At 42.2% G+C, this 72089-nt stretch overlaps 2 long non-coding RNA genes across 4 annotated transcripts; one reads left to right on the forward strand and one right to left on the reverse strand.

Moving 5' to 3' along the window:
- Positions 1-18895: 18895 nt before the first annotated feature.
- On the reverse strand, positions 18896-32648 carry LOC144306045 (uncharacterized). 3 transcript variants are annotated; one of them, XR_013373077.1, is made up of 4 exons: positions 32515-32648; positions 23996-24146; positions 19687-19782; positions 18896-19110 (listed from the first exon to the last, which is right to left on the reverse strand). It is a non-coding gene; the product is annotated as an uncharacterized LOC144306045 (long non-coding RNA). The 3 variants fall into 3 exon arrangements; XR_013373078.1 differs by lacking the exon at positions 32515-32648 and adding an exon at positions 31063-31248; XR_013373076.1 differs by lacking the exon at positions 32515-32648 and adding an exon at positions 25876-26113.
- A 752-nt stretch (positions 32649-33400) lies between these two features.
- LOC144306049 (uncharacterized) lies at positions 33401-37341 on the forward strand. The gene is made up of 5 exons (XR_013373080.1): positions 33401-33463; positions 34156-34376; positions 34931-34978; positions 35864-35961; positions 36053-37341. It is a non-coding gene; the product is annotated as an uncharacterized LOC144306049 (long non-coding RNA).
- Positions 37342-72089: the final 34748 nt, after the last annotated feature.

Below are 72089 nucleotides of genomic sequence, written 5' to 3' on the forward strand. Positions count from 1 at the left end.
TGACATACTCCAGGAGTTCTCACACATTCTCTCACTTAATGCAATCATTAAAAAAAAAAAACCCCGGCAAAACAAACAAAATGATGCTCCATGGCAGGTGTTGTTACTACCCGCATTTCACCAAGGAGGAACCTGAGACTAAGACAGGGAGGTGAGGTGACTTGGGTGGTGTCATGCCATCAGGGTGTGTGACACGGCCAGCACCGGCGCGGATGTACCCTCCTGGGGCATCAGCATTGATCATCAGCTCATCCGATGCAGGTGTAGAAAGGATCTTATAGTTAAACCAAACTGTACGCTAACTGGCTGCGAGCAATCTCACGTGTGGCCCTTCCAGAACTATTTGCGTTGAGGTAGGAAGCAATTCATGATCCAAATGAAGAGAGCTCTCATGGTAAAAATTTCAGGGGCCAGGCTAGGAAAAGAAATAAACATAGGGGCTCGGGATGAACTGGAGTCTCTTGACTTGGGAACGTAGACAGACGTTTTATTCCCGGGAGCTCTACAAGCCTCCTGGATGCCTCTCTGCTCTCGGCTCCAACCTGCTGTGTGTGGTACCAGCTGCGGAGGGCGGACTCCCTCGTACAGTGCTCCTCCTAAGTGTGTGCCCAGGACTGTGTTTTTCAGGCCTGAAAGTTTGTTAGGGATGCACATCCCCAGGCCCTGCCTCAGACCCACTCGAGCAGAAGCCCTGGGGGAGGGACGCAGCAGGGGTGCTCTGACAAGCCGCCTGCTAATGCTGCCGCCCGCTCAGGCTTGAGATGCTGCCTTAGAGCCCCTGAGAGACGCAGACACCTCGCCCAGAGTTAACTGACCCCGGTAGGTTCCTTATGGTTGCACTACGCTCCCCAGGCACTCTGGCTCCCTCAACATTTCTGTTTCATGCTATCTCTGACGCCTGTGCCTGTGATTTTGAGTGGGCTTGCTTTCTTCTCAGCCTGGGAAACCCCTGCTAATCACTTGAAGCCCAATTTGAAGATCCCCCCGCCCCCGCAAGACTTCACCTGTTTTCTCTCAGCAAAGTTTCACACATTCTCCTGTCCCCCTGAAGCACCTGTACATCCCTCCCTGTCCCCCTAGAGCATCTGTGCATCCCTCTCTATCCCCCTGCAACACCTGTTCATACCTCCCCTCCCCCACCCACAATACCTGTTCATACCTCCACTGCCCCCTACAGCACCTGTGCTTACCTCCCTGTTCCCCTAGAGTACCTGTGCATACCTCCTCTCCCCCCCCCCCCGAGCACCTGTGCACCCTGTCTCCCTACGGCACCTGTGCATCCCTCCCTGTCCCCTTAGAGCATCTGTGCATCCCTCTCTATCCCCCACAACACCTGTTCATACCTCCCCTCCCCCCTACAACACCTGTGTCCCCCCTGCCCCCCAACACCTATATATACTCCTCTTCTCCCCTAGAGCACCTGTGCATACCTCCACTGCCCCCTAGAGCACGTGTTCACACCTCCCTGTCCCCCTGCAGTACCTGTACATACCTCCCTGTTCCCCCAGAGCACCTGTGCATCTCCCGTCTCCCTACAGCACCTGTGCATCCCTCCCTGTCCCGCTAAAGCACCATACATACCCCAAAGTCCTTGTCATATTGTGTTCCTTTGGTTTCTCTGCATACCTTTAGAGTGGACTGCGATAATGTCTGGGATTTCATCTTATTCCTCTCGGTATCCCCAGCACCCAGCACTGTGCCAGGAATGGAGTAGGTGCTTAATAAGTATGTATTGAATAAATGAATAAGTGAGTGCACAATCCCCAGTATTATAACAAGTGTATTGAGTAACAGAGACAGGTAACTGGCCTGTGGGCACACAGCCGGTTGCTTCAGAGCCCGATCTGACCCCAGGCATCCTGACTCCCAGCCCAGGATGGCAAGTGTGTCGTTTGTCTGACCTAGACTCGGCATCTTTAGGTAATGTAATTGTTAAACAAGAGAATCGTTTTTGGTTACTTTGTCACAAATAAGTATGCCAAACACACAGAACTGGTAAAATTCTTCCCTTTAGGCTATGGAGCTGTGACTGCATGAGGTCACAGGCTGTCAGTATTTCTGCATCTGTCTGTTTGTCTTTATATATGGCACCGACCTATCGCAATGGTATCTAGACCAACTATTAAACCATTTATAATGCCCAGGAACCAATTTGTGGCAGCCGGCAATTAGCTCTATGCCTGTTTTTAATTTTTCTCCCTTTGAAGTTTAATGGATGGTTATTATGGTGTAGTCTTCACTGCCTCCAAGTCTGCAGGCTGCTCGCAGCCCAGGTCTCCAGCTAAGGATTACCTTCTAGAGAGAAACCGCACCTGACCTAAAGTGACTCTTAGAATTCTGTTTCCAAGCCAGCTTTGCTTGGGTCTTCTTTCCTCACGAAGAGAATCGGGATGAAAAAGGATAAAGAATATACCCATTGGTTCATTCATTCATGGCCACACACCTCGAGTGAGCCTACAGTTTGTTCCTTGCATCAAGGAGAATCCATTCCTTCAAGTCCCTTAAGGAGGTTGTGGGAGACAGAGATGTGAATAAAAGGTTTCCAATTCATCACGATTGTCAACATTTCTCTTCCAGATGGCCCCTCTCCCCACAGCTTAAAAAACATGCTCAAAAGTCTCTTTTGTCCTGAAAAGAAACATTGACCTCACTCAGTGTAAGCCCTCCCCTCCCCGGTGACAGTTGCAAGCTCTTCACCTCTTCTCTTCCTACGTTAACCAGCTTCACCTCCTCCCTTCATTCACTTTTCCTTACCCAGCTGCCAGGCTTGCATCTCTGTACCCCACAGAACCCCTGCAGGAGCTTATCCGTGGCCCTCAGTGGCCATATTCCAACATATTCGTTTATTTGTTCAACACGATTTAATTACGCATCTCCTCTGAACTAGGCACTGTTGCAAACCCTAGGCTATGATGCCGTAAAGCCTCTGTTGGAGTTTACACATCAGTGGACTCCTTTCCGTTCTTAGGTCCCTGGAGCATTTGCCTTTGTTGCCTTCTGGAAGCCCTGGCTTGCTTTCTGTGACACTAATCTCTGATCGTTCTCCTATCTTTCCTATCATTCCTCCTCAGTCTCCTCTGTGGATTCCTTTTTCTCTCCCTCCTCATTAAAACCTGACATAAGGTAGGTTGTGTTCTAGCCTCTAGACTTATCCTCCAAGAATAGATCCTTTTTTCTGATTTCAGCTCACAAACATGTATCTCAGTAATCGTATTATCAGCTCCCTCCAGACATCTCCCCATGGATGGCACCTCAGTGTCGACATAACTCCAACTGAACACCGTGTGCCGTGCCCCCAGGCATTTCCCAGATGTTAGTGGATCCTGCCATGCAATCATGGAAGCTCAAAGGTATCCTGGACTCATGAGTTTTCTTATCCTTGTGCTCTCTATGCCTACAGCTTCTCTTCTTGTCCAGGGCCCACATCATCTCTCCTGGAACACGACCATAGTCTCCCCGCCTCCAGATGGATCCTATCTAGCCCATGTTCCATGATACTATCAGAGCAGTCTTTCTAAATTGCAAATCTGACCATGTCCCTCATGGGGACAACGGTTCTCAAAGTACAAGACCCCACGACAGTTTCAGGAGGTGCACATGGTCTAAACTATTTTCGTCACAATAAGACATTATTCACTTTCTTCCTTGTGGTGTCATTTACACTAATGGAGCAAACGCAATGGTGGGAAAACAGTAGGTGCCTTAGCACAAATTAAGACCATAGAATCAAGTGGCACTATGCCCTAGCAGTTCTCTTCTTATGCACGCAAAGAAAGTATAAAAGCAGTTCACTTAATGTCCCTGATGAAACAGTAAAAATTACTAATTTTATTAAGTCTCAGTCCTAAATAAGCATCTTTTAAAAATATTCTGTGTATTGGGGCACTTGGGTGACTCAGTGGTTGAGTATCTGCCTTTGACCCAGGGCGTGATCCTGGAGTCCTAGGATCAAGTCCCACATTGGGCTCCCTGCAGGGAGCCTGCTTCTCCCTCTGCCTGTGTCTCTGCCTCTCTCTGTGTGTCTCTCATGAATAAGTAAATAAAATCTTTTTTAAAAAAAATTCTGTATGTTAACATGCAAAATACACATAAAGCAATCTTCTGCTGTGTGTCAAAATATGATGGTTGTCTCGGGGAAAAGCATTTGTGTGATCATTCGAGTTGCAAGCTAAACTAGCCATCCCCTCCCTCCCCCCCCCCCCCCCACAATAACACCATTTTTACTTGAAAGCATGACTGATAGCTAAACTGGTTACATAGGCCTGGGTATTTGGAAGGCATGTTCTTAAAAATTAAGTGATAGCCTGTCACTTTAAGGAAAACATTGAATGGTGTTTGTTGCCAATGTAAGATTTGATCTTTCAAGCTAAAGACAAGATTTTAAAACGCATGCATCTGCCACTATAAGCATGTAAGCTTCCCAATACTTAATGACTTTTGTTATGAGATCGGTGGTGATATTAAGTATGTGGGGTTTGTTTTGGATCTTCCCTAATGAGATATGCCAACATTTGGAAGATTTGAATAACTCAGTGAGTCAGTATTTTCCAATGGTCAATAGTTAATGTTACAAAATCATGCATAAGTAAGAAAAACAAAAAAAAAAAACAAAAAAAGATCTGTTTGGGTGCAAGATGGACCAATGGGTTTTGATGGAACAGTCTAAAGTGTTCATTAACACAGCTTCAGGTTCTACACTGCAACTAACCTTTGAGAAACTACCACTTACTAGGGTGCCTGGATGGCTCAGTCCCTTAAGTGGCTGACTCTTGATTTTGGCTCAGGTCATGATCTCAGGGCCCTGGGATCGAGCTCCATGTGGGGCTCTGTGCTCAGTATGAAGCCTGCTTGGGATTCTCTCTGTCTCTCTCTTTCCCCTCTCTCACCAAAAATGAAAGAATCTACCACTTATAGAATTTTAGTGTAAAATTAAAGAATATCCATAATTATATAAAAAGGCTGTTAAAATATTTCTCCCTCCCTAACTGCATATCTATGTGAAGCAAGATTTTCTTCATATACTTCAGCTAAGACAACATATTGTGAAAAATTGGATGTAGGTATGAAAATCCAACTATCTTCTATTAAACTGAACATTTCTTACAATATTTTCATCTTGGACAATACAAATATGTCATTTGTATTAACATGTAATGAGTTTATTATTATTTTTAAATGATTAACAAAATATTACATATTCTTAGTTTCAATTTTGAATATAATAAATATCTATCTATATATATATATATTCCACATAAATACAAAATCCTTTGAATCATCACTTTTTTTTGAATCCTCAGTAATTTTTAAAGGTATAAAAGAGGGGTACCTGAGTGGCTCAGTCAGGTAAGTAGCCGACTCTTGATTTCAGCTCAGGTCATGATCTCAGGGTCCTGGGATTGAGCTCTACATGGGGCTCTGTGCTTGGGATGGGGGGCGGTCTGCTGGAGATTCTCTCTCTCCCCTCCCTTTGCCCCCCCCATGTTTTTGCATTCTCTCTCTCTCCCTCTCTCTCTCTGTCTCTCAAATAAGTAAATAAATCTTAAAGAAAAAAATTAAAAAAATAAAACTGTAAAGGGGTCTTAAAGCCAAAAAGTTGACCAACAGGATTAAGGATCCAATTTAAACAAAAATCTTCTGGGCATTTTTATTATTAAGATTTATGTTAATTTTACAGATTAATTTGACACTTAATGTTCAGGAATAAAATACAGATAGCAGATAAGTGACAGTAGCTTGGGAAGTGAGTACAACAGAACTGAAATCTCTGAAATTGAGAAATGTTCATACTTAAATGATGATTTACTTTAATGACAAAAAAAAGGTCTTGATAGTCCCGTTAACCTATTTTTTTTTCTTTTGTTGCCTATGCTTTGCTGTTGCATCCATGAAAACATTGCTAAATTGGTGTCACAAAACCTTTGTTTTTATAAATGGGTTTTGATGGAAAAAAACCATTTTTGGGGTACATCGGTACAAAACCCATGGTTTTGATGGTTTTTATAAAACCAAGAGTTTTATAACGTCAACTCTTACATTTAAGTCTTTGATCCACGTTTAGCTCATATTTATGGTATATGAAGGCCCCAAATTCTTTGCATAACATATTGGATCATTTGTCATTTGGCCTCCACCAACCTCTCTGGCCTGTGCTGTCGCCAGCATGCCGTTGTCACCCCTCCCACTCTTGCCGTGGCTGCACTTACCCCCTCCGTATGGGTTGGGGGTGGTTATCGAGAGGATGTGACCTCTGGTTGACTTACAGGCTGGACCTCAGCAATCAGAGGCTCTCTACCCCCCTCCCTGTCCTTGGACTGTGCATCCGGCTTGTGTTCTCTATTCGCAGAAGCCGGCCAAGAACCTAACCTTGAGGTAGTGATGTGGTCCTGAGGCCACCTGGACTGTAGGTGTGGCCGAGCTCGGTTAAGGCCTCCCAATAAACTTCAGGATTTGGCAGGTCATGCATGCAGGGAGCTACTCAACTTGCAGGCACCCTAGACAAGCCTCATGTGTGAGTTCCTTTGCTTACTAAACCTGCCACCTACCAACCCGGGGTGACCTGTCTCTTTTTTTCGCTGTCTTCCTGCCCCAGTTTCAGATTTCATCCAGAAGCTCCAAGGAGCTTGTGAATCTCCACCATGTGCCGGGCTGGCTCCAGCCAGGGTATGCCTTCGCTTACCCTCAGCCTGGTCCACCCTCTTGTTTTGTCTTCTTTTTTCTCGACTTTCAGACTCCTATGCACACTTGAGAATGCACTGTTTTCACCTTTAATGAGACACCTTGGACTCCCTCAGGAACACTAGATCACTCCCTGTTTTGTGTCCCCGAGGTACTGCTATCCGAGCACCCATAACGCCTCAGTGCTGGTTCTCCACTTTAACCTCTAGGCCTCACGCTCCGTAGAATGGTGCACAGATCCCCAATGTTAGGCAATGGATTGTTTCTCATTTCTTCTGTTCCTAACGAAGCTGCCCTGGACATGCTTGCACACGTCTCCTTGGGCACTTGTGCAAGCAGCTCTCAAGAGGAGATTCCTGGAAGGGGGATTATGGTGTCACAGGGTTTGTACCTCTTCACCTTTACAGAGAATTGCTAAGTTGTTCTCCAAAGCCATCATCCTGGTACGTACTACCACCAGCAACACATAAAACCTGCTGATTTACCCACATTTTTTGTCAACACTCCAAGTAATCAGACTAATTTTTTTTAACTAATGAAATATCTTAATGTTTTTTTCCTAATTACTAATGAGATAAAATAAAATCTTTCTGTCATCCACCCAGGATTCCTCTTTTGTGAATTGCCTGTTCAGAAATATCCTTTGTCTGTTTTTCTGCTATTTTTGTCTTTTCCTTACTGATGTGTAATTCTTTTTTTTTTTTTTTTTTTTGAAGATTTTATTTATTTGACACAGAGAGAGAGCACAAGCAGGGTGAGCGGTAGAGGGAGAGGGAGAAGCTGACTCCCTACTGAGTGGAGAGCTCATGTCGGGCTCGATCCCACAATCCTGGGATCGTGACCTGAGCAAAGGCAGATGCTTAACCCACTGAGCCACCCAGGTGTCCCCGACTTGTAATTCTTTACATCTTCTGGATACTAACCATTTTTCTGCTATATGCATTGAGACTCTCTCTTCCTTGTGTGTGGCTGATCTTTTAAGTTGGTGTATGAAGTTTTTTTATTGTACAGAAATTTCCATGTGTAATACAATCAAATTTACCCATCTTTTCCTGTACAGATGAAACATTTTATTATTATTTAACAAGGCTTCCTCATCATAAGTTCAGAAGATTTTGCATATATTTTTGCCTAAAACTTTGAGACTTTTACTTTTCGTATTTAGGTCGTTAATCTTCCTACAATATTTTTTTTGGCAATGTGTAACTAAGAGGTCTACTTTTATTTTTTCCCATCTTGCATAATCAATTGGTCCAAATCCACTAACTGAATATTTTATCCTTTCCCAATTGTATTGAAATGCCATTTGCCATTAGTCTTTTATTCTGTTGGCCTATTTCAAGGGTCAGCATAATTTTTCTGTAAAGAGCCAGATAATAAATGTTTTATGGTTTGTGAGCCCCAGAGACTGTCACATTACTCACCTCCGCTGTCGTGGTGCAGAAGCAGCTAGCAGGCGGGGGTTGTGCTCCAATAAAACTTTATTTACAAAATAGGTAATAGGCTGGATTTGGCAGGCAGGCCTTAGTCTGACTCTGGTCTACTTATCTACTGTTGCACCATCAGGACACTGTTTCAATGATGTGGAAAGCTTTGATCTTTTATCTTTCTGTTTGGTAGAGTCCATTTCCCCTCCTTATTCTACTCTAAAATTGTCAAAGCTTTCCTTGGCCCTTTATCTTTCCACATAGATAGGATCACCTTCAGAATTCCATCAAAATCTCTGATTTGAAGGGAAGAGGAGTTTCTTCTATTTTACTTTCCTAACTTCTCAACCTGAACAGTTAACTCTTGATTTTTTTGGTCTTTCTTCTTGTTACACATTGTCCTTTAGCTGTTGTCTATCTGTATCTCACAGGTTTGGCTTGCTTGCTGTATTTTCACTGTTGTTGTTACAAATATTTTCTAACACCAATTATGATTTGCTTGAACTATGGATTATTTAGAAGTGTGCTTAACTTGTCCAGATATAAGGGAGTAGTGAGGTTTGTGTGCTCATTAGTTATTAACTTCATATTTGATTACATTGAACTTGGAGAATCTGGTTTAATGAAATAAACAGGATTTTTTTTATCTATTGCAACTTGCTTTGTGACTTAGTACATGACAAAATTTTATAAATATTCTAGAATGCTTAAAAGACTATGTTCTCTGATTATTGGTAGCCAACTCCAGTATTCTTCATTTAGATCAAACTTACTATCTGTACTATTCTAAGCTTTCCAACATGACTATGGATTTCTCAATTTTTCCTCATAGTTTCACATTTTTGCTCTTTCTATATATATTTAAGGCTATGTGGTTGGGTGCTACTGGGGTTTTTGAGGAGGTCTCCAATAAATAACACACTCTTCCCTGCCTGAGTCTGATTATATTGAGAAATAAAATGAAAAGTAAAGATGTAGGACAAACTATCACTGTCATGGCTGATAAGGCTTAGACATATGTTGGTTGAGAACCAAATGGGCCTGCATACCTACCAAAAAGGGCAGGCATCCATACCCCCAGGTGCAGGCAGCTCTAGGTCAGGGCAACCCCACCTGAGAGGAGCAGCCCCTGAGGACAGCTTCCTTCCAAGAGGGCGAAGGCAATGGCAACGTGACCTACACATGCCATTTTTGGTGCCCACGTACCCATTGGATAAGTTACTCCCAAGGGCTTAGAGAGTCAGGTGACAGAGAGAAGTAGAACTTGTTTCAGGAAGCTCTCTGCTCGTGGAAGCCAGGAGCAAACAGTGTTTCCTTTAGCATACGCCTACACGTTATAATGGTTTCATCTTCCTGGTGAATTGCTTTTTCTACCACTGTGTATTGACTTTATGACTAATATGACCTTTTCATTTAAAAATACCTATTTTGTGTGACATTAAAGAAGTTACATGGCAAATTTAAAAAATTAGTTTATGCCTCATTTATCTTTTCTTCAACCCTTTGAACCTTTCTGTCATGACATTTAAATTGTGTCATTTTCATAACTTTTAAAAAAAGATTTTATTTATTTATTTATTTGAGAGCGAGTGAAAGCACAAGCAGGGGGCAGGGCAGAGGGAGAGGGACAAGCAGACTCCTCGCTAAGCAGGGAGCCCAATGTGGGGCTCGACCCCAGGACCCTGAGATCGTGACCTGAGCTGAAGGCAGATACTTAACCAACTGAGCCACCCACGTGCTCTCAAGTTGTGTCATCTTCAAATAACACCAGCTGGTGGTGGTGATTGGAATTATTGAATAAATTTATTTTGTTTTTCTCTTGAAAATGTTTAAACCTATGTATGGAACACCACTATACCCCTCAAATAAGGAGTTAAAAGTCTTGCAAAGCTCATGTTCTCTCATATGTGTGTGCGCACACATGTGTACCTACACCACACTCTTTACAACACTTCACTCCTAAGTATTTCAACACGTGTTTCCAAAGAGCAAAAACATTTTTTATACAACTCCATCGCCATTACGACAGCTAGGAAAATCAACATTAATTCAGTAATATCTTGTGATATTCATATTTTCCAAGCTGGTTTTTCATCTTTGATTGAGGGTCCATTCAAAATCCATGTATTGCATCTGGCCATATGTCTAATTTCCATCAACCTAGTTAATCCTTACCATTTCCTTCTGTTCTCCATTATATTGAACTCTGTAGAGAGTCCAGGCCTGTGGTACTATAATAAGTTCCACATTTTAGATTTGTTTGTTTCCCCATCATGACATTCATCTTAAACATTCTGGATAAGGACACCACATAGGAGATGGTGTATATCTTGGGTAATGCTAAGCTTGACTCTTTGATTAAGTTAGTAGCTGCCAATTTGTTCCTTTGGAAAGGCACATTTTCTCCTTTCTATCTAAAAAGCAGTCTGTGTAGTGATACCTTAGAGCCAGTAAATATATTTCACTCAGTTTTTTTGACCATTGATTGATCATCCTTGCCTGCATGAATGGTTACATTGAGGAGTTACAAAATAGTGATTTTGTGATTCCATCTTTCCTTCTGTATTTGTCAGCAGGCATTCTTCCACAAAGGAAGAAATCTCCATCATGCCCATTCTTTCTTTCTCTTCTTCTCTTTCTCCCACTTTTGCTCTCTTCCTCTCCTTCCAACTTTATTGAGGCATAGCTTTCCATACCATAAATTGCACATATTTGAAGGATATACTTTGGTGACTTTTGACATGTGCATACCCTGATGAAACCATCACCACACTAAGATTTTCACCATCCCCAAAAGTTTTCTCATTTTCCAGCTCCAGGTAACCACTGCTCTGCTTCCTGTCTTCTGTCCCTACGGATTAGTTTGCATTTTCCAAAGTTATACACAAATGGAATCATGCTCTAGACACTGATTATTCTTTTGCCTGGCTTCTTTTATTTAGCATAATGATTTTGAGATTCATCATTATTCCTTTTTATTGCTGGGTAGTATTCTCTTGTGTGAATGTGCCACAGTTCATCTGTTCATCTGTGGATGAGCATTTGGGTTATTTCCAGTTTGGAGCTATTGCAGATAAAGCTGTTGAGGGTATTTTTAAAAAATATTTTATTTATCTATTCATGAGAGACACACACACAGAGGCAGAGACTCAGACAGAGGGAGAAGCAAGCTCCCTGCAGGGAACCCGATGCAGGATTCCATCCCTGGATCCAGGATCACACCCAGAGCCGAAGGCAGATACCCAACCTGAGCCACCCAGGTGTTCCTGTTGAGAGTATTTTATACAAGCCTTTGTCTCAGCGTAAGTTGCTATTTCTCTTGGGAAAATACCTTGGAATGGAATGACTAGGTCATACGGTAGGTATATGTTTACACTATTAAAAATCTGCAAACTCTGGCTGGCTCAGTTGGTTGAGTGTCCAGCTCTTGGTTTCAGCTCATGATCTCGCAATCATGGAATCGAGTCCCATGTCAGGGTCTGTGCTCAGTGAGGAGTCTGCTTCAGATTCTCCATCTCCCTCTGCCCCTCTCCCCCCTCCTCTCTAAAATAAATAAATAAAAACTTTCCGATATGGATGTACCTTCTTACATCACCAGTAGTGGTGTATACAAGATCCAACTGCCCCACACTGCGTAACACGTGGTATGGTCAGTCCTCTTCATTATGGATGGGTGTGTGCTGGTATCTAATGGAGATTTTAACTTGAGTTTCCCTGCTGAGGCTTGGTGTTGAGTATCTTCCCATGTGATTATTGCCCATACGTATGCCTTCTTTTGTGAAGTCGCCATTCAAATCTTTCACCTTTTTTCCCCACACTGCTTCTCTTCTATCAGATTTTAAAGTTTTCATTTTTATATTCTGGATATAGGTCCTTTGTGTCATACCTAGATACTGTAAATATTTTCTCCCAGTCCGGCCTTATTTTGTTTGCTCTTTCAAAAAGCAAAAGTTTTTTTTTTTAATTTTTATAAAGCCCAGTTTATCAGTTTTTTTTTCTTTTACAGGTTATGTCTCTATGTCCTTTAGTATATAAGAAATATTTGTCTGACCTAAGGTTACGAAGATTTTTCTCATATATTTTCTCTCAAGAGGTTTTTTTGTTTTGTTTTGTTTTGTTTTAGGTTATGTATTTAGATATATGGTTCATTTAAAATTTATTTTCATGTATGGTGAGAAGTAACGGGTTAGTATTCATTTTTCTCATAGGGACATTCAGTTATTACAGTATCATTTCTTTAAAAGACTTCCTTTTTCCTGTTGAATTTCCTTTACATTTGTGTTGGAAATCAACTGAATTTATATTTGTGTCTCTATTCCTGGGCTCTATCTGTCCTATTGATCTATATGCTTACCATTTTGCCAATACCAAACTATTTGGTTATTGAAGGTTTATTGTAACTCTTGAAATTAGGTGCTATAAGTCTTCCAACTTTGTTCATTTTATTTTTTTTTATTTTTTTTATTTATTTTTTATTGGTGTTCAATTTACTAACATACAGAATAACCCCCAGTTATTAAAATGAACTTTGTTCATTTTAAACATTTCTTTTATTACCCTAGGCCCTTTGTATTTTCATATACAATTTAAAATCAGATTACCAATTTCTGCAAAATAGCCTGCTGGGATTTTTTTTTAAGATTTTATTTATTTATTCATGATAGACACAGAGAGAGAGAGAGAGAGAGGCAGAGACACAGGCAGAGGGAGAAGCAGCCTCCATGCAGGGAGCCTGATGTGGGACTCGATCCCTGGTCTCCAGGATCGTGCCCTGGGCCAAAGGCAGGCACTAAACTGCTGCACTACCTAGGGATCCCCATCCTGCTGGGATTTTAATTGAGATTCTGTGGACTCTGGAGATCTATTTGGGTAGAATTGCAATATTAACAATATTGAGCCTTATGGTACATGAACATGGTAACCCTTCCTATTTGCATGTTAGTCTTTTTAAATTTCTTCCAGCTTTTTCATATTATTCCTATATATTTCAGGTTCTTTGGTGCTGCTGTAAATGAAACTATTTAAAATTTTTATCTTCCACTGGTTTGCTACAATCGACTTTTGCATATTAACCTTATGACTTGAGACTTTGTTAAATTCACTTATTAGTTCTAGGAGTTGTTTTGTAGATTTCATGGAGTTTTCAGTGCAAACAGTCATATTATGTGCAAACAGGGACAGTTTTACCTCCTCCTTTCCTATCTTGATGCCTTTTTAAAGTGTTTATTATCTTATTGCAATGGCTAAGACATTCAGTACAAGGTTGAATAGAAGTAAGGAAACTGAGGTCTTTGTCTTGCCCAAACTTAAGGTCAATTTAGTCTTTAATTCATCATTAAGTTGGATGTTAGCTGTATGTTTTTTGTAGCTGCCCTTTATGAAATGGAGAAAGTTCCATAGTTTCCTGAGTTTTAAACACTTTCTCAGAATTTACCAGCCAGTATTCTTTTACAAAGAAAAATATTCCCTTTCCCTATACTTCTTCCTCAACCGCTCCTTTTCCAAAAAGAAAAAAAAAAAAAAAAAAGACTATTAAATTGTAAATTATTTTGTTCCATTTGTTGTAATCCATCCTCATCTCTCTGATGCTCAAATTATCCCAATTTTGGCTGCTGGGAATCTTTTCATGTCACTTCCTATGTCCTTTTAATAGATCCTACTACTCTTTAAGCCCTTCCTTGCTAAATGGTATAATAAATGTGTCAGGTTCACCTTGTGCTTTCCTTGCGCCAGACACTTTCTTGAGCAACTGTAACTTCTTTTAGTGAGAATGATACTTAGAAACCAAGAGGTGGGTGGCTAAGCATATTCATTGTTACCTTAGATGCCATTGCTTCTAGATACTTTCAGAAGACAGAGCTAATACACACACACACACACACACACACACGCACACAGTTTATATTAATAACTCCAAATAAAATCCAACAGTACATGGTTCTTTACCTTCCCTTATCCCATGTTTGATTCTCCCTCCTACCACAAAACATGTTTTCCCCAAACATAGTATCTTTACTCTATCCTAAATATTATATTTTTACTGGGTTATTGCATCCCACATGACAAATATGTTTGTGCATGGAAATAGTGAAAAGCACCCTAGTGAATACTTAGGTTCCAGACATAGTCTTCCTTGTCCCCATTATATAGAAGGGAAAAAAGCCATATTTTCCTTTGCTAATTCAAACCATTTATCCAGCAGTAGAGTGACTCTCTCTCCTTTGAGACCTGAAAGGCCCCAGATGGCCAATGGAAAGTCTCAGCTTCTAACTTAACCATTTTTCATGGTGAAAGTATTACTACCTTGGGCATTATGATCTCAATTCCATTGAGCCTAATGATGCATGGATAGAAAGTGAAAAGTCTTAAGTAGGTTATTTATAGCACTCTACAGTGCTTTCTGCTCGTGCTCTTGGACAACATCCTAGCCTTGCAAAATGCTGTCCCCATTTGGTTTCGTAAATGACCCTTTAGCGGGCTATTTCGTCATTCTCCTAAGCTTGTAGGTAATGAGCCATGAGGTAAGGCCTTTGAAATCTGAGACCATGCGCCCACCGACACTCTCTTCACTGAAAAATATTTTTTTCTGATTGGAGAGTATATTGAGTGTAATGCCACGACAACAAATAGGATTTTCTTTATGTCCATGGGTGATGATGCTGGCACCAACTTTACGGGCAAAGAAGATAAATCTGTGTCTATTCTTATGAAAATAAACCACTGCCCTTCAGTGATGTAACATATCTAACACAGTGAACCTGCCATCAGGGAGGAGGCTGCAATCCCCAGGGAATCCTGCCATTTGGGGATTGCATGTTGCTTTTTCCTGTTGACAGGTGTCTTTCGGCAATAGAGGTAGCCAGAGCATCTTTGGTGAGGAAGAGGTATGTTGTCGCACCCACGAATGATGTCCATCTTGCCACAGAGGTAACGATTTTTCATGGGTTCATTGAGCAAGCACCAAGGTAGCTGAAGAAATAAGCCGAATGATCACAAGATGGGTCTTCTAATCCACTTGATTGTTGAGTACCTCCTTTCCAGTGGATGCCCTCTAGTGGGCAGCTCTCTTCATGCTTGAGTACAGAAGAGCCATCCACATTCCCCTTTCCCAAAACTCTTAGTTATCAATCTTCCAATCTTATCTTTCCAAGTCCCTGATCAGTCAGCCAACCTATTAGTAACTACCCATAAATTAGTGTAGAGTCATACCTCAAGCCATCTTTCTTTCCATACAGAGAGCAATCAGATATATTTCCAGTTATCCTGCCCACTGAGGGGATTTTCCTTCACCATGGTTTTTGAGGGCATTCTTGAGTGATTGCATTGCCAGTCCGTTTCTAGCCAGCGCCAGTATACTGTATACTGTATACTGTGCAGACTTGTTCTAAAGTTGGGCCTGTTAACTGTTAAATTCTGTTAACTGATCATTAAAGAAATAAAATAAAAAAACCACTCCACGAGGTTGTAGCCATGGGTCAAGGGTATGGTGGCAAAGGAGAAGGACTAGATACCATGGGAGCTGAGGCCACCTGTTCATGTAATTTATTTGTGCATTCCGGACCCACCACTTCCATTTAACATGCCACACACGTCCAATTTTATGATTCAATGAAGCAGACAATACCCAGCTAATGGTGGATGTTTCAGATCACATAGTGACTTGGTGTCTCTGGCTCAGGCACTCAGTTTCTACCAGAGCGTGCTAGCAAGCCAATAACTGCTTTTGTCATTATTAGCAAAAAACAACCTTACTCCAAATTCTTAGGAGTCAATACCATGATTCTCTCATTGAGTCTTACTCGAGTTTCCATAAGCATCTCCAGCTACCAGACACTAATTACCACTGGAGCTGCTAGGGCATAAGATCCAAGCAGTGGGGAAACTTGCACTGTGGTCTGGATCTGTTTTAGAGTTTCTCGCTCTGGGACTTACTCAGAACTGATAGCTTTATAAATTATTTGGGAATAGATCTATTGATACATTTAGTTGCCCTGCATTTTTTTTTAAAGATTTTATTTTTTTAAAGTAATCTCTACACCCAGAGTGGGGCTCAAACTTACAACCCTTAAGCCAAGACTTGCACACTCTATTGACTGGGCCAGCCAGGCTCCCCAAACCCAGTGCTACACTTAAATATGTCTGCTTCCAACACCTAAAGAGGTCCATCACATAGTATGCCTCTTTCTGCATAGTAGGCAGTGTGAGATACAGCAATTTGACTCACTTTATAAGAGGATATCCTGACATTTTCTAGGTCAATGACCTTTTTTATTTTTTAACTGGTTTTGTGTGTCCTGGAGTTTCGTGGGGTTTATCTCTGATCTTCAGGCATGTATATGCTTTATTAAGACATTTAAGGTATGCAATATTTCCTGTTTACCAGATCTAATTAGCATAATATCACCATTGTGGTGGCCAAAGTAATGCTCTGTGGAATATCAAAATGCTCAAGATCCCTTCATACTAGATGAGGACAGAGAGCAAAACTCTGAGAAAAAACAGTGAAAGTGCACTGCTGATCCTACCACAAGAATGCAAACTGCTTCTGATCATCCTTATTGATGGGAATAGAACAGAAAACCTCTGCTAGGTCCACGCTGCATACCAGATATCAGGAGATCCATCTCCTTTCTCTAGTAAATACATCAGGGCAGCAACTTAGAGTTACCAGATCATTAAGTTTCATTCTCAAAGACCCACTTAACTTTTTCACCAGCCAAACATGAACATTAAAGGCAGATGGGAGACCCCTTGGTGGCTCAGTGGTTGAGCATCTGCTTTCAGCTCAAGGTGTGATCCCAGAGTTCTGGGATGGAGTCCTGCATCAGGCTCCCTGAGGAGCCTGCTTCTCCTTCTGCCTAAGTTTCTGCCTCTGCCTCTCTCTCTCTCTCTCTCTCTGTAACTCTCATGAATTAATAAATAAAATCTTAAAAAAAAAAAAGCAGCCGGTCTAGGAATCACACCCCCTGCATTTAAAAGTCCTCAGTGGGAGAAATGTATCTCAAATTCCCTTATGGAAGGGCAGTTCTGAGCACTTCTTTTTGGCCTATTGCACCCTAATAGCTTTCAATCCATAGATTACATAACCAATGTGGAGATTTTATTATTTACTAAGCATGTCTAAGTTCCACCACACATTCAGGGGTTTGAGAAATCACTACCAATTGGGTTCTTTATTTCACTGGACCCACCATGAGCAAGCCTGAGTCAAAATCCCTTCTATCACCTCACATCCATAAGTCTCCAATCTTAACGGTGAGCTCTGGAGGCATTTTCAAATCCAGGAATTAGAATCAGCTCAAAGCCAGTATCGAAGAACACCTAGAAATTCTGCATATTTACCTTTCACCATGCACGGTCACCCTGGTAAATGGGTACCAGCTTCTCAGGAAAAGATTTGCAGAAATAGTCATGGAATGTATGTTGTAACAACATCGAAGTCCCTTTGCCACAGGGACTCAAATTGCTCCTCAATCAAGAGACTCCAAGACTTTTTGAACTAAGCTATGTCTGAGAATTAGGAAAGAGGCTATGTAACCCCACTAAGGTATCTTGAATCATGTTGCCCAGATCTAGAATAGTTCCATGTATATATTCCAGTTAGCACCATTGCAGATTGACTCTCCATTCTGTTTCTTCGTAAGCCTGATGAATTTCCAATCATAGAGATCCATGTGAGTAAAAATATAATTTGCCCTCTACCCCAGTTTGTCCAGCATGTCTCTGATGGCTGAGCACTACCACCAGATCTCTCCTATGCCGGAATCTGTCATTTCTACCGTCATTTCTTTCCAGTTCCACTACATCATCTACTACTATGATCTCTGGCCCATGTCAGATTACCACACTTTTTCAATAATTCTTGTGCTTTCCTGAGCAATGCAGTTATTATATTTTGATGAAGGGGATATCCCCTAGGACCTCCAGGGGGATAGTTAAGCAGTGGCTGAGCTAATGGTGAGTCCATTCCAACCTTCTCATCTTCTGAGCCTTTAGACCCTTTTCTCCACATTATTGGTTACAGGTTTTTGCTATTTGAATATGATCAATGAATCAGAACTTGTTCTAAATGCATAATCTCAGGCCTAGCCTGAACCTACAGAATCAGAGTCTACATTTTCACAAAATTGCCCAGTGGGCAATTGCATATTGAACTTTGAAAAACCCTGCTATGCACTATTACTGAGTCCTGGCTTCAATTATGTGACTCTTCTAGGTGTTTGAGTCAACATATTAAATCTAGAATACGGGGGGTGCCTGGGTAGCTCAGCGGCGGTTGAGCATCTACCTTTGGTTTGGGGCTCGATCCCAGGGTCCCGGGATTGAGTCCCACGTCGGGCCCCCTGCAGGGATCCTGCTTCTCCCTCTGCCTGTGTCTCTGCCTCTCTCTCCCTGTGTCTCTCATGAATACAATCTTTAAAAAAATAATAATAAATACATAAATAAATCTAGAATACCAGGTGAGTGCTCCAGTATCAATAAATGCTGCCTAATTTTCTATTCTATATTCCTGTATCTCACACCTTCAGAACCCATTCCCATACATTCTGCCTATAAAGGAACACTTTAAAATATGCCCTGGCAGAGAAAGAGAACCTGAGACAGAGCCGCCCCTGTGGTATGCTGGGCCCTGGGCAGAGACAGTAGGGCTCTTTTCTATATAAATGATTTAATTGTAAAAATGTTCTGCAAAGTTCAAGGACACATGTGAGCCAAAGTGATTTACGATATATGCACAACTCTTTCGAACTTATACTTTTTGACACAAATATGTCTCTTTGCGTCTGCCATTTTCTAGAACCATTTATCTCATGCTCCTGACATCATTACTCATGATGTTGCATCATCCATCGTGCTGCTCATGCACACTGGCTTCCAGGGACTCTCTCAAAAGTGGTTATTGTGTTTTACTCACAATGACTGTTGGTCAAATTGATCCAGAGTATGCAGAATGAGAATGATAATTTGATTTCTGGTCATGTTAAACATTCCATTCAAGGCTGACCTGGGAAAGCAAATTGATACCACATCAGTCAGGAGCAACAGAGGGTGTGGATTAAGACATGGGTAGCAGTCTTGAAAGCCTTCAGAGGATACAAGCATGGCCACTCCCAGAGAATTGCCTGGCACATGGCACAGAGCCTGTGAAGAGGGTGGTGGCCACCCAGTGAGCCAGCAGTGAAGCGTACACAGGATAAAGGACACCCGCTATTGTCCCCACTGCCTTTGGGTACTAGTGATTAGAGTCAGTACCACTGGCAAAACACATTTAGGCAAGAGTAGTATAATGAGTCTACATAAAAGGCATAAGCCCAAAGGTCAACAGTCCAGTAGCCTGGAGTTCTGAACTCATCTCCCTGATATGAGTCACCCCAAATCAGCATATCAGCACCATTCTGTTCTTTTGGCCCAATTCTAAGTGGGTTACAGGGTCAAAATATGCCTCAAAGGTGATAAATAGGGCCTGGGGCCCACGCAGGTCCCAGCCCAAGCTCAGAGCTCCTGCTCAGATTGCACCCTTGATTCCAGCTGGTCCCAGGCACTGGAAGAGGACTTGGAAAATTTTGAGTAAGACACTTACCTTTAAGGGCCCTTGTAGGACCCAATATGGCCTGGAGCACCTTGCCTGGACAGCACTACCAACCACAGAAGGAAGAGTTCCAGCCAGTTCCAGCCCCTGAAGGAAGAGTTAGAAAATTATAATTCAATTAACCCAAAATCATGCAGAACCATGTGCAGGCTATGGTGTCCCACCTGTTCAGTACTGCTGGTCCTACCTGTCCCACGTACCAGACAGGGGTCGAGATAATTTTAAGGAAGGCATTCCAGAACATGTCTCTACTCCATCCCCCAGCCCCCACACACCTTATAGTGCAGGGCCCAGAACAGGGGTCCTACTTGTCTGGATCTAAGGGCAGTACTGGTTTGGGGAATAAATACTCTGTCCTCTCTTTTGAGCTATCTTACCACCCTCTACCCTTACAGTGACTGAACCCAACCTGAAGCCAAAAAGCAAGTGACTTAAGTAATAAACGTCAGCCTCCTGGGACAAGAAGCAATGAGCAGAAAGGTGGAAGTAGTCCAGAGAGGCAAACTGAAAATATCTAGCACATGGATGGACAATTAGTTTTTATTCATCCCTTTAGTCCATTGTCTTTTCATTTCTATTACTGCTAATAAATTGATTTCAGTTGAATTGTTCCTTTGTAGATATGCTGGATCATTTTCTCAGCTCCATATTCTGGCTCACTAATTCTCTGACTATTTAATCTGTTGCTTAAATAGTCCATTTGAGTTTTTCATTTCAGTAACTTATTTTCATTTACAGAAATTCTATTTTTTACCTTTCTTTTAAAAATAGTGTTTTTTTGTAGTTTCTATTCTTCCTTTTAATTCTAAATATTTGATTTTTTAAAAATAGAAAGCAGTTCTTAGGTGACGTTTGTTTTTTTTTTTTTTTAATTTGTTTCCTGGCTCTTATTCATGATGAATGACTTTCTTGCATGTTTCACCATTTTTAATTGTGAGTTCATTTTTAGTGGGGTTGTACTTTCTATGCAAAGTCTGTATGACCTGAGTTATGGAGGTATTCCCTCCAGAGTGGTCCTGCATTTGCTTTGCCAAATGGGTTAGAGCTATTATTGGCCAAGCTCCAAATTTTATGTTAATTTCTCAGGCTTGGAATTCCTGAACCACATGATTCAATAACACTTAGATGCCAGTCCTGAGCAGGGTGGAGGCTTGGCCTTTAATTTCTCATAAAAGGCATGTTCCTTCCGCTCAGCATTCTTGAGAGTTATAAGTTCTTGTCACCTTCATAGATGGCCTTCTTTCATTGTATGATTATAAAAACCTAAGCTTTATTCCTGGTCTGAAACTATACTAATCTTTTGGATTCCCTTACCATTCTCTACCTAGTCCTCATCCTCTACCCAATCCCAACCCCTGCTATTGCGATGTCAGCTTCTAGCTCATATGACTGACTTTCATGTCCCATTGGATTTTCTGTTTGCCGGTCTCTTTTTGTTTGTGGCACCTAAAATGTTTCTTGTTTTTCCTCTGGAGCTCAGCTCTATTTTAGAGTTTTTAGTTATATGTTATCTACCATTTCTAGAAATCTGTAGTGGGGAGGTGTCTTGTTGTCTCAGCCCACAGGTTTCCAGAATCAGAAGTCCTCACTGTCTTTCTATTTCAAATAAATTTAATTTGACTCATCTAAGTTCATCAAGAATTGATTGAGAATCTAAAACATGTTAATTCACTGCTAGACATTAGAGATAAAGAACTAAATAAGACTTAGTCGCTGCTTTTAGGAAATTTGCCATCAAGTGGGAACTACAAGCATCTTTAAAAATTATAATACAATGTGGTAAGTACATTCCATTTTACAGAATAAGCGGTGGAGAGGATAGATTGAAGGATACATGGCATGAGGCCAGAGACCAATAGAGTGATTCTTTGACTACGAGATTATGGGAATCTGTACTACTGTTTTCATGTAGGAATTCCTTCCTGACATTTCTTGAAGAATTTTATGTTTATCCAAATCCTAACAATAATAATAATCAGAAAAATGAGAGAAAGTATAATTTGCCTGTGAGAATTAGAGCTTAACTATTAACATTAGAGGCATTAATGGCTCAAAGAAACCCATTCAACATCAAGTCAAAAACAAGAGCAGGAACCATGGAGCCACAGAGTCAAATATTGAAGCTAACATTCCAGAAACTGGAGCAGAAGCATGTAAGAGGGAAGCAGTCACAATATAATCAGTTGGTCTTGCTTATGGTTGTTGACATGCTATAGGTGTGTTTCTGTGGCTCTGTCTTCTGATAATGATGTCATTCTTGCAAATAAAATAAATATTAATAAGTTTAGACACATAGTATACTTCATACAAATTCTCAGTGGTGTGCTAAGAAATTAACAAGTTTTGGGAAGCAAAATAAGTCCCGAATGGGCAATTTGGGCATGCAATCCCATGGGGCGCTGTTGAGCTTGTTAGAAGAGCTAAATGCTGTGTTGTTTGAATATTACCAAGCTCTTATTAGCATTTCTCCTGTGTAAATATTCATCAGAAGCTATAGGTCTTTGCAAGTATTTTGACAAAAGAAATAAACAGAGAAAAACAGACTAATGTTATAGAATGCTCTAAAATAGGAGACCAGAAGCTAATCTAAAATTTGAATTTAGAAAAGCAATATCTATTTAAATGGCAAAACAAAAACCAAGCCAAGCAGACAAAATATTTTCATTGGTAAAAAGAGAAAATGAGCTTATTCGAAGCAACATGTTCACTAACACCCAATCCGAAGATGTTTTTAACACGTCTTCAACCAACCAATTCAACTAACCTCAACACAAGATAAAAGACATTTTTTGACACCTGGAATCTTTGTCCTAAAACAAAGTTAGATTACTGATCAAGGAGATTCATGCTTGTGTGATTTATAATTTTATTTTAAGAATAATTTTAATATATTAAATATTTGCAATTCTATCTTTCCATTTTTAAAATGATTCTAAAATCAATGATTTAAAATTATTACTCATAGCTAAAATTAACAACATAGGAAACAACAGTTGTGGAGAAAGGGGAACCATCTTACATTGTTGGTGGGAATGCAAACTGGTGCAGCCACTCTGGAAGTCAGTATGGAGGTTCCACAAAAACTTAAAATAGAACTACCCTATGACGCAGCAATTGCACTACTGGGTATTTACCCAAAGCATAAAAGCATACTGATTCGAAGGGATAGATGCACCCCAATGTTTATAGCAGTGTTATCAACAATAGCCAAACTATAGAAAGAGCCCAAATGTCCATCGATTGATGAATGGATCTTCATAAAAGAGGTGATGTATCTACATACAATGGAATATTACTTGGCCAACAAAAAGAATGGAATCTTGCCATTTGCAATGACATGGATGGAGCTAAAGAGTATTATGCTAAGTGAAATAAATCAGAGAAAGACAAATACCATATGCTTTCATTCCTATGTGGAATTTAAGAAACAAAACAGGTGAACATAGGTGAAAAAAAAGAGAGAGAGGCAAACCATAAAACTGATTTTTAACTGTAGAAAACAAACTGATGGTCACCAGAGGGGAGGTGGGAGATGGTGGGAGGATGGGCAAAGTAGATGATGGGGAGTGAAGACGGCACTTGTGATGAGCACTGGGTGTTGTATGGAAGTGATGAATCATTATATTGTACACCTGCAACTAGTTTACACTGTGTGTTAACTAGCTGGAATTTAAATAACTTTAAAAAACATAAAATCATTACTCAGCATTTCTTTGGGGTTAATATTCCCTTCTAATTTTATCTTCTCATTATTTTATCTTCTAGTCATCATCAAGTGTCTACATTAAGCAGAGGTTGTTTTTCATGTTATTGAATTATGTAATTTGATTGCAATATTTTGGCTCATAATAGTAATAACCAAGCATTTATTATTATATCTTGTTCTTCTTTACAGAAAACCTTTCAAATGCTTATTCTAACCCTATGACAGAAAAACTACACATTGTTTATCATGGTGGCCAATCTTTATTATTTAAAAATACTTAAGGGGGTATGAAAACTATAGACTAACCTGATTTCAGAAATTCAGATTTCTTGTGTCTGCACCACAAAAATCATCATGCCAGACATTTGGAAACGCTGGCCTGTGCTAAGGCAGCCGTCGTGAAAGTGGAGAGGAAAGATACCGAAGAGTTGGAATCATCAGGCTTTAGTGGCTGAGCCGATGTGAGGAATTGGGGAGAAAGGAATCTAGAATATCTTCCCAGTGTCTGGTTTTGTCGACTTGGTTGATGCAGATTTGAGAAAGAAAAGTACAATGGGGAATCGAGATTGTTGGAGTGTAGAAAGTCTAAGGAACCTGAGTCATTAGTCTGGGGATGTCCTCTGGTGTCTGGAACTCAGCAGAGAGGTTTGTTCTGGAGATGGAGACTTGAGACAGCCGTGAACAGAAGGGAGAATCGTGGGCAAGTCAGTATTTGTTTCCGACTGTTCGGACTCGTTTAGAACACCTAAAATATAATAGAAGAGGTGGGTGTTTGGGAGCAATATGCGATAATTATTTTACAGCTTTCCCAACCTTATGCATCATCTTAGTCATTTTGGCAAACAAAATACGACAGCTGGTCATGGCTTTTAGCCCCTAGAACTTTCAGAGTTGCAGATTTATATACTTCCAAAAGTAAAACAGAAGTGCCTTTCGGTTTTACTTTAAAAGGAAACTAAAATTGTAGGGAGGGGGAAGAAATCCTATTTAACCCTTCCTTTTCCTTTAACTACAACAACGTTTACACAAATGTGGAGGAAAAAACATGAAAATACATTAAAGCACCTAGGAAATAATACAGTATCAAAGAAGAGATGAAGAGAGCCCAGAGGAACCACTGGCATATGAATATGGAACAGTAATTGTGTGTGCAACAAGTACCTCGTGCTAATTTTTTTTTTCAGTTGAACGTCTGTGACTGTGTTCTGATTTGTATGCTATGGAGCCTAGAGCTAAAAGCCAAAGCTCCAGAGCTAGACACATTGAAGCTTGGATCTTGACTCCTCTGCTTCCAAGCTGTGTGACCTTAGGTAAGCTGCGTGACCTCTCTGAGCTTCAGTCTCCCTATGTGTGAAATGAGTCATCCTCAACTTCTTCCATCCCCTAAGCCCTCCGCCGGTCATGTACTAAACATTTCTTGCATCTGTGACCTTCTCTCCAGCTCCACTGCCCATGGCCAGGTCCAGGCTAGGGAAAGCTGCATGGCCTCCTAGTTTGGTGTCTCTGCCTTCAGTCTTGGTCTCTTGAAATCCATTCTGGATCCTGTAGCCAGAGTGATTGCTTGGAATACTAAGCCTGATCCTGGGGATGCCTGGGTGGCTCAGCGGTTTAGAGCCTCCCTTCAGCACAGGGTGTGATCCTGGGGTCCTGGGATTGAGTCCCACGTCGGGCTCCCTGCATGGAGCCTGCTTCCCCCACTGCCTGTGTCTCTGTCTCTCTCTCTGTCTGTCTCTGTCTCTCACAGATAAATAAATAAATAAATAAATAAATAAATAAATAAATAAATAAATCTTTAAAAAAAATAAAAAACATAAACCTGATAATGTCACTTGATGATTTGAAAGTCTGCATTATCTCCCCATTGCTCGTAGGGCTTCCCACCTGCCTCCCTCCTGCTCCCACAATGGGGCACTTATCAAAACCCTCCCTGAACTCCCTGTGGCCTCTGGGTCTTTGCACAGGTTGAACATGACCCCCGTCTCCTCCACTCCATGCACTTTGACCACCTCCCTTTTATCCATCCAGCCTCAGCTTGGAGACCGCTCAGGGAGTCTCTCTTCTCCCGCCCTCCAATTTTGAGATGTAGTTCCCTTCACAGGCATTCCCATAACACAGTATACTTCTCTCCATCCTGTTTTCTCATCGTGTATTAAATTACTTAATAATTACTTAACTATAGCGGTCTGCAGTTTATCAGGAAAATGGAAGCTACTCTGTGTATTATGAGTATTAAGAGTTTTAAGATAAAAAAAAAATTTCCACAACCATCAGGGAAGCAAAGATCAGGGAGCTATTGGTAATGTCACCTGGGAAACTCCAAAAAATCTATTAGGGGCTCCCACCAACTATTTAAGCCGGTAGCACAGTATAGACCATTCTCAAAAAAGTCCATCTGAAAGCTGTTTACATTTCTCTGTGCATCTGTTCACGTCTGCCTCTGAGGAATAAAGATCTCAGTCTTCCCCCTTCCTCACCTAAGAGCCTCTCCCTGGAAGATCTCTCTTGGAACCATGTAAAGAAGATTCTGGGAAATGGAGCTACCAGCTTCTCTTCTCCAAGGCAGGAAGACATCAGAATGGGATGACAGTGATGTTCAAGGTCACAACACATGGTTCAGCACACTCGTCCTCTGGAAATAGTTCACTACAGTCACGTTAACGACATCGATGATATTGAACTTAATGGATATTTTGTTTGTTCATGGGGCACCCTTGCCCCAGTTCCTGTAAAATCACAAAAACTCAGTGGGAGTGCACATTCACTATGGTCCATACAATGAGTATTATGGCTGAGGCTGAGTTGTTTGTGTACTTTTCTATGACTGTTAAGTGGATAGATGAGTCACATCCTTGTGTCCTGCACATAACCCATTAAAACCAACAGGCCTCTACAGACCTGGGAAAAAAACAGGGCTGTCTTGCACTCCTAGAATTCATTCCTGGCAAAGGTGCTACAAGTCAAAATGATGTAAGCTGAATCAGATTTTCCAGTAGAAACTAAGCCACATGCATTGCCAACCACCAAATGACCAACTTCTTATAGCAAATAATCACAAGTGCAACAACAAACTAAATACAAATTATGTATCTGTACACGAGTCAGTACAACACTTCATGAAATGCATAGACACCAACCAGGGCAACACAGAAGCCAATCGCTGTAGCATAGTAACGTTAAACCTTTAATATCTTTTTAATGATTTCTGTTATATTTGCCACAATGACTAGAAAGTGAAATTGCATTTTTCTAGGGAATCTTACACTGTCGTAAGAATCTTTAAATAGAGGGGCGCCCGGGTGGCTCAGCAGTTGAGTGTCATCTGCCTTTGGCTCGGGTTGTGATCCCGGGGTCCTGGGATCGAGTCCCACTTCGGGCTCCCCACATGCAGCCTGCTTCTCCCTCTGCCTGTGTCTCTCCCTCTCTGTGTGTGTGTGTGTGTGTCTCATGGATAAATAAATACAATCTTTTTTTAAAAAAATCTTTAAATAGAACTTTGAGTTGCTAGTGCACAAATAAAATTGACCATTTCAAATTTGAATTCTGTGTTTTGTTTTCTGAGCTGCCGCCCTGTAAGCACTAGCTTCTCCCTCACACCCAATCTTATGCTAGGCATGCTTTCTTTAAAAACTTTGCTTTTAGGACACACAACCTAACCTTGCACTGAAATTTCCACCACTTTCTCTCCTATCCTATCATTTCACAGCTTCAAGAACTTTCCTTACCTGGCCTGGAATTATAGCTAGACTCATTAATAGGCATCATTAGGCTGGTCCTGAGTCCAGAACTCATTCTTTTGCAGCTACAGTTGAATAGAAGCCTCTAGGGGAGAAATGTACTTTCCATTAAGAGAAGGGGGGGAGCTCTAAGAGACTAAGTAGTTAGAATATGTTTGAGTTAAAGAGCTTCTTCCTTCCTACCTAAGCATGCTGCAACACAGAGATCCAAATTCATGGTAGTCTCCCAAGGTGGCTGCCTTGGTTGAAGCACTTCTGAATCGTGAATTGTCTGTAGAAGTGGTGTAATCAAGGTGATCACTCCCACTCTGTGTGCACAGGGCGATTTTCATTGGTCTGTAGCCTTTCTTTTCTTCTTCTTTCTCTCTCCCTCCCCGCCAGCCCCCACTTTCTCTGCTGGAGTCCAGTCTTTCCTCCTACTCTGCTGCCTTCATGCTGGAGCCAAAAAGGAAGGGTCTGGGCGCCCTCAGGGTGGGGGGGGGGGTGCCAGGGACAGGGATGGTGGAGGCCGAGACGGAGCACAGCAGGAAGGCAGGTCCCAAACCCAAGCCACAGAATGACAGCACTGCACTTTGCATTCCCAAAGTCACTGACGAGGCAAGTTTTATAGAGTCTCCAGTAACTTCCAGGTTCTCGTCTGTGAAATGAGTGGGCTACAGTAGTGAGCCCTTCTTCCCACTCTGACATGCTTCGGCTATGTGATGTGTATTGTCTGCCTGCTGAGAGAACACAGTGGCATGATTTACTACGCCATGAAAATATGTGCCACAGGCCAGTGTGAACATAGATGGAGAGAGCAAACATCCATTTGAGTTCTAACACCATAGGTAGAAGGTGAAGATACTGGGTCGGGTTGGGCACATCTTGGGAAGGGGTCGGGCAGGAGGTGGGATTTCCAGAGACAACTGAATAATGAGAGAAAACAAGTCAACTTAAAAGCTTCTAATTCAGGGGATCATGTACTTTAAAGCTCTAGAAAATGTTGGTCCTCCTTAGATGAGCTGGCTCACTCTGCCTTCAACATCTTCCTTGCACCATCTCTTGTCCTCCCAGGGTCATGTCACATTGACCCCATTGACTTCCTGGAATTCTCTCCAGTGTGGAAACCTCCTAACTGGAAAGTCCTGACTGCCAGGACATAGTGGTTTTTCCTGCAGAAAGCACTTCCCCGTATCTAAAACTCAAAGCCCTTACCCCATCCTGAGTACATCAGCCCCGACCTGGGACCAGGATGTCATTGGTGTCAGTATTGGACTCATTGCTCCTGAAGGCTTTGTTTCCCCATTGTGAGTCTGTGCTGCTTAATTTAGACCATAAACTCTTAGAAGGAAGAGTTTATTTCATCCGATTTGGCTCTGAATTTGTGCACATTACAGGTTCTCTTTGGATTAACTGTTGAATGAAAAAGATGTTCTCGGGCTTAATAAAGGTTGATCGCAGCTCATATCATCCTTCAGAATTGTGGCTGTGAGATGATCACTGCAGGCCTCCCTGCTCTAACCCTCTGTAAATGTGAGAGTGACCAAGTCCCATGGACAGGGATTGGAGCCCAGGTGCCAGTATTGTGGTCCAGGCTGTCTTAGGTGGTCCCATATTTGAGCTATTCTCCTCTCCTTTGTATTCCTCGTTCCAAGAGAGGAAGTATCTGGCTGTGTTTGTGTGGGTCTTTCTCCCTAGATTTGGTTGACCTCTGGAGTTTCTTCTGGAAGGGATGAGCCAAATCACCTTTCTTGTCAGAGAGGCTGAGATTCCTTGAGATGCTTATGAGTAGCAGAGAGGCCAATACGAGTCCCTATTTTGCAACTGGGAAACGTGAGATCAGGGAAGCATGAAAGAACTCATTCGGGGATTATAGTAAATAGATGGGAGAGATGAAAATAGGCCCCGTAACCCAATCTGCTGAGGATGGATGGTGGATAGCTAGATAGAACCAGCAACAAGAGACCTGAGTCATCTGGGCCAACCTCTTCCTTTTATAGGATCTTGAAACTCAGAGAGGAGTAGTGACTTGCTCTCTTTGCTAGTGAAAGTCTCCATGTTTGGATTCCATCTGATCTTTGTGTTTTACTATAGGTATATAGTCAGTCTAATTCCAAAGCAACAGCACTCCTTCTAGGGTCCCAAGGAGCCAAGGAATGTGGGCAGGGCCAGTATTACCTACCCCACACCCATCTGCATCAACCCTGTCCAAAGTCCCAACAAGTTAGGTCAGCAAATAAATAAATAAATAAATAAATAAATAAATAAATAAATTTCAGCTAAATAAATAATCATAAGGTATGTATTTTAAATTACCAGGCCAGAAAGGTCACGGAATAATCTAGAAGAAAGAAACTAAGCAGAAACAAATGCTATACAACTGGAATAATTGGCTAAATATAAGAAAGAAAAAATAAATTCCAGATTTTATGTTCGCATAAACCAAAGAGTATCTCACTGGTGTAAACAAAGTATATATTTTTTTCTCTAATTGTGCTTTTATGTTTGTTTCCTTTCTGGTGATCACTTCCAGCCAGCTGATCACGTGGTTCATGAAAGCCCAGGTTTAGGACAGATTCCCCAGCCTCCGCTTCCAAAGTTGGTGCCCCTATGACCCTCTTCTATAGAAAGTCTGGAGTTGCCACCGAGAGGAAAACATGTGGCCCACCGTGGTGTTCCAGGGAAGTGGGTGAGGGCTGTGCTCGTTTAGCCAGACTGTCTGAGAAACAGTCATAAAAACTCCAGATGTTTGTGCCATCAGGGCCAAGCTATCAAAATCAGAGGGACTCTCCATGCTCGTGTCATCAAACGATATAACCCCACTAGTGATGGGAGCCCCCCGAAGCTGGTTGATGGCGAGCAGGAGCTATTATGAAATTCCCCCAGTGACCTCAAGATTCCTGCCTTGAAGAACACAGCACCCGACTTGGCTCTGCATCCAACTTTCCTAATGGCATCTGTACAGAAGAAGCTTTTTCTCGGTCCTGCCTCTTAATAGGGCACGTTGCCCATTGGAAATTTCCTCCAGGGTCCTAGGTGGTGAGAGGCTCAGGGTCAGCTCACAGTGTGTGGAAGCGCTTTAGAACCTCCAAGTACAGTGTTCGCTGTCCTTGGGACGGAGGAGTGCTCTGTGAATCAAGGCCTTCTCAGTTGTCAGCCCTGTGTCAGTGTTTGCTGAGGCCTGAAGTCAAAGGCAAGTCGGAACAGTGTGGAGACTTTGGCAAAGGGCTTGTTCCCCCATCTCTAGCTCCCCATTCGAATGAAACAATTCTAGGGTGAGGTTGGCCCTAGGAATTATTTCTCTGACTCATATTCCCTTTGCGCTTTTCACACACTCAGAATGTAACAACTCTGAGTACCTCATAGCCCTGGGCAGAGAGAGGCCTGGGTTGGGGCAAAGCCCTACTGGGGCCCACTCCCAAGGCTGAGAAGACAAATAGGGAGGTGTCTCTCCACGCCGATTTCTTTCATCACCCCAAGCTATTTGGGGACACCATTGCCACACACTTAGTGAAGAAGCCACAAACTGGTTCTAGCTCTCAAAGGTGGGGACAGGCCTACCGAAGACTTTTCTTTTGGACACTTACACATCTTTAATGGACATGTTAAAATAATTTTATATTTCCTCTCATTGCTAAAACTCTGAAGGAACATCCTCCCTTCTGTAGTCAAAGTAATAATTTGTCATCATGCAAGGAAATGTTTTTGTTATCACATTCATAAGTAGAAGCCAAAGCTGATAGAGAATTGGGCCAGGCAAGGAGGGACACGGGTTGCCTTGGTGTCTGCCCTTGTTGCCGGAAAGAGGGGCAAGGGGACCCTTCATCCTCAGAGATTTGGGCCAACACGAGAGATACAGATCCTGGCCCAGAAAAGCAGCATCTTGTCTGCTCTGGGGGCATCTTGTCTCATGTTTCCTCTTAGATCATCTGATTCAGGACACATTACCTCTCTTGGCACAGAGGGTAAAAGACAATGTCGACAAAATTCCCATTTTCAGGCAGCCCACATTCAGTGGGGGAGGCGGGCACAAAACAGCTTCCGTATGCGGGGTAAGCGCGGAGGCAGGCTTACTCAGGGGCTGCTGGGCTTCCTTTCCCAAGGACAAGGGCTGTAGCCCATCAGGCACACGGGCATATGTGCACACAAGTGGACACCACACAGCACTCCCTTGCAACATCAACTCTGTGCTGCTAAATGTCCCCATTGTGACTGGAAAGGCAAGAATAATGCAGGTGGAGCAAGTTAAGTTCTGGCAGGACTGAGAAAGAGAGTTTGCACAAAAGCCACCTGTGTTCTGCCACTTTCTTGGAGATGTTCCCACTCCCCAAATTTCACAAGCCCTGGCTCAGTCCGAAACAAAAAAGTGAGTGTACAAATCCTGTAAAATGCACAGCTCACGCCTCCAGGTGGCAGCCGTCTTGTTCTCTCACACTCCCTGGAGCACAGAGACAACAGGTTGTCAGCTCTCTAGGGCTCAGGATTCCCAGATTCTCGGCCCCGCTCCTTGACTGCTCTTCTGTGACCTTCACAAGCTTCTGCCTTATTAGACCTTAAAGCTCCTTTGAATAAAATGTAGAAATGGGAGTTTATTGGAAAGTGAACGTGGAGTGCATGAAGGTGATGATGCCAGGTGGCATTCATTCATTACCTTGTTCGTTATGTCTGCATTTCACAATTATATTTGGGTGTGTATTCTGTGGTAACATGTTGGTGCAAAAGTCATGGGCGTGCAGAAGACAAAGATGAATAAAATGTGCCTGCCCTTCGAGGCGTTTGCCCTCAGCGTGAGAGACCTAAAGTTAATCAATTAGCAACAGTTCAAGGACGAATGATATGAGTACTTGAATAAAATATACCAGTAGAATTTCTAGCAACAGGCTTGCCTACCCTGACTTGGGCACTCCCTCTTATTTCCTCTATGCATGGAAATGCTAGCTAAACAAACGAAGAGAAAGAACTCAAACCCAGAGAGAGGGGAAAGTAGGAGCTGCTGTCATAATGGCCCAAGAGGTTCTTCAGGCCTGCATTTAGGCTCGAGGGACTGTGGACCAGTTTTTCATGTTTACACTCGTATTGATTAACTGGTCTTGAGCATGCATACATTTGGAAACTACAATTGAATCCCCCCCCCCACACACACACACCATAAAGGCCTCAGTGACCCAAAGGGCTTCCCAGTCCCTGGAAAGGGAACTAGGGAAATTTCATCCATCAACCTTGGAAGTAGCAAGGAACTTTGTCATCCCGTGGAGGCTTCCTGGAGTTCAAACAAACAAACAGTCATCCATGAGAAGGCAAAACTCCAGGCTTGTGCCGTGACAGGTGTGAGATCTAGATGTGTGCTATATATACAGATGGAAACCCCAAACCTAGATATTAGCATAACATAAAACATACTTTCAGGGCACCAGGGTGTCTCAGTCAGTTGGGCATCCAACTCTTGATGTCAGTTCAGGTCAAGATCTCAGGGTCCTGGGATCAAGCCCAACATCCGGCTCTGTGCTGGGCGTGGAGCCTGCTTGGTATGCTCTCCTTCCCTCCCCCTCTGCACCCCACCCTCACCCATGCACATGCTCATGCTCTCTGTCTCTAAACAAACAAAAACTACATTCTACACCATTGAAATCCCTGTGGCTCCAGTAGAAGTAATTAAAAAGCCACTTTGTAGAAGCACTGAAGCCAGATTAGACAGGATTCCCCCAGGGGGAAAAAAAAGCTATGCTAATGATAAGTTCATAATCAAAATTTATAAAGCACATGAAGAAACAAACAACCATGGGGTGAGGGAGTGTATATGGGTGTTGACTCAAGAACTGGAATAATTACACAGCTTGAAAAAGATGACGATATATGGTTATTTAAACTGATGAGATAGATCAATGAAGAAATGGAGGCTATAATCACAGCAGAAAACAGTTTGGAAACATAAAGATAAATTCAATAAAGAACTACATGATACTTTTACAAGTGAAAAATACGGTCCCTGAAAACTAAAAAAAAAAAACTCAATGGACAGGTTAAAAAGTAGATTTGTTTGGTACAATCACATAGGAAAGACTGTGCCATTATCTTGAAAGCTGAGCATTCCCATATTTTATGTCTCAGTAATTCCATTTCTTGGAACATAAGCAGGAGAAATGCAAGAGATGTGAACGGTGATGTTTACCATAGTGCTGTTTGTAATAGCAAAAACCTGGAAACAGCCCAAATGCTTGTTGACCAAAGAGTGGATAAATAAACTATGACATAATCACCTGATGACACAATGGGACATTATGGTGCAGTCAAAACAAATGAAGCTACATGCAGCAGTACGCATGAATCTCAACAACACAATTGTGACAAAGTAAGTCCCAGAAGACAATTTTAGCATAGAACCATTTTTATAAAGTTACACCCTTTTTTAAAAAAAAGGAATAATGTGCTTTCTAGGAATCCATATATTCTTAAAATATGATTTTAAAAACTTGTAGGTAGAGAAGTAATAAGCACAAGGTTCAGGGTGGTGATTTCCTTGGAGGAGAGGAAAAGCACTGGGACAAAAGTAGATGGAAGTAGATTTAAGTTATTGCTGACATTTTAATGCCTTTGGGGTTTTTTTATATGTTATTAATGAAAAGATACATACCTCAACAAGCCAAGGAGGGCCGTGTATTAACAAATGAAGACAGTATGTAATGAGCCAAGGATTAACATCAATCTAATTCTGTGTGCCTGAGATTTTTAAAATCCATAGTCAATGAGACACAGCTAAAGATGCCTGGAGAACAGAAGGGTAATTGAAATTACAGAGACAGAGATAAGAGATGGAATAGGGATCAGCAGGGAGATACAACAGTGCACCTGGGTGCTCAGTCAGTTAAGTGTCTGCCTTCAGCTCAGGTCATGATCCCGGGGTCCTGGGATCCAGCCCCACATCATCAGGGCTCCCTGCTCAGCAGGAAGTCTGCTTCTCCCTCTCCCTCTGCCCCTCCCCGCCCCAGTCATGCCCTCTCTCTCTCTCTCAATCTCAAATAAATCTTTTTATTTTTTTTTAAGAGTGAAATACAAAAGGACAGTTGGGATTTGGAGACTAGGATGAACAGGTGAAATACACATCTATTAGGCATTCCAGAAAGCAAAACGGAGAGATACAAGAGCATGATTTAGAGAACAAAGGGAGGGAGGGAATGTTCAAGGCCATAATGGCTAAGGATTTCCCAGTATTGAAGATAAACATAAGACCTTGGATTAAAGAAATATACCAAGTTCCAAACAGGGTAAGTAAAAGGAGATACTAAAACATTTAGTAGTGATTTTAAAGGGCATCAAAGATGAAAAAAATCTCACCAAAGATGAAGAGAAAACTTAAAAATGAAGAGAAAACTGACTAAGCCAACCAGGTGCCTCTCAAAGCACTAAAATCTTGACTGCAATAAATGATTTGGGGTCTATGTGACCAAGACTCAGAATATCCGATGGGGGCCTTTTACTCAAGGCTTTATAAATACAGCACAAAGGGTTAGATGAAAATGACTAGCTCCATACAACTAGAGAATTATATATAATATACTATCCTTTAAAAATTAAGATTATCTCGGGACACTTGGGTGGCTGAGTGGGTTAAGCATCTGCCTTCAGCTCAGGTCATGATCTCTGGGTCCTGGGATTAAGCTCATGAAGGAGCTGGTGAAACTCAGCCTGGTGTTTCCCAGCTTTGTCAAGATCCTCTCCTTTCTTTCTCCTGGCACTGCCTTGCCTGGTAACCCTATTCGGGGCCCTACGATGACCGTCCACGGTACTCTGCACTGGACTTGGCATTTCCTTATATTAGATGGTCGACCAGTTGCAAGAAAATGACCCTTTTCCTGTCTGCAATTCTGTAAGTCCTCAATTTAAACACAAACATAACAATTATATTTTTATAGCTCCAGTTTGTGATCCTATTTTGGAATTTCACACTTAGGTGCAGTGTTGGAACATAGGAAACTTAACTTCTGGTGTGTTCTTTGTATGACCCCACAAATGGCTTCTTTCTCCCCTGATTTTCAAAGTGTTGGTGGAATAAGTTCTATGGGGGGTGCCCTTGACTTCTGTCGGGATATAATTGGCTCTCAAGTTGAGTACCACCCAGGTTGAGCCCCACTGTAGAGCAGTCACTGGCTGTTCCAACTAATATATGTACTGTCTCAGCACCAGGAGAACTCTAGAAGGGGTGCAGAATTACTTATGTAGTGTGGCACAAGGACCCAGCCCCAACACATCCCTCCCATCCAATATCCTTTACTCTGCTTCTTCTGACCAAAAATCCCTGCTACTTGAGTCAATGGGGGACAGGACCACCTTGTAACTTTACAAGTATACCTCAGAGATACTGCTGGTTCTGTTCCAGACCGTGGCAATAAATAGAATATTGCCATAAAGTGAGTCAAATAATTTTTTTGTTTCCCAGTGCATATAAAAGTTGTGTTTACGTTGTACTGCAGTCTCTTAAGGGCGCAAGACCATTATGTCTAAAAACCAATGTAAATACCTTAATTAAAAAATACTTTATTGCTAAAAAATGCAACCATCATCTGAGCTCACTGTGAGTTGTAATCTCTTTGCTGGTGGAGGGTCTTGCCTCAATGCTGGTAGCTGCTGACACTGCAGGGCGGTGGTTGCTGGAGGTTTGGGGAGGGAGGAGCATGGCAAATTCTTAAAATAAGACAACAATGAAGTCTGACCTGTCGACTGACTTTTCCTTTCATGAACCATTTCTCTATAGCTTGCACTATGGGGCACAAGAGGCCTAGCTTTCAGCCTGTCTTGGCTTTTAAGATGTTTTCCCCACTACACTGAATCATTTCTAGGTATCAATTTAAGGTGAGAGACACATAACTTTTTTTTTTCACTCAAACACTTAGAGGCCATGAGAGGGTTACTAATTGGCTGAATTTCAATATCGTTGTCTCAGGAAATAAGGAAGGCCAAGGAGAGGGACAGAGATGCAAGAATAGCCATTCGGTGGGCCGGTCTGAACGTAACATTTGTTGATTAAGTTCACTGTCTGACATGGGCGTGATTTATGGTGCCCCCCAAACCATTACAGTAGCAACAGCGAAGATCCCTGGTCACCATAACAAATATAGTGATGATGAAAAAGTTGGGAATATTGCAAGAATTATCAAAATGTGACACAGAGACATGAAGAGAGCAAATGCTATTGGGAAAATGGCACTGATAGACCCTCTCGATGCAGAGTTGCCGCAGACCTACAATTTGTCAAAACAAAACAACATAAAAACCCCACAGTATCTGCAAAGTGCAATAAAATGAAGCACAGTCAAATGAGATATGTTTGTGTATTAAATCCTTCTTAGATGCCATTTAAACTTGCCTTTTACCCCAAGGCTGATAGAAGCTGAAGTTTTAGCAACTCTAAGCCCCTTTAAAGATTGATTGATTGATTTGATTTGATTTGATTTGATTTTAAACAGAGAGAGAGCATGGGGGGGAGGGAGCCAGAATTTCAAGCAGACTCTACGTTGAGGACAGAAACAGAAGCAAGGCTTGATCTCACGACCCTTAGATCATAACCTGAGCCTAAACCAAGAGTCAGACACGTAACCCACTGTACCACCCAGGGGCCCCTAAACCCCTTTAGAAGAGATGATTCTAGGGAAAAAAAGGTTCTGTAATTCTGTACAGTGACAGGTGTAAACGAGATGTATTGTGGTGTTCATTTGCAAATATCCATGCATTACGTTGTATACCTGCAACAAATATAACGTTGTATGTCGTTTATACCTCAATAAAGAAATAAAGAAAAGAGATGAACACATCATAAAATCCAAGACTTAGAAAAGACTTCAGAAAGAATCTATTCTGGCTTAACCTTTTTGGTTTACAGGTAGAGGAACTGAGGTCTGGACAGGCAAATGATGTATTATTCCTTTCACATATTTCTGAATTTCATTTTCTAATATTTTGTTAAGGATTTTTGAGTTTATGTTCATGAGGAATACGGCTCCAGTTTTCTTGTACTGTCTTTGGTTTTGGTATCAGGGCGATTCTGAATTTATTAGACTAAAATGAGGCGAAAGGTGTTCCCTACCTTTTGTATTTCCTGTAAAATTTGTGTTGAATTCATAGTATTTTTCCTGTAACCGTTTGTTTGAATTCTTAGATGAAATTTTGTGGGCCTGGGGTCTTCATTACGGGAAGATTTTTAATGACACATTCAACTTATTTAAAAGTTACAGAGTCGGGATCCCTGGGTGGCACAGCGGTTTAGCGCCTGCCTTTGGCCCAGGGCGCGATCCTGGAGACCCGGGATCGAATCCCACGTCGGGCTCCCTGCATGGAGCCTGCTTCTCCCTCTGCCTGTGTCTCTGCCTCTCCCTCTCTCTCTCTCTCTCTCTCTCTCTCTGTGTGACTATCATAAATAAATAAAAATTAAAAAAAAAAGTTACAGAGTCATTCAGATTTTCTGTTTCTTTTTGTGTCCATTTTGATGATTGGTGTTTTTTAAGGAACTTGTTAATGTCATTAGGTCATTAAATTTATCTCAATAAAAGTATTTGTAGTATATCTCACTATTCTTGTATCATCTCTAGTACTTTTGTGATATTCTCTCTTTCATTCCCAATATTGGTTATTTATGTCTTTTCTTTACCATTCTAGCCAGAAGTGTACCAATTTTATAATTTTACCAATTTATTAATCTTTTCAAACAAATCACTCCTTGTTTCACTTGATTTTTTTTTTTTGTACTTCATTAACTTCTACTTTTTTTTAATGGTTTTTTTTTTCCCTACACCCAATTGGGGTTTGTACTCATGACCCCAAGATCAGGAGTTACATGCTCTTCTGACTGCCAGTCAGGCGCCCCATTTAACTTCCACTTTCTATTGTTTCCTTTCTTCTATTCCCTTTGAGTTTAATTTGCTCTTTGCTTGCTTTTAAAATGGAAGCATAGGTCCATTCACGTCTTCTTTTCTAATATAAGTATTTAAAGCTAAATTTCTTTGTAAGTGCTGCTTTAGTAACATCCCCACAGACTTTTATGTGATGTTTTCATTTTCATTTAATTAAAAAATTTTTTTCTAATTTCTTCTGTGATTTCTTCTTTGGGCCCATCGATTCTTTAGAAATATGCTGTTTAATTTTCAGGTATTTGGGGGATTTTTCAAATACCTCTGTACTATCAAATTGTAATTTCAATTCTGTGTTCAGATAGTGTAATTCCAGCCCTCTTAAATATATTAAGAAATGTTTTATAGCCCAGCATATAATTGATCTTGGTGAATATTCCATGTGTACTAAAAAAAGGATGTGTATCCTGCCACTGTTGGATGTATTGTTTTAAAAATGTCAATCCGAAAAAAATTAAAAATAAAAAAATAAAAATGTCAATCCAGTCAAGTTCGTGGCTAGCCCTCTCAGGGCTCCCACATGCTCAGTGATTTTCTGTTTACTTGTTCTGTCACTGAGAGAAGAGCCCCCAACCATAATTGTGGATTTACCATTTCTCTCTTCAGTCTGTCAGATTTTGCCAAATGGATCTTGAAACTCTGTCGTGAGGTGCATAGATATTTAGAATTATGCTTTTTAAAATCTAATTTGCACCATTATAATTGTGAAACATCTCTTTTTATCTCTGGTAATAGTCCTTTGTCCTGAAATCTACTTCGTCTGTTATTAATATAACCAGCCCAGCACTCCCATGAGGAATGTGTGCCTGGGATCTATTTCTCCAGGCTTTTAGTTTGAACGTCCTTTTTTATTTTTTTTTAAAGATTGATTTATTGATTTTAGAGAGAGAGTGTGTGCGTGAGTGAGCAGGAGGAGGGGTAGAAGGAGAGGGGGAGAGAGAATCAATCCTAAGCAGACTCCTCCCTGAGCCCAGAGCCCTAGCCGGGGCTTGATCTCATGACCCCGAGATCCTGACCTGAGCCAAAACCAAGAGTCAGACGCTCAACTGACTGAGCCACTCAGGTGTCTCCTTTTTAAAAATAACATTATATTGAGCTATGACTGGCATATAAAAAGCTGTATATATTTCATGTATATGACTTGATGCTTTTGGACAGAAGTTTATACCTATGAAACTTGGTCTGTGCCATAAACCTATCACTTCCAGGTTTCCTCCTGCCCTCTACATTATTATTATTATCATTATCATTATTGTTATTCTGTGTTACAGTATTCTTACAAACACTTAGCCTAAGATCTACTCTCTAAGCAAATTCTAAGTATACAGTATTACCTGTAGGCTCTGTGCTGTATAGTAGGTCTCTAGGTGCTGTTCACCTTATATAAGTGAGACTTTATGCCCTTTGACTACTACCGGCCTGCTTCCTCCTCCCTCCACCCCCCCCCCTCCACCCACAGGCTCTGGCAACCACCATTGTAGTCTCTGCTCCTATGAGTCTGATTATTTTAGATTCCTTATGTGCACGATATCGTGCCCTTCATTGTAGTCTCTGCTCCTATGAGTCTGATTATTTTAGATTCCTTATGTGCACGATATCGTGCCCTTCAGTGTGTGGCTTGTTTCACTTAGCATAACGTCCTCCAGTTTCATCCCTGTGGTCACAGATGACAGGATTTCCTTCTTTTCTAAGGCTGAATGCTATTGTAGGCATACTGTATATTGTAGGTGTGTACTACATTTTCTTTATCCATTCTTCCTTCCACGGACATTAGTTTGCTTTCATGTCTTGGCTACTGTGAATAATGCTGCAGGGAGCATAAGGGTGCAGATATCTCTTTGGGATCTTGATTTCAGTAACATTTTTTTCTTTATATTTGAGTACATTTTGTTTGTATTTGAGTACATTTCTTATAGGCAGGATATCCTTGGGTCCTGCTATTCTAACAAGCCTGACAACTTGTCTTTTATCTGAACCATTCAGACTTTTGGTCATTAGTGCGGGACACTAGGAGGGGAGCACGTTAGTACCTCTGTCTCCTAGCACTTGCCCATCTTTCCTGGTCTATATATCAATGTTCCCAACACTTGATTTTTATCCTGAGAGTTTCTCAACACATAGGACATCCAGGTGCTTTAATCCAACCTGCACTAATTACAATACTTGTCTTTTCCTGGATGTACTGGGCCCTCAAAGGCCTAAAGAACATAGCGATGGATTGCTCCAGCTGAGCACATTCTTGCATCTGTCCAGTGCATGGGAATAGATCCTAGCCTGAGTTTCTCAAGGTAAAGAGAGGCTATGCTTCTAGCCAGTTATGTCCCCTCTGGCAAGTCCTTGACATTCTGGATCTTGCTGCCCTTGACTATAAAGTGAGGAGATTACACCAAAGGACCTCTAAAACCTCTCTTAGCTCTCATCTTTTATGAGGCTCTTAATTCTTCTTGAGGATCATTATAGGCCAATAGCAGGAAACACAAACTAGAAAGTTCTGGAATTAGCTAAGAAAAGTGCTACAGAGCCACTAGTGGGACTATGAGTTGGGCCTCATCTGCCCCACTGCCCCTAGGTTTCCATTTTCTAGACTTTGACTTAGTGGCATCTGTGACAGCAGGCTCTTGCCAAGGTAGTTTGAGGTTGACACCAGGACATCCCTAGAGATTGGATGAGTTGAGCTCAGTATCTCCTTCCTCTACTTCTCACCCTATCCCTGCCCTTTGTCCCACCAGAACCATGCATTCAGTTGTTGAAAAAAGTCATAGGAAAGCAAGTATACATGTTCCTTAGGCTTTGAGTTAGAACCCTTTGGAGAAGCCAATTACCCAATTATCTTTAGAGCTGCATTTTCTAATATGATAGCCTCTGGTCACATGTGTCTACTGAGCCCTTGAACTATGGTTAGTTCTAATTGAGATGTCCTGTAAACATGAACTACACACCAGATATATTAGACTATTAGTATGAAAAAGTATCTAAGATATGTCATTAGTAGTTCTTATATTAATAGCATGTTGAAATGATAATACTTTTTATATATCAGGTTAAAATATAGCATTAAAATTAATTTCTCCTGTTTCTTTTTACTTTTTAAATAAGACTACTAGAAAATTTTAAACTATTAGTATGGCTCACTTTAGATTCCTATTGGACAGTACTGCTCTCTAGAGTATCAAATTTAATAGCTTTTAATGATAATAATAAATCTATTTAGAAAGGGAAATATCCTGTAATTGGACACTCATTATTCATTATGTAACTTCAGCTAACTCTATTGATTTTTTTTCATTCCTTTCTCCCATAGAATTAAAAGAAAATTGATCAAGACAAAGTGAATAGGGGCACCTGGGTGGCTCAGTTGATTAAGCGTCTGTCTTGGGCTCAGGTCATTGATCCCAGGGTCCTGCGAGTGAGCCTGTCCCTGCTCTATGGGGAGCCTGCTTCTTCCTTTCCCTCTACCTGCTGCTCCCCCTGCTTGTTTCTCTCTCTCTCTCTCAAATAAATAAAAAAAATCTTTTTTTTTTTTTTTAAAAAAAGACAACGTGAACAAATCATTTCATTTTTTTTTTCTTTTTCAAATCCCTGGATATTGGCCGGGGGAGGGCGGGGGGAGTGATAGCAAGATGCTGGATAAGATAGCAAAGACTGAGCCTTTGGAGAAGTTTAGATTTGTTTGTTATCTAGGACAGGGAAATGTGGCCAGGAGCCAGTTGTTCATCTAGAAAATGAATTGCAAATGAGCCTGTATACATCTATAGCTTCCCCATCTGCACTTATGCTGAAGTTAAAGACACACATGACACATTTAATTGACTGTTGTATGTCAGTATTAGGCAGTTTTCCTCTTGGTTGTGTTTTCTCTATTATTATTATCATTGGTATTGTCTCTTCTTCCCTTTTTGTCTCTTGCAAACTTTGTGAATCAGATGCTTGTTTCCCTCACACTGCTGCTGCTTCAGAAATAACAAGGCTTGCAGGAAAGGAATCTGTAAAGGAGATTTACGTTCTGAAGTGTTATGGAGGTTGAATGTGAGGGAGATGAGGTATGGGGTAGGGACCCAGGGTATGACTTCTGTGTCCAGAAAGAGCTCTTAGAATGGCAAGTATTGGCTGTCTTTCATTTTGTTCAGAAACAAGGTCTTGGGTGAACATAAACTCTTTGGGGAGCAGGGAATGTCAATAGTGCATAGTTAGCTGACACCATCTCCTCCTCTTCCTCTATGGCCCCATGAGTTGTTCACTCCTTCATTACAAACATGCAGATCAAGTTAGGCAGGGGCTCACTGGGTCCAGAAGGAGAGAGCAAGCTACTGGTCGCTACCTAAACCTTTGAGTATTCTATGGGGTCAGAGTTATGAGAGTTCTCAACAAATCAATGCCTACAGGCAGAAATGAACCACCCTTGGTGAGAAGCCAGTCTTTGCTCGGATTACTACCATATTCCCCAGGAACTATTGTGAGGGCTTGTGATGTAGTTGCTCTGCTTGCAATGTAGCCCACTCTGAACCACCCATTACAGTGTACTCAGAGGGATCTTCTGAGGGATCTTGTCATATCATACTTGAAACCCTTCAAACAACCTTATATAAGTTTTAGGGGAAAGTGTGAAGTTCATAACATGTCTGACAAGGCCTTCCACATCTGGTTCTTTCCTATTTCTCTCTCATTATCTCTGACCCTATACTTCCAGCCTCCATTAAGCTACCTTTCCCTCTTCCTCTGGCCTTTTCTGACATTATTTACCTGTATATGTTCAGTTCAATTTTATAGGCACTCATTCAGCATGTATTATGTCTCAGGGACTGTTCTGAAGCCACCAAGATGAAGAGGACAAGTGCCCTCAACAGGCTTGTAACACCCAAAATGTTCTTTCCTGTTCATCCAGCTGATGAACAGCCAGTCATCTTGAGGCTCAGTCTGTGTCACACCAGCTTTACTGGCTTTTCTGGCCTTGCCAAGACAGAACTGCCCCTGTGCTTATTTCTACAATATCTAGAACAGTACTGCACAAAGGATCAGTCCACTATGAGGTAAGGAGCTTGTGCCAGAATTTAAGACAACGTACAACTTCTTTTACTGAGGAAGCCTTAATTTTAAAATGTCAGCTGAACTAAACAATGTATTTAATGATGCTGGCCAGTAATAAACACTTCTGAAGACCCACAGTTGGTGGATGAGCCCCAGAAGGAAAGAATTAGGGACACCTGATGGCTCAGTGGTTGAGCATCTGCCTTCAGCTTAGTTCGTGGTCCCAGGGTCCTAGGATCAAGTCCTACATCAGGCTCCTTCCAGGGAGCCTGTTTCTCCCTCTGCCTGTGTCTCTGCCGCTCTCTGTGTCTCTCATGGATAAATAAATAAAATCTTTTAAAAAAGGAGAGAATTTTTTAAAAGGTAGAACCTTGAATATATAGTTGCTGATAATTTGGAAATTAAATAATACCAGAGAGTTGAAGCTGATAGTCAACAAAGAAAATAAGGTGTAATCCTGAAAAGTAGTTCATAAGAAGACAGAAAATAAGGGGGAAAAAAAAGAAAGAAGGAACAGATGGGTAAATAAAAAACAAATAGCAATATTATAGAGTTAAGCCCAGCCAAGTAAATAAATATATTAGGTGTAATTTGTCCAAACAATTCAGTTAGAAGATTGTCATATTGGATTAAAAAGGAAGACCCAACTATACACTGCCTGCAAGAAACCTACTTTAAACATAAAGACACAAATAAGTCAAAAGTAAATAAATTACAAAAGATACACCATACTAACACTAACGAAAGTAAAGTTGAAGTGAGTACATTAATATCAGACAAAATTGATTTCAGAGCAAAGAATGGTACCAGGATAATGAAAGTCATTTCACAATGGCAAAGATTTATAAAGATTACATCAAATCCTAAATGTTTATTCCCCTAATAACAAAGCTTTAAATGTGAAGAAAAAACTGATTGAATTTCAAGAGCAATAAAAAAGTTTACAATTGTACTTGAAGATTTCAGTGCCTCTCTCAAAAATTGATGGAAGAAGTAGCCAGGAGATGAGTAAGAATAGTTTTGACAACACTTTCAACTAAGCTGTCCTAAACATTTATAGAACACACCATCTGACAATTCTGAAGCATATGTTCTTGTTGACATTTACCCTGATGTATAATATAGTGGGCCATTGATATACTTAAAAGGACTCAAGTCACAATTTTCTGACTACAGTGGAATTAAATTCAAAGTCAATAACAAAGTTCTCTGGAAAATCCCCAAATGTGGAAACTAACTAATGGACTCCTAAATAATCTGTGGGGTAAAATAGATCAAAAAGGAAATTAGAAAACATTGGGTGAAAGTGAAAAAAACAATATGAGTAGAGGGCAGCTAAAGCAGTACTTGGCGGGAAATAATTAGTACTAAATGCCTACATTAGAAAACAAAGATCTCTAATTATCTCAGCTGCTATCTTAATAAACTAGAAAATGAAGAATAGCATTTTGGGAAGTAGAATTCACAAATAAATAAAATAGATAATGAAAAAAAATAGATAATGATCATGTGGAGTTTAAACCAGGAATGCAGAGTTAGGTTAACATTTGAAAATGAATCAATATAATTTACTGTATTGATAGATTTTTTAAAACCGTATGATCATTTCAATATATGCAAAAGAGCACATTTATTGTACATGTTATTCCTCAGTGAGGTGGCTAGGGTTAGATCATACAGGATCTTGTAAAGACTCCAGCTTTATCTTTGTTCCAGTGACATGAAATGCCATTGGAAGTATTTCAAGAGAAGACGAATATAGTTTCTATTTAGATGTCAATGAGATCACACTCACTGCTGTATTGGGGATAGACTTGCGGAAGGGGGTGAGAGTTGAGCAGTAGAGGCTCCATTTGGGAGGCATTTACAATGATGCATGTGATTGATGGCAGTTGTTGGGTAGTGGAGGTGATGAGAAGTGTTAGGATTCTGGATTCTATTTTGAAAGATTGAGTTGATTGTGAGGTACATTAAAAAAAGAGTCGAGTCAAGGATGATTCCCATGTTTTTGTCCTGAGCAAATGAAAGGATGGTGATACCATTGACAATGATGGTGAAGACTACAAGGGAGTGAGTTCGGGGAAGGGAAGGTACTGGAGATCAGGAAGTCGATTTTGCACATCTTAACTTTGAGATGTCTATTGGACGCTCAGTGGAAATGTTAAGTAAGTGTAAGAAATACAAGCCCAGAAGGTAGGCAAGAGGTCCAAGCTAAAGTCTGAAATTTGACAGTCATCAACTAGTAAATGATATTAACATGACAATGGAGGATAAGGTCATCAAGAGAGTGTAGGCAGAGAAGAAGCCTAAGGACCTCTTGCTTGCATGGGCACCCAACATTTGGAAGTCGGGGAGATGAAAGCCCCCCTCCCTTGGGATGTTAGTCCTTAGTGTATGCCGGGCACTGTGACAAGCACTTTGCACCTTCTAGATCATTTAATGCTCAACCTGTAAAGTACTATTATAATAATATTCCCATTTTATAGACTATTGAAATTGAGAGACAAAGTTTAAGTAACTTGCTAAAGATAAGAAATATTGTAAGAAAAGAAACAAACAGTATTGAAGAAAGACCAAAGAACTGAGACATGTAGAGATGAGCACCGAGAAAAATTGATTCACACTCTATCCAGGCAAATGGGATGTGCAGATAGGGCTGCTTATATTACATCTTTTTAAGAATAAAATTCATGAAAAAGAAAGAATAAAATTCATGGCAACTATGCCAAGATGTTAAAGCAAAAATAGAAAGGAAGAAACATAATGTAAATGGGTAACAGAGGATCCATTCTAGAAGATAATATAGCCCCAAGAAACAGCAGGAAAATCTACACTGAATGTTTTGAACTTAGAAAAAAATAAGGAAAATAAATTATTTGAGACAAAGTAATCAGATGAGAAAATGAAATGAGATGAAAAAATGGTCATAACAGAACTTTAAAAAAAAACCGAGGAGCAAAATAACAATTACGGAGTTAATAAACAACTTTGGAACAGCAAGAAACAAAATTAACATATCTAAATACTAAATCCATCACAATTTGGAAGAACTTGGGATAAGTCACAGAAAATGCACAGAAAAAAAACAAAATTGAAGTGGTTAGGAGGAAGATAAATTTGTAGAGGAGAACGTTCCAATATATGGTTATTCGTGTCCCCAGAGGAAGTACTACAACACATTAAACAGGAAAATTATTTACTAATATTTTTAGAAAGGAAGAAAGAACTGTGTCAGGAAATTAAAAGAGATACATTGGGTTCTGGGGAAAAGTGATAGAAAATGCTCAACTCTGAGACATGTCTTAATGCATCTGCTATACTTCAAATGAAGTAAGAGGAAAAGGTCTTGTGTACCTAAGAACAAAAAGTAATTTACTGATACTGGTGGGAGGCAAGGTGGGAGAGGGCAATGAGCATTGAGAATCTGGCAGCATTTAATGCAAGAAGACGGTAAAACAATGTCCATAAGGCTCTGAGGAAAAGAACATGGGACACAAGAACTTTTCACCAGACAGGTTACTGTGAATCAGAGCCAGGAGACAATGTGAAGCATAAAAAGCTCAGGGAACATAATATCCATGAGCCCTTCTTGCAAACAAATGAAAATGAAACACATTCAACCAAGAGATGAATCAAATCAGTTCAGAAATGGAAAAGTACTGCCATCGGAATTCTTCTTAGAGAGGGAACTTCCCTTAGGAAAAAATACTTTGATAAGCTTCCAGGGGTAATAGAGTATTTCCCACCTTCACAGACTTTTCCATATCTCTATATTATCTCTACCGGTATTTACTTAATATGTTTCTTTAAAATCACTCACGACTCAATTTAGATTCATTTGCTTATAAAGGAAAGTTGCTGTTATAGGCCTAAAAGAAAAATTGGCATTGCTTACAATAAATAGAAGATAGCCAAGCATGAAAATAAATTCAGTGAAGCCCAATGTTATTAGTATCTCACCGGATCCTATTGCCCGCTCTCAGAGCTGAGCCTAAATCCTGCTTTTTCTTCGATAAAAGGGAGATTTACGTTACAGGTTATATGCTTATTCCCACCAAACTAAGACTTTCTTTTTGACTAATTCACTTTACTAATAAACAGAGTGTGACATTTCAGTATGTGATTCAATTTAAATGAACGCCATGTCCTTCTATCACCTTCAGGCTCTGCTTTTGCGGAGCACAGGTGGAGGATGAGACCCTGGAAACACAGCAAATAAAAAATCATTGTGGGGATCCCTGGGTGGCGCAGCGGTTTGGTGCCTGCCTTTGGCCCAGGGCGCGATCCTGGAGACCCGGGATCGAATCCCACGTCGGGCTCCCGGTGCATGGAGCCTGCTTCTCCCTCTGCCTGTGTCTCTGCCTCTCTCTCTCTATCTGTGACTATCATAAATAAAAAAAAAAAAAAAAAAAAAAAAAAAATCATTGTGCTTAGGACCATGAGAGGAAGCTGGTTTTGCTCTCCTACAGGGAGAGCTGAGACGCTATAAAGGGAAAATGAGCCCAATGCGTGTCTTAGTTTCCTAGGACAAATCACCACATAATGAATGACCACAAACCTGGCGGCTTACAATAACACATATTTGTTCTCACAGTTCTGAAGGCCAGAAGTCCAAGAATCAAGGAGTTGGCAAGGTTATGTTTCTTCCAAAGACTCCAGGGAGGTGGTTCCTTCCTCACCTTGTCCAGCTTCTGGAGACTCCAAGTTTTCCTTAGGCTTGTGACTCAATAACTCCAATCTATCTCTGCCTGTCTTTATGTGACCTTCTCTTTCTCCCTCTGTGTCTCTCTCCTGGGTGTTTTATATAAGGACATTTGTCATTGAATTGAGGCCCACGTGAAGTGCCAGGTGATCTCATCTCAAGATTCTTAGCTTAATTACATATACAAAGATCCTTTCTCCAAGTGGGGTCCAATTTATAGGTTTCAGAGGGTTGGAGCATACATATGTCCCCTGGGGGGGTCATTGTTGAATGAACTACTGTGGGAAAGCAGATAAAACATCAGTGAGATGCTTTAGGGACAACTGACTGGCTCAGTCAGTGGCACATACAGCTGTGCAACTCTTGGTCTCAGGGTTATGAGTTTGACCCCACATTGGATAAGGAGATAACTTAAAGAATAAAATCTTTTAAAAAATTTAAGAGTCAGTGAGATGCTTTTAAGATGGGAATTTATTTGGTTGAAATTCCCTGATGGTTAATCAGCAAAATGGTATTTGAGCATGTGGATGTCAAATGCTCCATTTGAAATTATTTAAATTGCTAGGACATAAAATCCTCTTTTTTTCCCCTAAATTTTCTGTCTAGCTATTGCAACCACACACCCATACACTCTACATTTTATTTTATTTTATTTTATTTTTTTACACTCAACATTTAAACTCTCCTATAATATTTTTCTCAAGGTATGTAGGTATGTATTTTTCTCAAGTGCACATGTTTAAGTAGATCATACTCTTCCTTTTATGAAATGCTATCATTATTGGTTCTTTCAAGACCCCATTTTGTCTTATTCTGTTCCCTTTTTTGCTCAACATTATATTTTTGAGAAATATCCACATTATTACATATATGTCAAGTCTATTTTTTCCAAATTCTAGACAGTATTCCATTATATACATATAAAGCATTTTATCTCTACTAGTTTCCCCTAGATGGGCCCTTAAGACATCTCTAGTTCCTTGCTACCATAATCGGCACTGTGATAAACTTACTCTTGAGGTCTCCTTCTGCTCTGTACTCATGTGTGAGCTTTTCTACTATGGAATTGCTTGGTATATGCTTGATATAGGTATATGTACACTTAAATTCAAGAAAACTAGCTCTCCAAAATGTCTGCACCAATTTATACTTCTACCAGAAGGGCATTAGGGTTTCCATCCTACCAGCACTTATTATTACATGGCTTCATGTAATATATAGTTACAAAATTACATATGTATTATCATGTAACAATAGAGACCATGGTGCCATATACTACTATGCTAGTATAGTAAAGATAGTCTTTCAAGATGCTGGGCAACTCTCAGTCAGCCACAAGGGCCAACAATCAATACACTTAGAGCCATTCTGTTTTTCACTTTTAGTAGAATTTTCAATAAATTACATGAGATTCAATACTTTATTATAAAATAGGTTCTGTGTTAGATGATTTTGTCCAAGTGTAGGCTACTGTAAGTGTTCTGGCTATGTTTAAGTAGGCTGAGCCTGCCTATGATATTCAGTAGGTTAGGTGCATTAAATGCATCTTTGATTTATATTTTCAAGTTACAATGGGTTTATTGAAATGTAACTCCATCGTAAGTCAACTATCTGTACCTATTGGTGAGTCAAGTTTCCTTTTCTGTGTGTTACCTATGCATATGCTTTTCCTAGTTTTCTTTGGGTATCCATATTTTTCTGGTTGATATGCCAGATATTAATTTTTTGTTACTTTTAGTCATAGAAAATATCTTCTAGTTTATCAGCTTCCTATTCCTTTGTTGAACAGAAATCTTTCATTTCATTTTAATGTGTTCAAATAACTCTATTTCTCTCTTAATGTGTTGTGTTTTGGGAGTCCTTCCTCCATCCCAATGTCAAAAATGTATTTTAAATTTTCTCTCATTAGCTTTGTAGTTAGACCTTTTTTATTGGATATTTATTCCATGTAGAATCCTTACTTTCTTATATATATAAAGTAGGAACTCCAATTTACCTTTACTATATAAAGAGCAAACGTTCCCAGCACTATTAACCAACTAACCTATTCTAGTGTTTTTAATTTTTTGGCAAAGATTTGCCAGATGGGAAAATGGGTATTCATAATCTACTGGTGGGAGTCTAAATTGATAAAAAAAATATTTCGGGAAGGATATTTGGAAATACTAAATACCCTTGACTTGTGACTACAGTCTTTATTAATTTCTGTCAAAAGAATATAACCTCTGGAGGGGGCACCCAGCTGGCTCAGTAGGAAACTACTGTTTAAGACTCTTGTTTAAACTAACTACTGTTTAAACTCTTGTTTAAGAGTCACATATTCTCGGGGTTATGAGTTCAAGCCCACACTGGATGTAGAGGTTACTAAAAATAAATAAAAACTTAACATAAAGAATAACCTAGGGAAAAAACTGCAGCAATGCCCATGCAACCAGAGGATGCCAGATAAAGGGATAGGCTACTCAACTTTGACATGTAAGGAAATTTCTATCATATCACAGACTGACCACAGAGATAATGGGATGGAAACTCCAGTGACCACATGCAATAAGAAATACAGTCATTGCAAATAGCATGGAAAAGTCACTGGACAAATGGAGGGCCAAGGCCTCAAAAGCAATCCTAAGAGGAGTAGAAACTGATTTTCAGAGTCACCACACTCAAAATATCAACTTCTCAACAAAAAATTATAAAGTATATAAATATAAAGTATATAAAGCTCATTCAATGAAAAAAAGAATTTGATAGAAACTATACCCGAAGAAGCCCAGATATCAAAATTACTAGTCAAAGACATTAAATCAACCCTTGTAACTATACTCAATGAGCTAAAGGAAGCCATGGATCAAAAACTAAAGATTAAGAGAGCAATGTGGGAACAAGTAGGGAAAGTCAACAAGGAGATGGATATTATAAAAAGGAACCAAGTGAGACTCAGGAGCTGAAAAGAGTAGTAACTGAAACAAGAATTCACTATAAGAATTTAACAGCAGGGGATCCCTGGGTGGCGCAGCAGTTTGGCCCCTGCCTTTGGCCCAGGGCGCGATCCTGGAGACCTGGGATCGAATCCCACGTCGGGCTCCCGGTGCATGGAGCCTGCTTCTCCCTCTGCCTGTGTCTCTGCCTCTCTCTCTCTCTGTGACTATCATAAATAAATAAAAATTTAAAAAAAAAGAATTTAACAGCAGATTTGGTCAGTCATAATAAAGAACCAGTGAACTTGAAGATAAAGCAGTTGAAACTATCCCTTCCGAGGAGCTCAAAAAATAAATAAAAATGAGCAGAAGCTGTGGGACACCATCAAACATACCAATATCTGTATCATCAAAGCCTAGAAGGAGAAGGGGGGAAATTTGAAGAAATGATGGCTGAGAATTTCCCAAATTTGATGAAAGACATAAAAATCTACACATTCAAGAGGTTCAACAGGCCACAAGCAGGATGAGATCAAAAATCTTCACACCAAAAAATACTACAGTCAAATTGTCAAAAGACGAAGACAAAGAGAATCTCAAAATCAGCAAAGGGTAAGCAACTCATCACATCTAAGTGATCCTCAATAAGAGTAATAGTTGATTTCTCATCAAAAACCATGGAAGTCAGAAGACTTTGAGATTATATATATATATATATATATATATATATATATATACATATATATATATATATATATTTAAGATTTATTTATTTATTTGAGAAAGAGCACAAGCAAGGGCAGGGGCTGAGGAGAAAGTTGAAACAGACTCCCCATTGATCAGTGGGGCTCAATCTTGGGACTCCAGGATCATGACCTGAGCCAAAGGGAGGCACTTAACCAACTGAGCCACCCAGGTGCCTTTATATATATTTATGTATATAATATGTATATTTATTTATATACTATATATTATTTATGATATATTTATTTTTAAATTTATTTGTATTTAAGAGGGCTGAAAGGGGCAGCCCAGGTGGCTTAGCCATTTAGCGCCACCTTCAGCCCAGGGTGTGATCCTGGAGACCCAGGATCGAGTCCCACATCAGGCTCCCTGCATGGAGCCTGCTTCTCCCTCAGCCTCTCTCTCTCTCTCTCTCTGTCTCATGAATAAATAAAATCTTTTTTTTAAAAAAGGCTGAGGGATCCCTGGGTGGCACAGTGGTTTGGCGCCTGCCTTTGGCCCAGGGAGTGATCCTGGAGATCCGGGATCGAATCCCACACCGGGCTCCCGGTGCATGGGGCCTGCTTCTCCCTCTGCTTATGTCTCTGCCTCTCTCTCTCTCTCTCTCTCTCTCTCTCTCTCTCTCTCTGTGACTATCATAAAAAAAAAAAATTAAAAAAAAGCTGAAAGAAAAATACTGTCAATCAGAAATTTCATACCTGGCAAAACCATCCTTCAAGAATGAAGGAAAATTAAGAAACCCACAAACAAAAACTAAGGAAGCTTTAGTTACCAGATCAGTTAAATAACTCTTGGCAGTAATTCAAAGCCATGTGAAGAAATAAAGAACACTTGTACTACACAGGTAAATATAAAAATCAGTGCTATTTTACATTTTTCCTGTAACTTCTCTTTTTTTCTATATTACTTAAAAGGCAAATGCCTTAAAAATTATAAATTTGTGTTAATGAGCAAACAATGCACAAAGACATAATAGGTGACAATAAGAATATAAAGGGGGGAGGGACAAAGATGCATAAGAGCAAGTGTTTGTAAATTATTGAAACTGAGTTGGTATTACTCAAAAGTTGTCAAGGTTTAAAATGTTAATTGTAATCCCCAAGGCAGCCATAAAGAAGATAAGCAAAAAATATACAGAAAAGGGGGAACAAGGAATCAAAATGGTGTACTAGAAAAAATTAAAAGCTAAATACCAAAAAAAGGCTGTAATGGAGGAATTGAGGGGGGAAAGCATATAAAACATACAGGAAACAACTAAATGGCAGAGGGCAAGTCCTTTTCTTGTCAGTGATTACTTTAAAGATAAATGTATTAAACTTCCCAACCAAAAGGGCCATAGACTCACTGTGCCCCCAAAATTCATACTTTGAAACCTAACCTCTAATGCGATGGTATTAGCAGATATGGCCTTTGGAAGATAATTAGGTCATGAAGATGTAGCCTTCATGAATGAATTTAGAGACCTTATAAAATAGACCCCAGAGAGCTCCCTCAACCCTTCCACCATGGGAGGACACAGTGAGAACATGCCAATTATGAACTACTAAGTGGACTCTCACCAGATGAAATAGATAAATTTCGGGGCACCTGGGTGGTTCCGTCAGTAAAGTGTCTGCCTTCAGATCAGGTCTTGATCCCAGGGCCCTGGGATCAAGCCTTTATCCAACTCCCTGCTTCTCCCTCTTCCTCTGCCCCTCTTCCTTCTTGTGCTCTCCCTCATTCTCTCCCAAATAAATAAATAAGATCTTAAAAAAAAAAGAAAGAAATTTCTAGAAGCCCTACCAGAAATGAATCATGAAGAAATAGAAAGCTTAAGTAAGCCTAAAACTAGTAAGGAGATGGAATCAGTAATTAAAAACATCCAAATAAAAAAAAAGCAGATGGCTTCACTGGTGAATTCTATCATACATTTTAAAATGAATAAATACCAAAACTTCTCAAATTCATCCCCAAGAAATGAAAGCAAGGGACACTTGCTGACTGACTAATTCTATGAGGTCAGCATTACCAAGCTAGGTAGAGACATCACAAGGAAAAAAAACTGCAGCCCAATATCCCCTATTAATATAGATGCTAAAATTCTTCACAAAATACTATCAAACCAAATTCAGCAGCATCTTAAAAATATTATTCACCATGGACATTATATTGAACTTCATCAAAGTAAAAACACTTTTGAATGTCAAAGGATTCTATTAAGAGCATGAAAAAACAACCCACAGAAAGGGAGAAAATATTTGCAAATGACATCTGGAAAGGGTTTAATATCCAGAATATATAAAGAACCCCTGCAACTCAATTCAGAAATGAGCAAAAGACTTGAACAAATGTTTCTCCAAAGAAGATACACAGATGGCCAATAGGCACATGAAAACATGCTTAACACTATTAGTCACTAGGATGCAATTAAAAGGAGAATGAGACACCACTTTGCATCTACTAGAATGGCCATATTTTTTTTTTAACAGAAACTAAAAAGGTTGGCAAGAATGTGGGGAAATTGGAACTCTCATGCTTTGCTGGGAGGAATATTAAATGGCGCAGCCACTGCAGACAAAATTTGGCAATTCCTCAAAAGTTACGCATAGAATCATGATATAACCTGGCAGTTCCACTCCTATGTATGTACTTTAAAAAGCAATTAAAAAGAAGAATTCAAACAGATACTTGTATGACAATGTTCACAGCAGCATTATTCATAATAGCTGAAAGGTAGAAATGATCCAAATGTCCACCAACTGATGAACTGATCAACAAAATGCGATCTATATACACACACAATGGAATATTAGTTGGCCATAAAAAATGACATTTGGCTACCTGCTTCAACTTGAATGAGGACATTGTGCTGAGGGAAATAAGCTAGACACAATAGAATAAGTGTTGTGTATTCCACTTATATAAAATGTAGAATAGGGAAATTCATAGAAATGGAGTGTGGGTTTGAGATGATGAGGGCCATGAGGAGTGATCACCTAATGGGTACAGAGTTTCTGTTTGGGGTGAGGAAAAGTTTTAGAAATATTTTGGAATAGTGGTGAATGTTGCACAATATGTGAATATAATTATACCACTGAATGGTATCCTTAAAATGGTTAAAAGGGCTAATTTTATGTTTTATATATATATATATATATAAAACATTATATATTATATCTTATATATATTATATCTTTGATAAAAGATTAAAAAGAAATGAAGTGATGGTCCTCCATAGCAATGAAAGGAAGACTTACTTATCCAACAATTTGGACAATTCTCAAAAACATAAGGTTAACTGAAAGAAGGCAGATACTAAGACATTTAGAGAAAAGGAAACATATGATTCCATACAATTCCAGAAAAGTACTCCTGGCAGAGGCAGGGGTGAAGAGGGACTGAATGAATACAAAGGGGCATGAGGGAACTGTTGGGGTGATGGAAATATTCTATATTTTGTCTGCGGTGGTAGTTGCATGATGATTTACCTTTGCAAAAATTCATTGAATTTTACACCTAAGAAGTTCAATTTTACTTCATGTAAATGATGCCTCAATAAACCTGATTTTTTTTTTAAAAAGCCCCGGGCAGCACGCGTGGCTGAGTGGTTTAGCGCCGCCTTCAGCCCAGGGCGTGATCCTGGAGACCTGGGATCGAGTCCCACATTGGGCTCCCTGCAGGAGCCTGCTTCCCCCTCTGCATGTGCCTCTGCCTCTCTCTCTGTGTCTCTCATGAATAAATAAAATCTTTAAAGAAAAAAAAAAAAAGCCCCTTGCAGAAATGTTGGCCTGTGCTTTTGGAAAACAATAGGTCTGCTAATCCAAACTCAACAGTTCATCTGTCCCTGCAATTTGACTGTCTTCTCCTACAGGCCTAGCAGTCATGCCTGCGAGAGCCATGAGTTTCAAAACCATTGGCTGGATGATATTTTTTTACTTCCAGCTCTGGAAGCCTGGCTAATGGAGGGCTCCCTACGAGCTGACAATGGAGGAGAAGCGGAAGGGAGGGTTTGTTGGAGGCGGGAGGGATGCAGAACCAAAGGCAGAGATGGCCTGTGCCCATTGCAGGCCATAGCTGGGCAGGGAGGTAGTGGGGCGGGCGGGGGCGAGCTCTGAACACCTCTGTTCTTCCTTTCATACTCCCTCTGCCAAGAAGAGGGAGATTCCTCCCTTCTGATAATCCTGCATCAAGAGTCTTGGGCAGCTGCTCCTGGCGTCACTCATGGAAGGAGGGTCTCTCCTGGCTGAGATGTTTGTCTCTGATACCCCCAGAGGAAAACAGATGCACTCCTGGTGACACGCAGGCTGCCCCCGCCTTCTCACTGACGCTGCACCCAAAAATGCCACCCTGCCCAGGAAAGGACACTGCCTGTGCCTCCCCCTACCCTCCCAGAGGGACCTGTTCAGGCGTGTCTCTTGTTTCCTCTGCCTGTCGCAATCCTGCCAGCCCGGCAGGGGTTGTTGGGGGCAGACCATGGGCGTGCCTCACCATGGGAAACTGCTCTACTGTTGGTCCCAGCCAGGAAAAGTAATTGCCTTGGAGAGAGCTCTACTCAGCTCCCATGGGTGAGGCAAGGAATTCACCCTCTCTTCCAGGGCCCCTGGCTCTCCCTTCCAGATGCACCTGGGGACCTGGGTTTGCCTGTGGCGCAAACTGGGAAAGGAGAGTGAGGAAAATGAAGTGTTAGCCAGGGAACCATGGCACGCTCTGCAGCAGACAGAAAACCCGGTGAAGAGTTTGCTTGGTGTGGTCTGCATCTAACACCAAAGGATTTACAGTAGACCTTCGAAACACCCCCAATCCAACCATCTTATCTCACCCCTAATGCACATACACCCCAAAGATCTTACCTGATTTGTCCAAGTGTCATGGCAGGTGCCTGGCAGTGCCAGGACTGGAATGAGTTCTCCTGGCCGATCTTGTCTTGACCCCAAACCTGCCAGGGGCTCCCCTTTTCTCCCAGAGCAAAAGCTGAAGTCCTTATGGTGGCCTCCAAGGCCCCACATGATCTGTCTTCCTTCCCCCATGCCCAAACATCTCTGGCTTCCTCTCCTTCTTCTCTCCTGATTCCCTCCACCCCCACTGCACTAGCTGCTCCCCGAGCACCTGGGCCTGCTCCACCTCCTACCCCAATCTCAGTGTCTAGCTCCTCGCCTCCTTCAACTCTTGGCTAAATCTCACCTTTTCAGTAAGTCCTTTCTGGAATCGCATTTAACAGTTCATCCAGTCCCCTCACCCCTCTGCCACTCCCATTCCTCCTACCCAGCCCGACTTTTCCTCTTCCTCAGTTCTTCCCACCTAACATACCTGCCAATGTCCTTATTTATGATGTTTCCTGCCTCTGCCACCAGAATGTCAGCTCCACAAGGGAGAGCCCCATCTGTTTTGTTCACTTCTGTGACCCCAACATCTATGAGGAGCCTAATACAACCAGTGTTTGCTAACTGAATGATTAAATGAGCTTTCTAAAAATAAAAATAAAAAAAAATGAGCTTTCTAAAGTGTGCATGCACTATATGGTTACTTCTCTTTCTAAATTTTCCCCAAAGGCTTGATACCAAACTTAACAAATGATACACCTGCTTTTTAAATTTATGCACCTAGTCCCTCTACTGCTGAAGGCAGCATCCACTCCCAGCTCCTTGCTTAGGAGCTTGTTGGAAACACCCTACAGCCCAGGAAGAAACAAGCCCCAGCCAAAAGCTGGCACCACCTCAGAGAGGTACCAAGTAGGAGAAAATAGCCCTTGCTGGTGAGAGAAATGTACACTGAGAACGATAAGATATCAATGAAAGAAATCAAAGAAGAAACAAATAGAAAGATATTTGTATTCATAGACTGGAAGAATTAGTGTTGTTAAAATATCCATACTACCCAAAACAATCTACAGATTCAGTGCAATCCTTATCAAAATTCCAAAGGCATTTTTCACAGAAATACATCCCAAAATGTGTGTGGAACCACAAAGGACCCCAAATCACCAAAGTAATCTTGAGAAAGAACAAAGCTGGAGGCATCATGCTCCCTGATTGCTAACTAACTATATTACAAAGCTATAGAAATAAAAATTGTGTGGTTTTGGCATTCATTATAAATATGAAGATTAATGGAACAGAGGAGAGAGCCCCGAAATTAACTAACCCCAAAATGGTCAATTAATTTATGACAATAAAGCCAAGAATATGCAATGGGGAAAGGACAGTATCTTCAATAAATGTTGGGAAAACTGAACAGCCACATGAAAAAGAATGAACCTAGACCACTATCTTATGCCATACAAGACTCAAAATGGATTAAAGACTTGCATGTAAGACCAGAAACCATAAAACTCTCAGAAGAAAACACAGGCAGTGAGCTCTTTGACTTTGGTCAAAGGCAAAGACAACAAAAGCAAAAGTAAGCAAGTAAGACTACATCAAATTGAAAAACTTCTGCACAACACAGAACATCACCATCAAAGTCAATGACAACCTACTGAATGGGAGCAAATGTCTGCAAATCGTATGTCTGATAAGGGGTTCATATCCAAAATACACAAAGAACTCATACAACTCAAGAGCAAAAAAATAAAAAAACAAAAAACCGCACAACCTAATTAAAAAAATGGGCAGAGGATCTGAGTAGGCATTTTTCCGAAGAAGACATCCAGGTGGCCAACAAGCACATGAAAAGACGCTCCAGATCACTCATCATCAAGGAAATACAAATCAAAACCACAATGAGATATCACGTCACACCTGTCAGAATAGCTAGTATCAAAAAGACAGGAGTTGACAAATGCTGGCCCGGGTGTGGAGAACAGGAAGCCCTCGGGGAATGCTGGTGGGAATGTAAATTGATATAGTCACTATGGAAAAGAGCATGAAGATTCCTCAGAAAGCATCATCCAGCAATTCCACTTCTGTGTATTTATCCAAGGAAAATAAAAACACTAATTGAAAAGCGTGTTCATTATATAAGCACCCCATGTGTTTATATTTTCAGTAGCCAAGGTATGGCATCAACCTAAATGTCCATCAATGGATAAAGAGTGGGTAAAGAAGATGTGAGATATATATATATAACAGAATATTATTCAGCTCTAATAAAAAATGAAATCTGGATGTTTGCAACAACATGGAAGAACCTGGAAGGCCTTGTGCTAAGTGAAATAAATCAGAGAAAGACAAATACTATATGATCTTACTTATATGTGGAATTTAAACAACAAACCAGGTACATGGATATAGACAGCAGTCTGGTGGTTGCCACAAGCAGAGGGTGGGAAACACACGGAAAGGTGGTCAAAAGGTATGAATTTCCAGTTATGAAATAATTAAGTCCTGGGGATGTAATGTATAGCATGGTGTCTATAGTTAGTAATACTATATTGCATATTTTTGAAAGTTGCCAAGGCAGTAGATCTAAAGTCCTCATCACAAGAAAAAAATGTTTTGCCACTGTGTATGGTGATGGATATTAACTAGACTCATTGTGATGGTTTTATATTATGTGCGAATATTGAATCATTGTGTTGTACGCCTGAAACTAATATAATGTTACATTCATCTATACCTCAGTGAGAAAGAGAAAGAGAGGAAAGAAAAGAAAGAAAGAAAGAAAGAAACAAACAAACAAACAAACAAAGAAACAAAGAAAGAAACAAAGAAAGAAACAAAGAAAGAAACAAAGAAGAAAAAGAAAGAAAGAAAGAAATAAAGAAGAAAGAGAAGAAAAAGAAAGAAAGAACAAAGAAAGAAAGAAAGAAAGAAAGAAAGAAAGAAAGAAAGAAAGAAAGATGGAAGGAAGGAAGGAAGGAAGGAAGGAAGGAAGGAAGGAAGGAAGGAAGGAAGGAAGGAAGAAAGGTCGGTCCTAGAACTCTCCATAGCCAGGGAAGGGGGCTGGGCATCCCACCCTGGTACGGCGCTAGCACATTGCCCCCAAAACACTGAGCAATGCTCACATGCCACAGCTCACAGACCCTGACCCAGGAAATCCTTTGAGATATGCCTGCCCCTCGTCAAACCCAAAGAACTAATACGTGTGTCTTTAGTGCCCCCCCCCCAACCCCAGGCATGAAATGCCCCAAGAACAGAGGCTCCGCCTGGTGTGAAGTGCCAGGTTTCTTTCCTCTGGGTTTTCCCGTCTTCGGGCCGCAGCTCTCAGTCCCCTTCCCTGCAGGTGGACTGCTCGCCTCCTCCCTGCTGCTGCTGGGCTGCCCAGCACCACTGCCGCGGAGCCCCGGGCCAGACACACTCGTGCCATCAAGGTCCTGGAGGGCTACGAGGTGACGGGGACCACATGGAACCGAGACACAGAGCACCTGGACCTGAGGGCTGAGGCCCTTGGGCAAGTCTCCTCCATAAAATGAAGAGTCGCATGATAGTGCCTGTCCTCCAGAAACATCCCGAGGATTCCTGAGGCTTGGATGCAGAGGCACCTTAGAGACCAGGAAGCAGCAAAGAAAAGTTGGCTGTGACTGGTCAGGTTTACAGGATGCCCAGAAGAGAGGGCGCTGCCTGTCTTGAATTACTTTCCAACTATGGAATTTTCGACGTCCTTGAATCTTGGTGAGGAAAAGACTTTGGTTGGACCAACTGCCTCAATGGCTCTCACATCACCTGCTCACCCATTTTGCCTGGGGGTGAAGACGTGTGGGGAGGAAACTGCTCCATCCTGTTCTTTCCCATGGGAGACAGGCCCTGGGAGTAGGCGGACAGGAGCCCCGGACAAGGGGCCCTTCCCGACCTACGGGGGGCTCGGGTGTCTGGCTCCCTCAGCCTTGGCAAAGAAGGTGGCTGCAGCTGCCAGAGAGGGAGGCCGACCTGGTGCTTTATTGGGGGCTGCTAGCTGGAAATGGAGCCCCAAAGAGCTTGTTATTCCAGACATGAATTCTCTATCTCACTTTGCACCTTCAGACTTGGCCTAAATGCTAGAGAGTCCGTGAGCAAATGGCTCCCGGTGGCCTTGGGGAAGATCATGGGACTAAATGCAGAAGTCCCAGAGCAGGTGGGGCCACCCCACAAGGAGTCACCTCCAAAATGCCAGGACTAGCCCAGCCAGACCTCCCTCCAAGGTCCAAGTGGAGCCACCAGGCGCCATGTCACCCCAAGGCGGCCTTGACCCCTGGAGAAGATGTTGGCTCCTCCAGGAACGACCAGAGGTCCACACTTGGCAGGGAGGGAACAGTTCAGGCCAGGCCAGGCTCAACAAGGCCCCCTTGTGGTCAGAGGGTTTCCTGTGCAAGATGGAGGGGGGGGGTTCAAGAACTAATCCAAGTTACCCTCGTGGGAATTGAACCCATGGCCAGAAGGACACCAAGTGGCATTATGGTCACTCCCTAGGGAGGCGTGCTCTGGCCAGATTTTGTGGGTATAGCACAGGCATCTTCCTTCACCATATTCCCCCCACCTGTAATCCTATAGTTATCCAAGACCTTGTCACCCAGTGTCCACCTCCGTGAAGATGGCCTCCACCCCCTGCTATAAGGTCAGGACTGGAGCAGTCTTGAGAGAGAAGTAGGAATTCAGGCAGTAGGGTGACTGTGGGTGTTCTGGGCAGAGCGGGGCCGGGTATGAAGAGGTGCAGAGGCCCAGGGGGCAAGTGCAGAGCTTACCGTGGGGACCTCGGGGCACCTGCTAGGCAATGCAAGAGAGGATGGAGAACAGAGGTTCCTGACCCCCTCGACTATGGAGCGAGGGATAAGTTGGGGGGCTGTGGAAGGACTTTAGGCAGAGTATGTGAGACCATCAGACTTCTTAGGGAGATGATCTTTATGACAGCATGACAGAGAGGACTGGAGAGAAGCATCCAGAGGCACGAAGCTACAGGACACTGGTGCTACCGTCCAGGCAGGAGACAGTGGAGGCTTAGACTATGATGTGGCAGTGGGGCTGGCGTGAGGAAGACGGAGTCCAGAGATAGTAGAGCAAAGGACTTGGAGCACAGTTTGGAGGTGGGTGGAAATGGGGTGAAAGGGACCAGGAGCCAAGCAATCCAGTTCTTCCTACCACACCTTCACCCCACGTCCTCACTCACGGGGCCTGGGAGCACGCAGAGACCCAGCTCACTGATCACGTTCCAGGTACCTCGGCCATTTCCTCTGACCAACACGGATATTTCAGAAACCCCACCTCTGTTCAGAAACAGCCTCCTACTAACAGGTTTGTCCTTGGTCAAAGGGGGAACCCTTGTGCCTCTCTGACCCCCATTTGGAGCCCATGCATCTGGGCCCAGCTGGCTGCCCAGGCTCATCATCTGTGATGTGCACTCGTTCGTCCCAACCTACCTGTTGGGGGCCAGAACTGCAGGCGGGAGATCAAGGTCTAGGGCCTGCTCTTTCTGTACGGGGGCTACAAAGCCTGAAAATCAGAAAGCTCTTTCTCCTAGATCCCTAAGGTTTTTGACAACCCTGAAAGAAACTGGTAAAAGTTCCTCCTTGCTTCCTAAATGATCTCACCCATTGCCTGGAGATGATGACATGACCTCTGCGCACAGGCAGGGAGCAAGCAACAGCTGAGATTACTGGAGAGATTAATTTCCCCATACAGGGCAGTTTTTCCCCTTTTTGCATAGGCAGCAATTCAATAAATAATTAATGCTTGTTCATCTTCTAGCTATTTCTCCCGTTGTAAAAAATTAATTGGTCTTCCATCATCTATTGCATTGCAACCTGGACGTATTTGGCCCCAGTCCACCACCTGCTGAAACATGCTCCTCCTGGTGCTCACTGGTGAGCGGCAGTCCCACTCGCAGTCACGCCCGGCCCCCAGATCCAGGGCGCGAATGGGAGTGCACAGTGCTGTGGCAGGCACCTCCAGGGGAGCCTCGCGCAAACACTGGCTCTTTCTTCCAGAAAGCTCGGGGAGCACTGCTTCTCACATTTCCTCCCTAGGTGCTGAGACTCTCATTTTGCAAATGAGGTTGAGCAAGATTAGTGATGGGATGCACCCTCTCTCTCCAGGCCTCAGTCTAGGGACGTCGGATGTCCTGGGATCTTTCTAGCTTTTGCCCCCGTATGCCTGAGCAGGACTATCAGATCCCTAAGAGGTGAAAGGGAGAGCGTCCCTAGATGGCTTGGTTCCTCCAGCCTCAACTACTACCTTTCCCCCTCTTTTAAATTATAAGTCAATGGTAGCAACTCCTCCAGGAAGCTCTCCTAGATTATGACAGTCTGATGTCCCCACTCCAATGCCTGACTCACCCTTTCCCCTCAGTGCCCTTTCATGATCCCAAATAGAGTTCTGCTGATTACGAGTTTGTTTCCTGAAATTAGAACGTACGCCCTGGTAGGTAGGGCAGTCGTGATGTTTGCTCTGTATCAAATACACCAAGCCCTTGTGTGGCTGCGAAGAGTCCCAGAAGAGAGATGGGGGCATCGGCGGGAGTAGCTGAGGAGCAGGCCAGTGAGGGCGGGCCACGCAGCAGCCCCTGGACTTGTCGCCCCCCAACCCCGGAAGGAGGCCGCGCAGCTAGCCTTCGGGGCTGCGACCCAAGCCCTGCCCGGCCCTCACGCACTGAGTCCCAACCCTGCTCCTTCGCCTGCCCCGGGCTCATGCCACTTAACCTTTTCCAGCCCCGGGACCTCATCTGAAAAATGCCTCCCCCCCATAAGGCTCATAAGGCAGTTGTAGGGATTCCACGAGATGATGCATGTAGACGATGTTCGCACACTGTAGCGTGCTCAGTGGTAGACAATGTATTGTTATCATCGTCTGTGTGGTCCTCCCCTTCCAATACCCTGACCCGGAACCCTGTTCAGAGACACCGTCCTGTGCCCACCCTGGAAGCCACATGAATTCCAACGTGCTGATTCACCACCCCTCCCTCTGGTTTCTTAGGGTGACCTGACACTAGTGTACTATAATAGTGAGCTAGAAGGATCCCTTGAGGTCAGCCAGCAACTCGCTTCTCAGGTAGGAAAAGTGACTCCAACAGTGCTTGACCTAAGAGCGTTTTTATTGCCTGCTTAGCTTGTGCTAGGGTCTCTGCTAAGCACTTAAATGGATTATCTAACTTAATCCTCATACAACCCCGTGGGCTCAGTACCATTATTCCCCTCATGCTATAGACAGATAACTGAGGCACCAACAGTCACCACCTCAAAGGAGCCAGGCCAGATCCTAAGTGATTCCAGAGCCCGGTGCTCTTGGCCACACTCTGCTGCCTCTATATACTATCTTCTCAGAGGTTGACTCTCTCTAGGAAGAAAACTATGTGAAAAATACCCTATTAGTCACAGGATTCACTGAAGAATAAAGTAGAATCTCAGCCATCAAAGAGTTAGGGTCACTCTCTTCTTCATCTCCATTCCTTCCTTTTCCAGAAGAAGTCCGTCCGTCCTAAATCCATTAGTGGAGCTAAACAAGATAGGCTTCCAGGTCAGAGAATGGGGGTGTGATGGCCCAGAATGGGGGAGGCAGAGCACAAGCAAGGCAAGGAGGGCATCCTTGTAGGGCAGTGATAAGAGGCCAAAACAGATGAGGGAGGCATTCCTGGGGGACCCCCAGCTGAGCGCCTAAGGGGAGCGTCCAGGCCGCAGTGGACCAGCGTGGACCATGGGCACCCAGGCAGAAAGAGGGGGTATTTCTCAGGGAGACGAGCCAGAAGAGGATGCCAGAGCCTGTCCGGAGTAAGGAAGGCATCATGGGGGTGGAGGTGCTGGGGGTGCTGATGGGAGATTTGATAATGCAGACAATTGATCAAATAAGTAAATATATTAAAGGTAATGGGAGCCAAGTCTCCATCAGTAAAGGGAGTTAAAAACCACAGAATGGGACAAAAATTAGAAGGAACCTTGCAGCGTGGGGGTGGAGCTGGGGGTACCAGTGTGAATTCATGGATTTCCAGACATGGTGGCCTCACTTAAGGGTCTGTGACCAAGTGGGATAGTTCTGCTTCTTTGGGGGAAACCTGGTCTGCTCTGAGGTGTTGGAAGGCCAGGTGCAGGGGAAGTGACCTGTCTAGCCTAGAATATGCTGGACCAGTGGGCCCCCAGCTCTTCCTGCTTCCAGAGAAGATGCTCGCCAGGCAGGGCAGCAACACCAGCTGTTTCTTCAAACCTCAGTGCCATCATCGGACGCTCACCCAGCACCTCCTTCTGGGTGGGGCTGTGTGCTAGTCCCCCGGAGCGGCTTACAGTCCTGCTCTTAGATCTGCGGTTCCTGAGCCTGAGCGAGCATGAGAGGCACCTGGGGAGCTTATTAAAAATAGTGTCCTGGTGCCTTCCCAGAACCACTAAATGAGAATCTCCAGGTGGGGCCTGGGCAGTTGTATTCATAACAATCTCCCAGTTAATTCTTGTCCCATCAACCCATGGTTATGGACTAGGATTGGGACCCACTAGTTCAGAAAATGGTGTAGATACTTCAGTATTTGTAGTGCTGAATAGAAAGCCCTTCATCCTCAAATAAGTCTTTTAAAAAAGAGAGGGGAGGGAAGGTAAAGAGGGGGAGGGAAATAATGACAACTTGACATAATTAGGGCGTCTCCCTTTTAAGCCTCACAGACAGTATCTTGCCTAAATTCTTCTTCCAGCTTCCACTGGTTCTCACTATGAGTTGGGCACTACCCTAAAGGCAAGAAGACTCCAGACTATAGCACAGAATCATATGTTTCTAGTGTATAAAAAGTGGAGAGAACGATTCAGAAATTCTGGATGCCCTTTAAAGGCCTAATACGATCATTCCACACCATTAGCGGAATTCAACTGTGTCATGTAAAACGTTTGCTCATCCCCAAGAAAGTCACCAACGTCCCAAGGCTACTAAGGACTAAGAGGTTGTACCAAAGTGAATAGAAAGTTTCTCACAAGCCTCACCCAAACTTCCATCCACAGTCACCGTCAGGAACGGCACTGAGAGTTCCAGAATATTCGAAGAGGGATTTTGAGAGGCCTTTGATGGCTCCCAGAGCACTCATCATACCTGAGTGTATACTCCGGGAAGGAAGGCAGACAGAAGTGCTTCAGTAAAGGCATGAATGTGAAGGCGTATCCGTGAAACAACAAATAAATAGTCCAAGATGGTCCGAGAGCAGGGCACCACACAAGATTTTTCCTTTTCCTTTTTTTTTTTTTTAAGATTTTATTTCTTTATTTAGAGAAAGAGAGAGCACAAGCAGGGGTAGGAGCAGAGGGAAAGGGAGAATTTCGAGCAGACTCCTTGCTGAGCTTGGAGTCCGATGTGGGACTTGATCTTGAGACCTGAGAACAGGACTTGAGCCAAAAACAAGAGTCTGACGTTCAACGGCCTGAGCCACCCAGATGCCCCCATGCAAGATTTTTCTATGCAGCTCCAAGAGAAAACACAATGAGGAATCAAGAAGCTAAAGGCTAAATGCAGGTTTGTACCTCTGAGAGATCCCGCCACCACAACCCAGCATAAGTCATAGAGACGTCCTTTGAAGGCATTACCATGACCCAGAGACTTAGAGAGTTCATAATCTCTTATACCTCCATTTACCTCTAAAAGGGACTTTGCTGGAGACAGTGCCTTAACCGAAAAGAATGAGTCCATGGTGGAAATGGTGAGCCCCAAGACACAGCAGTTGAGGGGAAGTTTACCAGACAGGTGAGCCTGTTAATGTCCCTCACATGCCAGCATATTGTACCCGCATTTGTCAATCCTACTGAATGTGGGGTCAAGAGATCTGAGTTCCAGACCTGGCTGTGCCATTTGTTTGCTGCGTGGCCTTGGAAGACCTCTTAACTTCTGTGAATCTTGAATTCTTAGGCCACAAATTGCAGATAGAGTATCTGCCCTGCTTACCTCACGAGATTTCTGTAGATGAAGCAATGCCCAGAGTGCTCTGTCAACTATTAAGCATCAGTGAAAGATAATGAGCTACTGTATGACTCTAGGTCCACATAATCCTCCCTTGTTTTCTGCTTCTTGTCCTTTGCAGACTGACCACCGCTCCTTTCCATGGGACACTCCGAGTCAGGGATGGTCTCTCTTTTCTGTGGTGTCTGCTCACCACCCCCATCTGTCTGAGTCAACCATGAAGAGGCCCCCAATCCAGAACACTTGAGTCATCCACATGAGGCCACCACACATTCTAGGGGAAATGCCTTTGTCGTGTCTTACAGATTTTGCTCTTGCCCCAAATCACAGAACCAACCAAACTATGGTAGGAAGAAAGTCCTGGTTGGTGAATTCGGGTTTTGCCATTCTTTTGACAGTGGTTGACACCAGAGCTACACCTATGCTATTGTTTATCCAGCCTATTAAGGTTCTGTTTTCCATAAGAATTTTTCTTGTATTCCATCCAGAACTGACTTGGTCGGAGCTCAGGACTGCTAAAGAAAGATGGCAGAGCCAAGTCCAGGACTTCCTAGTGTTTACTCAAGGAAAACCCATACTAAGGGAGCACCTTACTACACATAGGTGCTGAAAGCAAACGAAGCTAGTTCTCATCTATCCCCCACTGAGGCCCCCATGACCTAGTTTCTCTCTTTCTCCCAAAGAGATCATGAATTGTGAAATGCCTTCATGGAAAAAACAGCCGCAGGGCTCCAGCCTAATGGGATTATATCCAAAATCATTATGTCATGAAAAGTTTCTTTCCCCGAGTACACACAGGCTGTTTTCCAGCATCTATCCCAAATCACTTTTTATAGAGAGATGGGGCTGAGGAGGCGGTTTATAGCCAGAGAGATGCACAATCCCCCAATTCATCCCTCTTGGCTCTGCATTCCCCCGTATTATAAAGGGTTCGTCCCCAGCCCTGAGACACTAGGCTCTCCTCCTGACTGTCTCTGGCCATCATCCCTCTTTAAGTATTTAGAGGAACCCTTGACAAGAGATTTGCTGAGTTGGTGATTGCCTTTGTCTTGTTACGCAGTCTTGACTAGAGGGAGCCCTCCAAGGTTGGGGATGAAAACAATGTTATCTCTTACAAGACGTGGGCACCCCCAGGACAGGATCATTTGACTGGGAGAGGATGGTGCAATGCCATGTAATAAACATGACTCTGGGAGTTCTGGCTCCAGCTCTGTCATGGATCAACAGCTCTCTCACAGGATCTGGAGGTAGCCCCAGAATGATCTGCCAAGTTCCATATAGTTAGATGAGTCTCTGAAAAGACGGCGTCTTGCCACAGTCAGCCTGATTGGGTTGAAGAGAATACAGTTGAGCATCACGGAACCTAAACAACTCTTCAGGAGCCAGCATTTCATTACTATTCATAGAGGAGAGGTCAGGAATGTGACTGAAGGAGGGCTAGGTGGAGCTGGAGGGGGAGGCAGGTGCACGGGATGGAAGATAACAATTTTCTGCAAATGATTTGGGAGATAACTGGTCCACCCAGTTTAGAGGCCAGTTCAAATGGCCTGAAGTTAACTAATGAGAAAATCGAGAGAAGAGGTGGCATGTCAAGAATGAGGCCACTGCCTGCTTCCCTGTAACAGGGAGGATCATCAGTAGCAGTGGGTTCTGAGAGCACTGTGTGGATACAGGATAGCCTGAGTACACGGAACAAAGCCAAGTGACTCTAAGAGCGAGAAGAGTTGTCTCCTTACTGCCTCGCCCACGTGAAGATTGCCAGGTTCCAACACATTCTGCCTTTTGTATCTGATGGCAGGTTAATTTTTAAAAAATATCCTGAAGAAATGTGTAAATATGAAACTGATATAGCTAGATTTTTAAGAAGCAAGGATCTGATTGCCGAGTATTTGCCTGTGCAGATTATAGATTTAATCACCCTCTAACCTATGGCCAAATCCTTCTGGGGATCATGTCTATAACAATGGGGAATTCCCAAAATTAACTCAATCCAGCCTCCACACATTAATATTAATGCTATGTTGATATAATAGAGATAGTGTTAATAAGTTTCCTGGTTTCAACACCCCAGCAAGAGTAGGGGAAGTCCCAGGCATAGAACAAAGTTCAGTTGCTTTACTTCCCACTCTCATATTATTCTTCAAATGGTCCTTGGCATCTGTACCAGAAGAGAACTCAGGCTTGCTCCCAGTGGGGGACCTGCAGAGAAACCTTCATTGGAAGGAAAGGATCAGGCCCTTAAGAAACATAACAGAGGAGCATAGGGGAAGGGAGGGAAAAATAAAATAAGATTAAATCAGAGAAGGAGACAAATCATAAGAGACACTTAACTCTAGGAAACAAAGAGGGCTGCTGGAGGGGAGGTGGGCAGGGGGAGGGGTAACTGGGTGATGGACAGTAAGTAGGGGACGGGATGTAATGAGCAGTAGGTGTTATTTACAACAGATGAATCCCTGACCTCTACCTCTGAAACTAAGAATACATCATATGTTAATTAACTGAATTTAAAGAAAATAAAGGGCAGACCTGGTGGCTCAGTGGTTTAGCGTCGCCTGCAGCCCAGGGTGTGATCCTAGAGACCCAGGATCGAGTCCCACGTCAGGCTCCCTGCATGGAGCCTGCTTCTCCCTCTCCCTCTGCCTGTGTCTCTGCCTCTCTCTCTCTCCTCTCTGTGTATTCTCATGAATAAATGAATAAAATCTTAAAAAAAAGAAAAGTTTAAAAAATAATAATAAAAAAAAAGAACTGGAGATCATGGAGTGCTAGAACCAGGCGACAACTGAGTCTAATAATGGTCAGTTCCATTCCAATAATAGCACTAACATTTTGATATGTATTTACCACAAACAAGGACACTTCCCTACATAATAACAACGTGTGTAAAAATCAGGAAATTAACTCATTTACATTACTATCATTAAATCCCCACACCTGTTCAAGTTTTGCCAGTTGTCCCAATAATGTCCAGGATGGCACCTTGCTTTAGTTGTCACGTCTCTTGATTTCTCTTTAACCTGGAATATTTCTTCAACTGCCCTTGACTTTCACGTCCGGGACTCTTAAAGATTGCATGACAGTTATGCTGTAGAATGCCCCCTCCATTAGGATTTGTCAAATGTTTCCTCATGACAATTTTCAGGTGATGCATTTTTGGCAAAAGGGACGCAGAAGTGATTTTGAGCTCTCCTTGCATTCTACGAGACGGTGCGTGATTACAGTGCGCCTTATTACAGCTGAGGCTAACTTTGACCGCTTGGTGCAGGTGCTGTCTGCCCGGTGTCTCCACGATAAAGTTGCTCCTTTTCCCTTTGCAGCTATGAGACCATGTGAGACTACAAAAAAAACCCTAATCCTCATCAAACTTTCACCGACTTGCTCTAATGTTCATTGATATTTCTTGGCTGAATTAATTGCTCTGACGGTTGCCAAATGGTGATATTCTAATTTCATCATTCCTTCTAAGTGTACTAGTTGGCATTCCACTGTAAGGAAAAGCTTCCTCTTCCCTGCATTTATTTATTCACTTAAATATTTACACAGACTCAGGGATTCTGCTTCATTCAGTGGATTATGATTGGTTACTAACATCATTCATTTTCATATTCAAATTATGCCTGATTCCGTCATGGGGAGCCCCTGTGGACTGGCTCGTATGTCCTCTATTTGTCTCCATCACACTTTGAGCGCTTCCTTACTTTCTAGTGCAACAAAATATTCCAGGACCATTATGTCCTTTATCTGCCACACCCATGAGATTTGTCATTTTCCCCAAGAAGCCTGGCTCATTTTAGTGGAGAATGGAATTTAGGCTCTAAGATCTGAGCTCTAAGTTTGCTTTTACTGCTGTTGGGGTGTCACTATTCTCAGGACCTCTCGGTGGTGAGGATGCACACACACACACCCCACATACCACACAGTACATGCATTTAATCTATTATGACAGAAAGCAGATCAGTGGCTGCACAAGGGTGGCCCACAGGGATGGGAAAGATGAATTATAAAGGAATGCAAGGAAACTCCTGAGGTGATGGATAGATTCATGTGTCAAATTTCAGCAAAACGTACATTTTAAATATATACACTTAATTATATGTAAATTATACTTTGATAAACTGGTTTAAACTTTGACATCCCTGGATTCACCATATAAGGAAAGCAGTATTCAATGGGTGTCTAACACCCTGGCTGATGAAGTATTACTTAAAGAACAGTAATGAGTGGGGGCACCTGGGTGGCTCTCAGTTAATCACAAAATGTTGATGGTTGTTACTTCTGAAGGTAGAGCTGTGAATATTTTTCTTGGTGGTTTTCTGTATTTTCCAACTTTTATCCAATTGCATGTATGTACATATGCGTGCCTGTGTATGAGTTCATCATCCCTTATCTATACTTTAGAAATCCAAAAAAGCTTTCACGATGAAAGTTTTTAGTAAAATGGACACAAACTCATTTAGCAACAAAAACCTGGCCCGAACCGACATGAGACTTGACGTACTTTATAAGCATTAGTCTTGCATAATCTGTATTTACCCCATCTGTGTGAACACGCTTGCATTTGCTGCAAAAAGGCCACTGCCTCCAGACTCCTGGAGGTGCTACAGAATATTCCTATACGTAGCACTCTAATACTCCAAAGACTCCAAACTCCAAAGCGTCTGTCCCCAAGGATTTCTGACAAGGTATTACGGACAATATTTTGTGATTAGGGCAAGAGGGAAGGAAAGGGGGCTGGAGGAAAAGAAAGGAAACATTTCTAATCTGGGTGGGTGAAAAAAAAGTCCCGAAAGGGGTGTCGAGGGCACATTACATGTAAGAAGAGGTTAAAATGTAACCTTGGCTGCCTATTCTGCCAAAGTTCTTCAGCCAAAGGCCACCAGAACAACAAGTCGGGCGGGTCACCTGTGCAGGGAGGGCGCACACATGCGCAGGGGGGAACCTCGGGATGTTTCAGGAAGGGGGAGTTAGAATGTGTCACGTTAGAACGTGATTTAGGTTTTTATCTCTTGATTTGGGGGAGGATCTAAGGGAGAAGGGGTTCACTCTAGAGTGGGTGCTTTCAGAGAGTGGGTGCAATTCTAGGACCGGGTATCTGGATAAATCTTACCTACTGCAGGGGACACAAGAAGGAGGGTAGAGCTGCAATGGGGTGAAGAAGCCATCATCTGCTTCAGCCAGGACAGGCTGTGTTTGGCATTTGCACGACACGCCGTGACTTGTTCGGGTCTGTACTTAGACGTGGTTCTGAGGCCACCTTGCTGGGTCTCGTTTTATCACGGTGTCAAGCGCCCTGAGCTTGGGGGTCACGGCCAGTGGGAGATAACATGGCCCAGCCTCCAGTGCCAGGCCGGCTCCTGAACCTCAGGGGCTGTGCTTTTTTTTTCTTTCTCATCTCAGCGTCAGCTGAGGCCCAGAGCTGTGGCAAACAGGTGCCAGAGGCCCCACTATTCTAAAGAGGGGGTGACAGCATCGGTACAGAACTTGATGGGTGTCACCCCGATGCCAGTCCAGGAACCCTTGGCCCATCACCTGCTTGAGGCGATCAGTAGGCAGAGATGGGAGCCAGGAGTTTGCTAGAATATGGCTCACAGAGGCAAGAGTGCTTCCCCTCACCCACAAACCATAAATATGTCCAAAGGTGAGAACCACAGGAATCTCTAAAGGGGAGAGAGAGGCTGTACCACCCAGCTGTGGGGAAGGGCAGGGAGGGAGACTGGGAGAGGTACTACCAGGTTCGAGGCGAAGGGACCCCAACACACACTGTCTGCTGCGGAGAGGGCCCCCCGGGAGCCAGGGGATGAGAGGCACCCAAAGACAGTGGGCTGCCCGGGACCCAGGAGCCCAGCACAGAGACCCCCGGGGAACCACAGCAGCTGCCTTGCAGAGAGCCAGATGGGGACAGCTGCCATCCGGGGCCACCAAAACCAGATCGCATCCCATTCCCTCCTCCGTG

Source organism: Canis aureus, chromosome 3, assembly GCF_053574225.1.
Source record: "Canis aureus isolate CA01 chromosome 3, VMU_Caureus_v.1.0, whole genome shotgun sequence".
NCBI lineage: Eukaryota > Metazoa > Chordata > Mammalia > Carnivora > Canidae > Canis > Canis aureus.